General features: G+C 45.0%; 3 protein-coding genes across 5 annotated transcripts; 1 reads left to right on the plus strand and 2 right to left on the minus strand.

Moving 5' to 3' along the window:
• Nucleotides 1–3,868: 3,868 nt before the first annotated feature.
• TBC1D22B (TBC1 domain family member 22B) lies at nt 3,869–47,344 on the minus strand. 2 transcript variants are annotated; one of them, XR_004693021.2, is made up of 14 exons: nt 47,123–47,344; nt 43,899–43,955; nt 40,392–40,693; nt 38,554–38,733; nt 37,756–37,826; nt 36,964–37,092; nt 36,323–36,388; nt 31,899–32,013; nt 11,047–11,153; nt 9,832–9,907; nt 9,221–9,348; nt 8,855–8,950; nt 6,771–8,318; nt 3,869–6,672 (listed from the first exon to the last, which is right to left on the minus strand). XR_004693021.2 is itself a non-coding variant. In XM_035122285.2 (13 exons), exons 1-13 carry the CDS (start codon nt 47,176–47,178, stop codon nt 8,190–8,192), a joined length of 1,512 nt encoding a protein of 503 aa, XP_034978176.1. In that variant the 5' UTR covers nt 47,179–47,344; the 3' UTR covers nt 3,869–8,189. The 2 variants fall into 2 exon arrangements, 1 of the variants encoding a protein (XP_034978176.1); XM_035122285.2 differs by having other exon boundaries at nt 3,869–8,318.
• Nucleotides 47,345–47,611: 267 nt separating this feature from the next.
• On the plus strand, nt 47,612–53,759 carry TMEM217 (transmembrane protein 217). Of its 2 annotated transcripts, XR_004693023.2 has the most exons (3): nt 47,612–48,473; nt 50,920–51,024; nt 52,628–52,753. XR_004693023.2 is itself a non-coding variant. In XM_035122286.2 (2 exons), exons 1-2 carry the CDS (start codon nt 48,471–48,473, stop codon nt 53,219–53,221), a joined length of 597 nt encoding a protein of 198 aa, XP_034978177.1. In that variant the 5' UTR covers nt 47,612–48,470; the 3' UTR covers nt 53,222–53,759. The 2 variants fall into 2 exon arrangements, 1 of the variants encoding a protein (XP_034978177.1); XM_035122286.2 differs by lacking the exon at nt 50,920–51,024 and having other exon boundaries at nt 52,628–53,759.
• Nucleotides 53,760–65,748: 11,989 nt separating this feature from the next.
• PIM1 (Pim-1 proto-oncogene, serine/threonine kinase) lies at nt 65,749–70,554 on the minus strand. Its single transcript, XM_035123835.2, has 6 exons — nt 70,328–70,554; nt 69,998–70,104; nt 69,752–69,802; nt 69,235–69,601; nt 67,581–67,757; nt 65,749–67,109 (listed from the first exon to the last, which is right to left on the minus strand). The coding sequence occupies exons 1-6, from the start codon at nt 70,407–70,409 to the stop codon at nt 66,952–66,954; spliced, it is 942 nt and encodes a 313-aa protein (XP_034979726.1). The 5' UTR covers nt 70,410–70,554; the 3' UTR covers nt 65,749–66,951.
• Between the last annotated feature and the right edge of the window lie 447 nt (nt 70,555–71,001).

A 71,001-nucleotide genomic window follows, 5' to 3' on the forward strand; every position in this document is an offset into this window, starting at 1 on the left:
GGAAACTCCGTTTCTCCTCTCCCTCATTCTACCGTTCCCCTACCCTCCAACAGGCAACCAGCAGCGGTCACTGACCATACTGGCCTTACTGGGCAATTCTGGAGAGTTGCTCTCCTTTAAGGTTTTATTGTTTAGGGAAGTTTTTAATATTTAATGCTGTATTGTTTTAACACTCGAGCCGCCCAGAGTGGCTGGGGAGACTCAGCTAGATGGGCGGGGTACAAATAATAAGTTGTTGTTGTTGTCTAAAGATTTGCTGTTCTTTTGCAAGGTTAGGAGAACCTCCAGCCCTGCCCATAGCTTTCTCTTGTGCATTGATAGTTCTGTTTTTGGTTTCATACGGATCCGTTTTTGGAAAATGGATATACAGTATAAGATTTCCCCTCATTTCTCAAGCTCAGGACTAACCTGTCTTCTTAAATCTGCCCCCTGTTGGCCAAAGACAGAGAGCACTCAGAGCCTGGAACATTGCCTGACAGCAAGCAAAGAGGACAGTGAGTTTTTCTCCCTGGGCAATGGAGATTAAAAATAAAGTTGGATACATATGACATCCTATCAAGTCTCATTAGCTGGAATGAGAGTGCTACTTGGGCTACATTAAGCTGAAGGGTAATGCAGATTTGCTTTCTTTTCTTCCTTATTTTGTTCATTTCAACAGGATTTAAACTGCCTTATTACATTTTTATTTTGTTTTATACCATGCATTGCAGCATGTTTTTCTCAATGACAATCAATGGCTATGCAAACCCAATGTGATGGCAATAAAATTTCCATTACTGGCTATGCTTCATCCATTGACAACTGTTTTGGGGAGCAATGAGTAGGGGGAATTAATTTAGTGGGGAGAATTTGTTCCATCTCCAGGTTTTTCTTCTTGGCAATAAGCAGAATGCCAGCTAATGCACAAAACTAGATTGATAGTGGCTGAGTTGTTGTTGTTATTCACAAAAAATATACTGAAGTGGCTGTGTAATTGTTAAACCCTGGGCTGATTTATTTATTGCATTTTGACCCCACCCTTTACTCCAATGAGCTCAAGGTGGTCTACATGGTACTCCCCACCCCACCCCTCAACAACGCTGAGAGGTAGGTTAGGCTGAGAGGCAGTGACTGGCCCAAGTGGGGATTTGAACCCTGGTCTCCCAGATCCTAACATTCTAACCACTGCATCAACAGGAGCTTAAGGGTTTAACTGCATATTACAAGCAGTTATGTGTAGGAGAGCCCTAATGCCATTGAAGCTGCTTTGGGAGAATTCAGAGTGAAGGAGTAAAAGGACAGGGGACCTTACTCCCTTCCCAACTCCCCACTGCAAATTGCCCCTCCAACGGTTTTAACCCACCATAGGGTTATAGTTTTATATACCGTATATTCCGGCGTATAAGACGACCCCCAACTTTTCCAGTTAAAATATAGAGTTTGGGATATACTCGCCGTATAAGAAATACGACGCGGCGTATAAGACGACCCCCAACTTTTGAGAATTTTCCTGGGGGACGCGGGTGGTGCTGTGGGTTAAACCACAGAGCCTAGGGCTTGCCGATCAGGTCGGCGGTTCGAATCCCCGCGATGGGGTGAGCTCCCGTTGCTCGGTCCCAGCTCCTGCCAACCTAGCAGTTTGAAAGCACGTCAAAGTGCAAGTAGATAAATAGGTGGGAAGGTAAACGGTGTTTCCATGTGCTGCTCTGGTTCACCAGAAACGGCTTTGTCATGCTGGCCACATGACCTGGAAGCTGTACGCCGGCTCCCTCGGCCAATAACGTGAGATGAGCGCCACAACCCCAGAGTTGGTCACAACTGGACCTAATGATCAGGGGTCCCTTTACCTTTAGGTTTATAGCCATGGAGCCTTCTCCTTGTCATGCTAGCTTTCTATGATGCCCCCCCATGGAGTTGCATTGCCCCATTTGCAATCTGAAATTCTACAGTCCAAGCAGAGGTTCACCACCTTTTCTGCATTTTGTGAGAATGGGGCATGAAAATGGTTTTGAAGGAAGTTTTCTGCAGGTACCTCCAGCAGTTGTCAGAACTGGTAGCTGCTACCATCACACAGAGTCTGAACTGCGCTACCATCACCTGGAGGCTTCTTGCAACATGGTACATTGTTCAGCAATTTCCGCGTGACCCCACAAACTCACAAATAAATGTTATATAAAACAAAATGATCACCATGTGTTTTGTACCTCACTGTCCTTCAGGAGAAATATGTTGTAAGTTGGAGACTACTCGGTTGCACTCCCCTAATACTTTGGGAGGGGGGGAGAACAAGAGAGAATAACAGAATTGTAGAGTTGTAAAGGACCCCAAGGGTCATCCAGTCCAACCCTCTGCAATATGGGGGTCCCAACTGGATCATACATGACAGATGGCCAACCAACCTCTTAAAAATCCCCAAGGAAGGAGAATCCACCAACTTTCAAGGGTGTCTGTTCCACTGTCAAACAGCTATTACCACCAGAAAGTTCTTTGTTATGTTTAGTCAGAACCAATAACTTGAAATTATTGGTTTGGGTGCTACCCTGTAGAGCAGGATTAAACAAGCTTGCTCCATCTTCTATGTGACAGCCCTTGAGAAATTGAAGATGGCTATCATATCTCCTCTCAGTCTCCTCTTCTCCAGGCTAAACATATCCAGTTCCATCAACCGTTCCTCATAAGGCCTGGCTTCCAGACAAACATGGGCTGAGTATTGATCTAGGTGTAGATCTCTGTACTGAAGCGAACATCATCTGCTGAACTCTACACACATCTACTCAACTTGTCTTTGCCATACATTACTCACATCACACGAATTAGACCCAAATCTGCTTACATTACCTGAGGCATTAAGTGAGGTGATCTTTGAGAAATGGCCAACTCATTCTTGGACATACCACAAAGGAACATGATAAATTAGTAAAATAAAAAAATTCCTTCAGTAGCACCTTAAAGACCAACTAAGTTTTTATTTCTGTTCTGAAGAAGTGTGCATGCACACGAAAGCTCATACCAAAATAAAAACTTAGTTGGTCTTTAAGGTGCTACTGAAGGAATTTTTTTATTTTACTTCGATCCAGACCAACACGGCTACCTACCTGTAATGATAAATTAGGTGCTAGACCACAGGCCCTTGGCCAGTCTACACAGCTCAGCTCACGATTCTGCTACATAGTACAATCCCTTTTCTTCGCTGTACGGAGTTGTCAAACCCACAACTAATGTAATCTGCTCTGATAATCTTTCCTAGTAACACTTAACCCACTTTGTGCTTCTTTCCTCTGAAGCGACTCAATTTAAATTGTCACTGTCTTTGCTCCTACTTTGACTCTCAAATAAACAATTAAGATTACATTGTTCTCTCTAAAGCATTCACCTCACTTCCTCATTATCTGACACTGGCCTTGTACAAATAATCCTTTCTTTATAAACTGAGCTCCTCTATGCCAAAGCAAAGCAGTGGCAGACATCTAATCAGTTATGAGATTAAAAGAACATGATTTGACTGGTCTTCCATTTTCTCTTTGAATAGCTCTATGTGCATACCTTATTAGGGCCCCATCTCAGACTCATCAAATAATAATTTATTATTATTATTATTATTATTATTATTATCATTATTATTATTTATACCCCGCCCATCTGGCTGGGTTTCCCCAGTCAGGGGAGACTCAACTCTGCCTCAATATGTGATGGGTGTTTAGATCAGGTGTAGGCAACCTAAGGCCGGATATGGCCCAATCGCCTTCTCAATCCCGCCCATGGACAGTCTGGGTATCAGCGTGTTTTTACATGAGTAGAATGTGTGCTTTTATTTAAAATGCATCTCTGGGTTATTTGTGGGACATAGGAATTCGTTCATTTTCCCCCCCCTTCAAAATATAGTCCGGCCCACCACATAGTCAGCCCACGGCTGAAAAAGGTTGCTGACCCCTGGTTTAGATGGAACACTCCTAATGAAAGTTCTATATATATTTTTAGGATCAACCAGAGTTCACAATGTGGTGAGCAAGCTTTCGAGTTACACAGTGTTCTCCTCCAAGTTACAGAGTGTTCCTTTCTAGGCTCAATGTGGAAAAGATTATTCTGGAGGGAAAGCAACTTCTTAGTTATTTCCCAGAATAGCTGTCTCTGTAGTAAGACAAAAGGGACGAAAAGCACCCACACATTTTTCAGATTAAATGGTTTGCTACTCCGGAGGAAGGGATTTCTCAGAATCCAGTGGGCCCTTTTCTCCCACATGCATGACCAACACTTGACAACTGCAGCATCAAGTGGAAACTTGAAAAGATGGATGAGCACAGATGCTGCCAACCAGATTCACATCGTTGCTCAAACACAACGGCGTCAGCTCACAGATTCAGCTGCACATTGAGGGATGAAGAATCAAGTTACATAAACATGTGAACTACCCATAGCTGGCAGACTTGGTAGTGCCTGGGGGAGGGTCACAGTTTAGGTGAAATTCAGTAGGTGAACAGCAGCGCACCTAATTCCTTTTTCCTCGAACAGCAAAGCTGAATGCTTGGGAAGTCCAACCTTAAAGGTGGAACCAAAGAGTGATAGGCTAAAAGAGGAGAGTAGGCAACCATCGCCAGACAATGCAGTTTGTGAGACGAAAGATAAGAGCAGACTGATGACACAGATATGGAATGAAATGGGTTGAAAGTGAGAAGGATCTGCTTTGGAGGAGAAAATAGAACACACAACCATTAGGCTGGCAAGGCAATCAAGCCTGCAAACTCAGAACACTCCAAGGATACATCCAGGTATACACAAAAAGATCCCAACAGAGGCACCCAAACAGCGACAATTGCAATCAGGACTGCCGGGGGGGGGGGGGAGCCATTTCAAAGTGGAGCCTGATTTTTTTTGTGGGGGTATTAATTAGATAATTCCAGAGTGAAGCAGACCATTAGCAATCAATTACAACAAAGCACTGGCAATAAATGCAGATAATTAGGCTTCCAAAAAGTAATTATGTTTGTTCCACTCCACTGAACTTTTTATTTTAATAGTAATTAACTTAGGGTGGGGGAGAGAAAGTTTGAGTGACCTGCTGTGCCCGGCCCCAGCACACATGTAAAATGGAAGGATGGCCAATTCTAGCTGTGAACTCCTCAGAATAGACCTCTTGGGCAAAAGAGGAAACCAATGCCTTTTGGGCTTTTAAACAGTGATGAAGCAGAAGGGCTTGCCGTAGTGTAACAATGATTTGCCTGGTTCATCCGTTCAACAATGTTTAGATCTCTTGTTTGGCTGAATCATACTTTGTGTCATCTCTGACCCTGAATGAGATCCATGGGAACTGCTATTCTGAGCAAGGAAATCCATGGTGAAATGAACCGGTGGCTACGCTTAAGAGGCAACCCACCAGTGGATTCATCCTTCCCATCAGGTGCCCTTTGGAGACCCTATTGAATGAGGCCGCAGCCAGGCCTCCAGTGCCCCAGAACTGTCTTTAGTAAGAACACTTTTACGTGCTGCATTAACGCCTCAGACCTGCCTGAGGAGCCAGTTGGCCTTTTGCTGCTGCAACATTATTGAAACTAGGCTCTGGTCCAGGATCACTTGAGAAGACCAAGCCGACTGGCTCTGGGAGGTGTCAGATCACACTCTTGGAAAGCCCCAGGCTATACTGAGTACTTCTCTGCAACATACCCACCTCATTGGCATAATTTATGCTGACCTAATGCAAAGACAGAGAAACCAGACTTCATACAAATCGCCTGCGCAAGACACCCAATGAGGGAAGGCAGTTTGAATTTCTACTCTCCTCGCAATTCTCTCCCTAATGATGCCCCACATCCAGACTGCTTTTGGAGTGCCCAGAATTTGAGCTCAAAGTGGTAATTCCATAACAGGGGTCAGCAAACTTTTTCTGCAGGGGGCCGGTCCACTATCCCTCAGACCTTGTGGGAGGCCAGTCTATATTTTTTTTAAAAAAAGAATGAACGAATTCCTATGCCCCACAAATAACCCAGAGATGCATTTTAAATAAAAGCACACATTCCACTCATGCTGATTCCTGGACCGTCTGCGGGCCGGATTGAAAAGGCGATTGGGCCCGATCCGGCTCCCGGGCCTTAGTTTGCCTACCCATGTTCTAAAAGGCGATAGAACTAAGCATTATAAATTCGGGAATTCCTGCTTCAGAAGAAAGGGCAGAATTAGACTGGAACCTCTCAAAAAGAAAGAGGAAAGCAATGGGAGATTGATTCAGGAATGCGAGGAAGTCTTCAAAAGCCTCATCGCTCCTGATCCACAAACCCACCAAGAATAAAGATCAGCAACAAGGGATGGTTTTCTCTTTTAATTAGTCATGTTAAACTAATGACCACCAGGTCGCTGTCTCGGAGGAAACAACAAAAGGCACACACACAAAAGAAAAAAATCAAATCAGAATGCCTGAGAAAACAATTCCAGGTGAGGAAAGCAACTTGAGAGACACTGCTGGGTGTTTGAATGGTGGGAAGGCCCTCACCCTTCTCATGCCTCGTGGTGCCTTCACTGGATGGCTTCTCTTTCTCGGCCCCAGGAGGAAAAAACAAAACAAAACAAACAGAGGTGGGCGCAGTCTGAAGCCTGATGAGATGAACAGCAAAGGTTGGCCCAATGCAAGGAGGACCTCAGCCGAAGGGAGCAGATCTGCCCTGAGAGGTCAAGGCTTGGCACTAATGAGGCTGCGCCTGCTGGCTGAAAGAAACGTTTAAAATGAAAAACATTCTCCATTTTCCCAATGAAAATCACATTGAGACAGAGGAAGGGAGATTAAGAGAGAAGCCATCTCCTACCTCCTCGGAACAGTTCAGAATCCTTGCAGCAAGACGCCCATCTTCCCCGCTGCTCAAGCAAAGGACTAGATTCTCTCTAGAGCTGGAAGAAGGAAAGCCAGGAGGTGCTGGGGAGGACCCTTTTCCTCACTACAGCAATGTGCAAGAATTGTCTCTGCTGCTGCACTACTTGAGCGCAGAGAGCTGCCATGCTTGTTATAAGGGCATGCTGGAGTGTGGAGGGGGTAAGGTGGGTGCCCTTCAGGTCAACTTCCACCTGGTCCAAAGTGCCTGTTCCAGCAGAACGTGCCTCTCTCTTCAAACCCTTTACTTCCTTGGCACTGGAGGTCATGCAATGCTGCTTCGCTTTGGAGTCACGTTTTCTGGACAGAAACAAAATGTGCATTATCGGGGGTTGGGGGTGGAAATGAGCTAGCTCTGACACCCTGGTGATCGGGGGGGGGAGCAGCAGGCCCACTGCTATTTGCAACCTAGGCAGCCTTTATACGCTTGGGACGCACATTATAAATATAAAATCATATCTGCTACAAACAGAAGACTTATATTGTACATCTTTTACCCATATACACAAGAACACAATATACACATAATGCCTTGGAGGAATGTCATTGTCACAGAAAGGATTTCCTTTTCGAAGCACAGCTCCCCCACCCTTACGCCCTCCGGTTCAACACACACACAGTAGATCAGTCAGTCAATCAATCAATCAATCAATCAATCAAGTCAATCAATCAAGTCAATCACAGGAGGCGTCCTATCACTTGTGTCATTCCCAACTGTGCGTGGACAAGACAGCCTTTGAACACATACGAACCCCCGTATGCAGAGAGGCGCGATTGCGCAGGAGTGGAGTGTAACACGAGTGTGTGTGTGTGTGTGTCTCTTGTTAACCTTTTGAAATGGTGCACTTCTTCAGACACGTGGAGTGAAGCTAAGCCCTGAGAGCTTCTTGTGTCCAACGGCACTGCCATCCCCTGGGCAGGACTCTTTGTAAGGCATCTTCATTGGGGACTTTGATTGAACAGCATCTGAAGAAGAAGAAGAACACAGGCCCAGCTGGGAGTGTGTGAGTGTGTCTGTGCTTAGGCGGGTTAACAAGAGGCTGCAAGGCTTAGATGACCCACGCTGGAGCTTGGAAAGGCAGTCAGAGGCTCAGTTTATTCTTACAGCCCCGGCCCGCTCACCCTGCACCCTGGGCTCAGGTCACCGTCACAGCACAGGACACAAATGGTAGTTTGAGTGGCACATCCACGCACAGAGTGGTAGGCAGGCACACACAAAAGTTAAGACAGAGGTCCAATGTGAGCTTTTTACAGCAGAGTGGCTCCTGGTCAGTGGCTCCGAGGACTCGGGTGATGCATTGCCACAGTGATTGGGATCAGGCCAGCATGATGGGGAGCAGAGGCAGATCCCTGGCCCCTATCGGCGGTAGTGATTGGGCGCATCTGCAAACATGTACTTGAGTCTGTAGGCTTCGGCGAGGAGGAGTCCAACCTCTTCGTTGCCCCAGTGTATCGTGGGAAGGTTTTGTAGCAACATTAGAAGGCCCTGAAATTAAGACAGAAACTTGGGTATGCAGAGAGAAGCAAGATGTGGCTCTTGGTTTTTTGTGTTTGTTTGTTTTTAAAAAAAGCAAAAGCCCTTTTTGTTCTTTTGTGGTTTCACGTGTTGAGATCTCTACAGCTATGGCAGAAACCTGTATCTGTGCAGTCTTGTTTCAATTAAGTATGAATCACAGCTACCGATTTACTGATTTTCACTTTAGGGGGAAAGAAAAAGTGGTGATTTTGACAACAGGCAGGGGAGAATGTAGTATATTTCAAATATCCAAACACAGAATACTTGGGTCTTCCTCTAACAGGTGACGCACTAAGTTTACTAGATTCCCCCAGTCAGGGAAAGCATTTTTTTTTAAAAAAAAAAAGCCTGGATCTCTGGATTGGGGAATTTCATGCACCTAATCACATGCCAGAGATATTGTTGCTCATGCTGCCATCTGTTGCCTTACTCTAGACAGATACATCCTCAAGCAGAATAATTATGCAGCATCCTTTCCCAAATGTAGCTGCCTTCTGAAGATTTACCTGGAAGTCCTCTTCATCCAAGATCTCTTTCCTCCACTTAATCAAGAATGCAGCGCAGACATATAAATGGAAATGAGAGAATCCCTCTGGCTCAGACTGGAAAAAAAGACACTTGGGGTTAAAAGGAATGGAATTACCATGGATTTTTATTTTTTTTGGTATCACATATTCTCCCCAGTTTTATGGGGCTGTATGGATGTGACAGAACTCTTGTCTTCACATGAGTATGCTGCCACACAAAAGCTGGCTTGTAGTGCCTGCTCCCGTATAAGACTTTTTTTCTGGGAGAATCCCTACAACAGCAATACACTGAGCACCATTCTCCAACCACAAGGCTGGAGAGTAAACAAACCAACCAACCCGTACCTGGTAAGTGTCCCAAAGGCGGATGGTGCAGCGAAGAGGAAGCTCCCGCATCAGTAAATTGTTCATCCAGCGGAAGGCGAACTGCAGGTATTCCACTTCATACTTCCTAAAGTGATTGTGTACCTGCTCTGAAACAGCACATGCCATTTACACGGCTGAATATGAAGTGTGGCTCATACGCTGCGTCTCAGGAAGCTCCACTTTCAGCCACAGTCTCTGTTCCATCCAACCAAATCCCTCCCACAAAATAAGCCCACGCCAAATGCCTCCCGCAGACATCGTTCAAATGCTTCAGCCCCCTTCTTCTGATGAATCACATATTCTCTTGTGTGCCTCTCGGCTCATGGCCTCTCACCCACCCCCTTTCCCCAGCAGTGTCCCATTTCCAACACCCCTTAATGGCATTAAGCTAACAGATTTGACCCCCTGGTCTGACTACCACCTAGCACTGCCACCTGGCTAAAGAAGCTTCCAGAAGCCTGTTTTCCGCTTCATGCATTCCGCCCTCAACGCCGATGTGAGCCCACAATCGGTGCGACTCGGTTGGAGATGTGAACAATTAAGAACTTGGCAAGTTCGACTTCCCCTCTGGTAGCTTGAATTTCACCTACCATCGATACGGCTGACAAGTTCCTCCAGTGCTTTGACTTTTTTTTGGATCCCCGGCTGTGCAAACGTGTAATTGTCCTGCAACAAAACACATGGTGAGTTTAAGGGGAGCAAGGCCAGCAGATAAATGCGCCATTGTTTCCATTAGCCCAGTGTCGTCCATGGTGGAAATGCCTTCTGAGGGCAACAAGAAATGCCAAGGGGTGGAACCTGGGACCTTAGACATGCAACTTTTCCTCAGCTAGGAAACACAGGTGCTATAAATCTCCTGCAGGGTGAAAGAACCATTTGGATGGTAGCAGTGGTTCCTGAAGGAGAAAAAAATAAAAGAGTGGGGGGGCAGTGACAACCATTTTTCTCTCCAGTAACAAGCCCATTTTCTCAGGAGTTTGTTGAAGTAATATAGCAAGATAAAAGCAAGGAGAATGAGGGGCAAGGCTGATTTGGTTTGGGGTCAAGTCTGCCTGGAAAGCTCCATACCACATCAAAAAGTGAAGAAGCTCTTTTCTGTTGGCAAGCAACCTCTAGATCTACAAAGAAAGGGAACCATTACAGCTTCAGAAAAAGCCATTTTGAGGTGGAAACGTGCCCAATCATATGAAGGAGGAAATCTATGCCAACGTTTGTGAGAGCTTGAGGGAAACGATGCAGAGCTCACAGAGCAAAATTTCATTTGGATGAATACATAAATAGGAAAAGGAAGCAGGAGCATTTAGCTTGACACTTACTGGGAAGGGGGGATCCTTAATGAAAATAAAGGAGAAATAAAGGGAGGTGTCTTGGGCACTACTGAGAAGTAGGCCAAGGAAGGAAGGTTTAAAACAGGGATGGGGAATCTTGGGACCAGGGCTCAAATATGGCCCTTCAGACCTCTATGAGGCCCTTGAGGTTCTCCCCAGATCACACCCCTCACTGGCACTATGGCGGACCCTCTTTGAGTGTTTTTGTCTGGCCTGGATGCATCCCTAACTCTAATAATACTTGTTGCTTCCTTGGATGGAGGATTGGGGGGGGGGGGTTGTGTAAGTGTGTATAGAAACTAGCTTACTATACAAAAGTAAAAGTCATGTTTGGATGCTCCTCCTGAAGTGTGGGAGAAGGAAACATGATCGGGATGATTAGTACTAAGATGATGGGGAATGCAAAGACAGAGTTATCAAAACTACGGAGAGATGCAGAGAGGCAAAGTAAGTGGTGCATAAGAGGAAACTCCTCACCTGTATCCCATCTAGCAGTTTGCTCATACACCAAAAGCTGTCTGCTTCAATGCTCCGCATCACATCCTGAGACAGGTTTGTTACATCAAAATTTTCCACGTCTTCTTCTGAAAAACAAAGGGCAGAAGGCTTTGGGGAGAGAGCAAGGCCTAGGGCAGGGGTCCCCAAACTAAGGTCCGGGGGCCAGATGCGGCCCAATCACCTTCTAAATCCGGCCCAGAGACGGTCTAGGAATCAGCATGTTTTTACATGAGTAGAATGTGCCCTTTTATTTAAAATGCATCTCTGGGTTATTTGTGGGGCATAGGAATTCGTTCATATTTTTTTTCCAAAATATAGTCCGGCCCCACACAAGGTCTGAGGGACAGTGGACCGGCCCCCTGCTGAAAAAGTTTGCTGACCCCTGGCCTAGGGATTTATTTATTTTTATAGCTACCCCACTCTTATTTATTTACAGCTCACCTTTTTCCCCAAGGAGTTCAAGGTGTCTTACATGGTTCTCCCCGCCCTCCACAACAACCCTGTGAGGTAAGTTAGGCTGAGAGTGAATAACTGGCTCACAGCCCCCCAGTGAGCTTCATGGCTGAGTGGAAATACAGACCCTAGTTTCTCCCAGGTCCTAGTCTTACACTCTAACCCAGGCTTCCTCAACCTCAGCCCTCCAGACGTTTTGAAACTATGATTCCCATCATCCCTGACCACTGGTCCTGCTAGCTAGGGATCATGGGAGTTGTAGGCCAAAAACATCTGGAGGGCCTGGTCAGGGATGATGGGAATTGTAGTCCAACAACACCTGGGGACGCAAGGTTGAGAAAGGCTACACCACATTGGCTCTCTTCAGCTGCAAAGGCTTGCAGAGTGGCTTAAAGACTGTATGTGGGGGGAGGGGGAGCAAACTTGGGTGCTTATGCTTTTAAGTTACATAGATCTTGTCTTGTGAACCACCCTGGGATCTTTGGATAAAGGGCAGTATACAAACTTAGGAAATAAAATTAATAGCTGTAACTGACCAGCTGGGATGGAAACAGTTCTGGGAGAGGAGCCAAAAGGAGCTGGTCTCTCAGAAGAGCAATGAGATGCCCTGCTTCCCATCTCTGATTTTGCCACAGCCTGATGAAATGCTTAATGCCAAGTGCGGAATATTTGTCTTCTTTCCTTTTTAAAAAAGCATATATGAGCAGCCAGCTGAGAGAGCCGCCCAGAAGTTTGATCCAGAGTTACAGCATGATCCTGAAGGAAAACCCTGAGTCAGGGGAAAGGTGGTGGACACAGGCCTGTAAGGAGAGGGTTAAAAGCTAGGTGTGAGCTGGAAGGGGGTGGAGTCAGTGAATATAGGGAAAGGGGGGAGCAAAAGGGAGGAGATTTTGAAAAGGGAGGGCTGAGACTCAGGTGGTATCAGAGTGCTGCAGCTACAATTGGCTAATCCCAAGGTCAGAGCTGGAGGCTGAGCAGGCAGAGACCATTGCAGCTGCATCCTGACTAGGTGAGACAGCAAGAATGGCACCAAGTGCCCTGGGGGAAGACACAACTAGGAGTCTTGCATGACTTAAAGTGGGGCACACAAAGGTTGCAAGATGTTAACTGGGCTCCATCTCGCCAGAAATGTCCCTGCATTCCTGTTTATTGGAATACCTTTGTTCAGTTGCTGGGATGCACCAGTCTTTCTGCATCCATTAACTAAGCTCAGGCAAGGAAACCCCTACTAAAATGAAGGTGGGTTTTCCTCTCTTTTAGCAATGGATTCTTGAATCAAGAAGAGGTTTGCACTGGAATCCCTTGATAAAATGGGGGGGGGCTTATAAAGCCCTAACTCTTACACCTTACTCTTACACCTTACACCTTACTTAACTCTTAATGGAAGGACAGATCGTGAAGCTGAGGCTCCAATACTTTGGCCACCTCATGAGAAGAGAAGAATCCTTGGAAAAGACCCTGATGTTGGGAAAGATGAAGGGCACAAGGAGAAGGGGACGACAGAGGACGAGATGGTTGGACAGTGTTCTCGAAGCTACGAACATGAGTTTGACCAAACTGCGGGAGGCAGTGCAAGACAGGAGTGCCTGGCGTGCTATGGTCCATGGGGTCACGAAGAGTCGGACACGACTAAACAACAACAGCAACTCTTACACCTGATATAAAGCATCTTACACCTGATGTTGTTGTGACGTCAGGTGATTGACAGGTGGGCTCACCAGACCAAGCCTGATGGGGATCTGGCCTGTGGAGCCCCAAAGGTTTTTCACCCCTTTTCCACGGACCCCAGATATAGAGCTCTGTGATGTTGAAATGCCACCTCCTCAAACATGCGCCCTCCAGGTCCAGGTTCACTGTGACACGCAGAACTCTTACGGTCCTACCTGTGGCCAAGGTCGCCCTAAGGCACACAACAATATGGCTCCCTAGAGCATTTTGTACCAGCACTGGTCAAACCAATTCTCACTACCACGATGGAAGCTCCAAATCAAAAGTTGGACAGAATGGGGTGCAGGACAAGTTCACAGGGACAGCTCTGCTGCCAATTTGCAAATCTCTTTAACACACTAATTCTGCTCTTGTCATCTCTCCCGCACTGGTAATGAAGAAAAGTGAGACAAGCCTGGGCTGCTGATAGGGGTAATACGGATCAAGGGTCAGGATGGCATCTGTGTATATTCGCTCTTTCAAACAACAGCCATGGAATCCGGAGACTCTGAACTTTTATTTCCAATAAAAGACAGAGAAATTGAACTTCAGGCACACCTACAACTCTCACCATCTGACCCTCCTAAATTTCAGGTGCATATGGGCTGGGCTCAATGTTATTGGGGAAACACATTGTAGGTGTTCAGGGCTCTTTTTTATTACTTCACATATTCCAGGATTGTAGTATGGCATTTATGACAGGATTCCAGTCTGAGCCTTGATGAGTCATGATTACAAAGCAAAATCTGAAATGCTATGGTCAGTTCCTGCTAAAGGCATAAAGTCTAATCTCATGTGATTATTTTTTAAAAGGCTCATGAGAACTTCTGGAGTTACATAAGTTTCTGGAAGTACCTGATAAAAGCTGCATGTACCTGATAAAAGACAAGGAGCTGTACATAGATATTTTACAGAAATAACTCTGGAGTGCACAGGCCTTCCTTTAGAGATGAATGAGGCAGGTATAATCTTCCTTTTTCCCACTCCCCAATCATTCCTCTTTCTATACAAACCTTTCTCATGTTATTATGGTTCTAAAGACAGCTACTGTATTATCTTCAGCAGCACTGCCCAGTTCTGATTCTCAACAGGACTGGTCCCTTTCCCTTCTGTATTCCACATTCCAAGTTCCAATTTTCCATTTCATGCCTGGGGGTGAGGTGGGAATGTAGCCCAATGGTAGTCAAAACCAAATTCTATAGTACCCCCTTCTCCCGCCCAAAAAATATCCAAACGAACCAATATATTGAATTAGCATATATAGTGAAACGATGCTGCATCCTTACACATTTTTAATAGCAGTTGATTTTGTTGGTACAGAATTGCAATTGTGTTTTTTTTAAATACAGAGTTCCAAACTCTTCCTACTTTTTAAGGGCAGGATTCAAGCCAGAAATTGACATTCCTTGTCAATCAAGGCCAGGGGTAGGCAACCTAAGGCCCGTGGGCCGGATGCAGCCCAATCGCCTTCTCAATCCGGCCCACGGACAGTCCGGGGATCAGCGTGTTTTTACAAGAGAAGAATGTGTCCTTTTATTTAAAATGCATATCTGGGTTATTTGTGGGGCCTGCCTGGTGTTTTTACATGAGTAGAATGTGTGCTTTATTTAAAATGTATCTCTGGGTTATTTATGGGGCATAGGAATTCATTCATTTTTTCTCTCCAAAATATAGGGCTTCCGGGTTCAGCGCCAGCGCCGATCGGCGGGGTTTCGTCTCGTCTCCGAGACGGCCCGTCCCTGCTAGGAGTGGGGAGGGCAGCGAGAGCGACGCTACGCCCCTTAGAACCTCGGGAAGGGCGTCCTGGGGGCAATTTGCTCGGCACAGCCCCAATCCGGACTCCCCAACTCTTCGGTTAGCTCTAATAAGAGCTCCGGAGCGAGGAGGGTAGAAGTCGCGGGGGCCATTTTGAGCGGCAACGTTATTCTAGCAGGGAGAAGCTTCAAGCTGAAGGCGGAGAGCGCTGGATTCTTCCGAAAATAAAACGATTGGAAAAGACTGTAAGTAACCTCACGATTTGGATTATAAAACAATTTGGATCTGGGAGAGAGGGGAGAAAAGAGGAAGCCACCCCCCCCCACGGCAACAAAAGAGACAGTAAATAGAAACCCGAAGCCATAAACAGAAGATCTGCAATTTAAAAGGATCCCTCAAAGGCATCAAAGAGAATCTCCCCTTTGATGCAGGGTGAGAAGGGGAGAGAGACTGTGGTTTATGACTGCCCTGCAGCAAGAGGTAAAGACTGAGAAAAATCTTTCTTTTCCTCGGGAGCCGGCAGCCCAGACAACCCAGTGAGTTGATCAGGATTTATGAGTCAACTTTTATTTCACTTTGTATTTCTGGATTTTGTGGAATTTCTTTTTTGGTTTAAATGCTTGTGAAATGTGAGTTCGAACTTTATTGTTAATAAGACTTGAAGAATGCAGCCAGCTTGTTAAAATGGAGTCGAGAAAATAAACTGTGATCATATTCCACCCCACGTGACAAGTTTTGACCTTGGCAGGATTGAATTATGTCAACAAAAAAGTGTTCCCCTGAGTTCCAGCGGTCTGTTTTGACCTTAATGTGGGAAACAAGAATAGAGCTATGTCAAGAGGAGACACGACGGCAAGAGTTACAGCAAAAATTTCAGATGGTGATGGCAGAATGTGATTTTTTAGGAGATGAAGCTTTTGACACTGAAAAAGATGAATGTGAGAATGACAATGATGATGACTGTGATTTGGAAGGAAAGGATGAAGATGAGGACTGTGATGATTCAACACAAAATGAAGCACACCACGAAAAAAATGATGACTTTACTCTACAAAAAGTTGGATGGAGTGCCCTGCTTTTGAGGGGGGCACGATTGGTATTATTGGAACTCCAGAACGCCCACAGGGAAGAAGGAAAAAATATGCAGAGAAGAGAAGAAATTCAGGGGTCCTGTATGGTGGCCTGGATGGCAAAAGACTGTAAACAGGGGGTGGGGTGAAGGGAAAGTGATGTTGTGATTATATGGATGGATTAACAGGTTTATAACTGGTCTGCTGATTATGGAATTTGCTGGATTGGGGGGGTGGAGCCGGTAATCGGGGATGTAAGGTTAAATTGAGAATAGTTATAGTTTTAAAAGTGAATGGATTTTGGAAAATGTGAAAATATGGAGGCTTATAGAGGGAGAAAAAATTAGGCACGGGAAGATAAAATGGGAGTTTGATTTTTCAGTGATTTGAATATTAGATGAAAATGTTAACAATTGATTTATAAGTTGTATAAGATACAAAGGTGTATTTTTATAAAGTAAGAAACTGTTGCAGATGATAAAAAAGGGATGAAAACCGGGGAAGGGGGGGGAGGGGAAGCCCACAAAATATGGTTTTACAATCATGAATGTAAGAAAAACTTTTCTGTTTTGTATTGTTTTTTTCTCTTTTTTTGCCCTTTCTTTTTTTTCTTTTTTCCTATTTCTATTTTTCTCTTTTTTTGGTATGACAATAGATGGTTGGATGGATGGCCTCCTGCGTACTGCCCTGGTTTGCTGGAGCTCCCTGGTGGCAGGGGGGGGCTTTGGGGTCAGGGGAGGGGGAGGAGGACAGAAATCCAAGCATAAAATGGACCATCTCTGACTGTTCACATACATGGGATACTTCTGTGGCAGGGGAGGACCCATGTGGGTGGGTAGGAAGGAGGTGGAAAAGGTGTTTATGTATGTACCGTTTTTTTTGTTTTTTTGTATTCTGTAAAATTAATAAAAAGTATGTTTAAAAAAAACAAAAACAAAAACAAAATATAGTCCGGCCCACCACATGGTCTGAGGGACAGTGGACCGGCCGACAGCTGAAAAAGGTTGCTGACCCCTGATCAAGGCCTACTGCTCCCACCGCCCCCCTCTGGCTCCACTCATCTGTGCAAGCGTTCCTTGGTTTCTCTGATGCCAGGATACAATTGTCAAATCCATTAAAAGGCAGCAGAGGAATACAAAACTGGCCATTCTCTGCCTCAAGTGGTGGCTGCCTTGCTAATGGATATCACAGAACGTCACTACCAAGAGATGCTTTGGCTGGCAGCGTTGAACAGGAGGTTACGCTTCACCCATGATTCATTTGAAAAGCCAAGGACAAGCCATTCAAACCTCCCACAGTGTTAAGCGCTACTGCTGAGCAACTGGCCTAGTTCTCTGGTTCAAGGAATTGAGGGCTCTGAGCCCAGGAAGGGCAGCTGCTTTGGGATGCAGATAGGCAGGCACTGAACTCTACAAGCTGAATTCAGAGCAGGATTTGTGAACGACTGCTTTGGGCGCTGGTTCCTTCCATTAGAGTTCGCAGCCCCATGGGAGTTAGTTTTGGAATGGGTTAGCCTCCATTTCAAAAAGTAAAATCCTTGCAGGAGGAAATACATTGAGATATTCCTTTAAATAAGCTGCCCTCCTCCGTATTCTTAGTTACCCTCTAACCTAAGAAGAAGGCATTTTAAGCTGGGAAGTCCATTAGGATGAAATGTTTTTTTAGAAAGCACGTTTCAGTAGCTAAAATGCAAGGTTTCTAGACAGCCATAAATTTCGCACTTTCCAAGCAATTTGTTAGATGGGAGAGCCACAATAGGATCTCCCATTTTATTTTTACTTATGCACGACCACATAGGGATCTTCATATTTGATCAACGCAGTGGTGCAGGAAGAAGGGAACTTCAATTTTGCCCTCCTGTCTTGGTTTGCTTATCTAAATCAGCTCCGGCCCCAGCCACCTTTCGCCTTTCCTAGGAAAAAAATAGGTACTTTCCCCCTGCTGTAGGGCAAACAGGAAAACAATGCTGAAGGAAAGGGCTAAATACTCTTTCCTGCAGCTGTCAGTGAGGCCACTGTGGCAAGGTCCTACAACCTAATTTACAGGGCTGGGCCAAGGTATTTTGTTGCCCGAGGTGAAAGGCAAGATGGTGCCAGCTTCCCATCCCATATACAGTCATACCTCGGTTTCAGTACTTTCAGTTTAAGTACTCCGCGGACCTGTCTGGAACAAATTAATCCACTTTCCATTACTTTCAATGGGAAAGTTCGTTTCAGGTTAAGTACGCTTCAGGTTAAGTACGGACTTCCAGAACCAATTACTGTACACTCATACTTCGGGTTAAGTAAGCTTCAGGTTGAGTACTCCACGGACCGTCTGGAACGGATTAATCCACTTTCCATTGCTTTCAATGGGAAAGTTTGCTTCAGGTTAAGTACGCTTCAGGTTAAGTACAGACTTCCAGAACCAATTGTGTTTGTAAACCGAGGTACCACTGTACAGAAATCAACTGGGTGGGCAGCTAAATTTTCCTTCCAACGCTGGGGATTTGGATAGCATATTTCACTGCACTTGAAGGTCAGGACAGGGTGTGCGGCTACAGAAGAAAATGGCTGGGGAGGGGGGTCAGGGCGAATAGCTGAGGAAAGCACCTTAGGAGGCTGCCTTGCCTAAGAGGACTAGCCCTGGAACAATGAGTAAAACTGGAATAAGTTTGGTATGGTGTGGAGGAGCAACGGTATTACTGATTCAAGAAGCAACATAGGAGTGTTAGAATCTGCCTTATATAGAGGCAGACCATTGGTCAATCAAGTTCAGTAATGTCCGCACTGACTGGCAGTAGCTCTCCAAGATTTCTGACGGGCACCTTTAACTAGCCCTATCTGAAGATGTCTGGGATTAAACATGGGGTCTTCTGCACAGAGATGCTCTATGGCAGTAATGTGTAATAGCCCTGCCAGCTATTTGGAGCTTAAAGTATTTATTGCTGTAGATGGAGGGCCACGAGCTTTTGTCTTTGCCCTCAGGCCAATACCTCTCCCAAACACCACCATTCCAGCTTCAGGGTGGGGGTGGGAGCCATCACTGAACAGCAGGAAGGCACCAATGCTGTGGCAGCCCAGCAGCAAACAGCATATGAGTCACATTAGGGTAATGGAGATGGCAGCAGGCGGCTAACTGGCAATGGCAGTCAGGGAAGGAGAGATGGGAGATTCTCCCAGGCAGCCCACCCTGGGTCTCTGAAACGCACATTGTCATCAACACTAATTGCAGCTTCACGAAAAGACTGCAGACTCTCAAAAGCGTAACAGCTCTTAAACAGTTTCTTGCCCATCAAAGGTCTGAAAGTTAAATCTAGCTCTAAGCAATTAGTGTCGGCAGAGATGATGGACTGTCTTCACATAAAAAGAGAGAGACCCCTCCGCTTCCCCCATGAAACCTGAAAGGAAAGCGCCATTCACCGCAACCAGCCTAGCAGCATTAAAAGGAATCTCATTGAAACAGGCTCGTCCAAGTCTTTTCAGCTCCAGTTAATTTTGGACCCCGGCAGGAAAGGAGAGCCCTTTTTGCAGAGTCAAAGGGAGCAGCGCTAGCTCAAGAAAGGAGTGTGGCTAAATGCATGTCTGCTGTGAGGTAGGTGGGGTGGTTTAACTTGCGGCTGCCTGCCATTCAGCAATGCACTTGATCAGTTGACTGCCTTTTAATATCATCAATACAGCACTATAGGTGCCATTTTGGGAGCTGAAGCACTTGAGAGATAACATACACTATGATTTCATTCAAAAACCCTACCACTCATTCTTAGGCGGGAAGGCAATTTTTAATATTTCCTTTTCCATCACCTGATACAGTAACATACCTGAATCAAAGTGGTCTCACAAAATTAAAAAGTGTGCCCTTTGCTTACAGTTCCATGGATTAAAAATCTACTCCAATGAATATTGCCGCCCTCTGAATAATTAACAAAAGCTCCCATTTAAATCAAAATTCTAGGGCAGAACAAACTTTGGCAACTTCACACTACAAGGTTTATTTTAATCAGCTAAGAGACTGGAGACTCTTAAATATGTAACACAGGAAATGACCAACAGTATTTAGGAAAACTGTCCTATTATTTTGAGAAAAGGCTGGAGATGGTAGTAAAAGCTAACAGAGAAGGATTCTGGGCATGATGTTATTGAAAGCTGAACTTCCCCACTGGATGATTATGGGCTGATCTCAAGCAAATCACAAACTTCTTTGTTTCTCATTCTTGGTTTACACACTATACCCTACTATACTTAGCTCATACTGTTTCCTCTCCGTTTATTTGTGAGATAAAGAGAGCTGTCATGGTGAATGAAAGAGAGAAAATTGATGTGATGCCCTATTTCAGACTGAAATGTCTTATGGAAATCATACAAAAGCATTTAATTTACACAGATCTCGGTGTTTGCAATTTTCAAGTTTGCACACTTAATTATCAAGTAGAACTTCAGGCATTTTAAAATTTGGTTCAATTATTTCAATTGGCAGGACCCCACAGTGGTTTAAGGGCACCTTGTTGAGTCTGGGACCCAAACCTTTGGCTGCTGCTGGTCAGATGTTCCTGCAGAATGAAGCCAGACTCAGGTTAGTAGTTAGTGCAGTGGCTAAGAAGCAAATGATCATTCTATGCCAGCAGCACACTGAAAGCACTCTAATACCACTTTAAGAGTCATGACTTCCTTCCAAAGAATCCTGGGAAATGATGTTTGTTAAGGGTACTGAATACAATTCCTAGCACCCTTAATGAACTACATTTCCCAGGATTCTTTGAGGGGAAACCATGACCGTTAAAGTGATATAAGTGGCTTTCAATGTATGGTGCAGATGTGACTGCTGTTTCTAGCCCTTTAAGGTTGGAGTAGATTGTCAGTTGCCTTGTGGCCTACTACTGGTAAGCCTCCCTCTAGAATGGATTAAAAATGACTGATCAGGTGGTATATTAGGTATGCATTTGATAAATTTTGTAATAAGTCTAGACAGTGCTTTTTTCTAAAAAAAATGTTTAGGGGTACTCTCATTTTGACTCAAGAAAACCACCATTTTACAGTTCAAATTGGGAAAAATAAATATAGTCAATGGACAAAAGTACAAAGATTCACAAAATGTTTAGCACTGAGCCCAGAGAGTAAATGATTTTATGTACTGTAAATCTAGATATGCAAGGGTTTCGTTGCCTTCTCATTGCAATTACCATTTGTATACCTCTCTGAAAAGTGATGCTACTGTTTAAGCTTAAAAATCCTAATTGTTGGGGGGGGGGAATAAATAAAACAATTGATCGCATTACAGTGATATTTTCTGACTTGGATATTTTAGACTTTAGGATATTTTAGACTTTAGCAGAACAGTTTGCAAAATTCCATAGGCTGAAAAAAATGCAAAGGACTAAACGTATTATCTATGAAATGGGTGGGAATGGAGCTACCGTAGTTCCTTTCTGGAGGAGGGGAACTGGAATGGGAACTAATGCCTTTTTAGAGAAGGTGAAGTGGAACCAATTTATTTCTAAGGCGAACTTTCCAAGCACTGCTCATCAGTTACACTCACTTGTGGGACTAATGTATAAGTAGGACTATGCTAAGGAGCCCCACCGCCCTGACATAATACACACCAACACTGACATGGCATCCACACACCCCTGGCATCCACCTCTTTGCACAGGAGGCTACCTTCTTCAGACATTTGTGCTGTGTGCATGGATGCCAAGAGGTAGGAACTAGCTGGTGTGCAACACAGGAGCCAAGGCTATTCAGTGCAACCTCACTCTCATGCACTGCCCTTTTGCATTGAGTATAACTTCTAAATGGGGCTTTGGAGGAGGAAAAAGTTGTACTACCATCATTTAGGCATTCAGCATCATTTAAAAGGGTCAGGGCTGCAATACTTCAAGGACCACCTCTTCCCATATGAACCGACCCAGATCCGGCGATCATCTGATGACCACAAGAGGTCTGGGCCTTTTCTGCAGTGGCTGCCCGTTTGTGGCATGCTCTCCCTAGGAAGGCTCGCCTGGCACCTTCTTCACATATCTTTAGGAGCCAGGCAAAAACATTCCTCTTCTCTGAAACCTTTCTATGGCCTTTGAAACTGTGTGTGTTTGGGGTGCATTATTTATTGTTTTGTTTGTTATTATGTTATGCAATCCTTGGATGAAGGGCAGTGCATAAGTTTAATTAATAAATAATACACTTAATCACAACTGTTTACACCAGCAAATCCAAGGTTAAAGTTAAGTTGTGGGCTCTGGCAAACTGTAGGCAAAGAGGGAAACTATGTCTGGACAGTATGATTTCAGACTGCAGACAAGGAAATCAAATGGAATGTTCCCTCCATACAAAATAAAATGGTAAAACCTTACACAGAGAAAGCTAGCATGCTCAGGAATATTACCTCCAACATGCTATGTATGATTGACATGTATTAACTTTTTTAAAAAATGAAGGAGCAAGCATTTCATCATGTGAGCCCAACTGTAGCCTGAAGTAGTTCAGTCCACTGCAGGCTTTACTGCCACATCTATTGTCTGTAAGAACTGGGCCACAAAATAATCAAGGGCTGTTTTCTCACTGCAGCATCATTGGCCAAGGAATGACATTGGTCAACAGATGATGCACACTCATAGCTTATTCCATTAATGCATGAGACAGGGACCACGTGGCACTTTGTGCAATATGCACCCAGCGCTCTGGGTCCCATCTCTCATCAAGTCCTCTGCCGTGATGTGTGGAAGAATGTCCTGACAATCTATGGGGACAAAGACCCCCAGGAGTGCAAATAAATCACAGGGTATGTCTCCAAGTCGCCTGGGTGCAGCATATCAATAACCTGAGTGAATGTAACAATCCTGAATTAACAAGCCCCATGGCAGTAGTAAAGCTTAGATAGGTGTCACACACCCTATGTGGCTGCTGCAGAATAGCAGCATTTGTCATGGAAACAAGTAACACATAGGAGGTGGGAAGCGATGCTGCGCATCTCCAAATGCCCCATGAACACTTAACAGGGAGCCCTTGATGCTCCAGGTCCCCTAGTGCGTGTCTACTGCATCTCCAAGTGTGCAGCAGATGTGTGCCACATTCCTTAACACTTTATACACACATTACACCCACAGAGATGCACACACAAGTGGAGCAGCCCTTAATCTCAAGAGTCCACCCCTATCCAGAATCTCTTTCCCCTAATTCAAAAAGTGGAGGCAGTGGTTAATTAACAGATTTACTGGCTCTGCATTTAGTAAGGAAAAGGCATTCTGTGCACGCACTTGTTTCTTCATGAGTTTTAGGGTCCAGCTCTGGTGGAAGCTTGGATCACATGAAGCCGCCTTCAAGTGAACACAAGTTGCATCCCAGTGTGAAATAGTGGCAAAGCATGAACTAGGATGCCCTGGTTCAAATCATAGCCCGGCCACAAACTTTCCAGGTGATCTCAGGTAAACCAGTCTCTTTGGACCGGATTCAGTTAAATCGTTGTGCTAGCAGGAGCCAGCACAACAAGTCCCACTAGCACAGCAGGGATTCCCCTGCCCACCAGATCAGCTCTGGAGTGTTTGCAGAACTGGTAGAACAGGTTGTGGAGGGAGGAGGTGGTGACAGTTCCATCAGACAAGCAGAAATGCTAGCATGGAGTGAGTGATCTCCTTAGTGCTACGGAACTTTGATTTCCATGATTAGTTTTAACCACTACCACCCCCAGTATGAAGATAATATTACTGAGCTGCTGTTGTAGGGAGCACTAAGAGCATTCTAAATCACTATTTTTAAAACCCAATAATGTTCAAGGTTTATAATATTGTACACTACCATATGGTTTACACTACAGTTTATTAATTCTAAATAGAGCAGTGCCTTATTTAAGAATTTGTAAACAAAGAATACAGCTACAGTATAGAGGTGACTATGAATAAAAAATGTTCAGTATCTTAGAAACTTTGGTTTCAGAACTCAGAATAACATCTTAAACAGGAGCAGAAGAAGCATTTTTATTTATTTTCATTCCAGCTGCAAATGGTTAAGACATACTGATTTCTTTGCTACTACTTTGCATTTTATACTTTCCTGGAAACAAAAACTTGTACAGAGACACAAGCCAACAATATGGCGCATTGGCTCAAAAGGCCAACGCTATGATAGCCTGCATTAACAGGAACATGGTTTCCACAGCTCAAGAACTGAGCTTCATTCCATTTGTCACTGTTATGGCTTCATTTGGAGTGCTGTGTTCACCGTAATGGATCACAGTTTAACAAAGGCATTGAGAACTTGAAAATGTTTCAGCTACGAGAAAGCGCTAGAAAGAACACTGAAAAGAAATGAAGCCATTTTCCTTTTACAGTCTTTTCAGACTACTTAAGCAGAAAGCCTGAGAACACAAAAGAAGGTTAAGTAAAGTGGCTTGGGGGTTCAGTATTTAAGAGTCTCAGAGAAAGAGGGGTAACAATTGTTCTCAAATGTTGCTCTAGTGAACAGGAGAAAATGAGTAAATTACAAAGCAGATTTACATAGATAAAGATACGCATGTATGCATATAACCTTCTTAACTGTTAAGGAGAGCTCTGTAATGAATTAAAATTCCTAGGGAATGTGGAATCCCTTTCTTCTAGACTTTTCAAGTTTGTCATCAAACACAAAGTATTACGTCTCAAAGAAAGGGGTTTGACTTCAACTCCCAAGAACATCTAGAGGGCCACCCCCGATTTAATGGATCACCTGTTAAATTCAAAATTCCTCATGGTAGTAGGTAAAGAAATATCCTCTGTATCAGTCTAGAGAAGATGCCTGCCCAGAAGCTAAATCTAAGAATGTGTAGAACAGCACAAAAGAAACTGGAATGTGTAGTGTGAAAATGACCTGTGCCTTGGAGATCTTGGTTTGTTCCAAATCTGGTAACCAGGGCTTCTTGATTCAAATTACTTCCTGGTTTGATTCCTACAAACATCAAGGGGAGGAGAGATGGGGCTGCATATCTAAGCAAAAATGTTGTGCCTATCTTCTTCTTTATCTTAATGGAATCATCTATCAAAAACATAAATGGGCAGTTATCAGTACAAAGAGCTAGTCAGCAAAACAAGGAGGTACATGGCTGTACTACACCTACAGTGGTTAAAAACCCACTTCATGGGTTGAGCTTCTAAACTTACAATAGGCAAACCATTATTTGGAGAGCTCCTTGTCTGTTTTCATTTTTTCTGCTCAGAATGCATCTTTGTTCAGTTCACACCTCTCTCCATGATGCTCTTGAGACAGAGCACAGGTCATAAATGTGGCTTGTCAATGCTTTGTGAATTCAAATAGAATGGAAAACCACAGTTCATGCAAACCAGCATTTGCAAACCATCTTCAAAACATGACTCGATATCTTAATTTGGTAGCCATTTGCAAACCCTGGTTTGAGAACTGAAGTAAACTTGGACCTTTATCATCTGCTAGGGGTTCAACGGTTACTTGTTTGTGCATGTGAGTATAAAGGCAGGGAGGTCTACCTGTCCAGAACAGATGCTACTGGCTAACGTTTGTTACTTTCAGAACAGGTTGCCTCAATTTGCTTGCTTCTACCTCTTTTGTATTGTGTCTTTTAGATTGCAAGTCTGCAGGCAGGGACTGTCTTTACCTTCCAATTCCCACCCAGCACTTAGATGCCTTATTCATGATAAATAATACCTCCACGGTTTGGTGTGAAATCTGAAAGTAGCGACATGATGTTTATGGAAGACAGACAAATGCTGCAGTTCACTTCCATCTGAGCCCCCCACTTCCCAACAGAGACCATCAGTGCAAAGAGCACAATCAGCATTGAAAAACCTGAGCCAAGAGTCCTGGCAAATGAGGAGCTTTGGAAAATTCTCTCAAGCATATTGCTCAACACGAACATCTGTTCTGTAAGAACCTTCGACAGGTCCCACATAAAGAACCTGGATATCCAACATATGGCTCCGACAGGAACTGAAAGGCAGCCAACAGCTTTGCAGCAGTCACTCGAGGCTGGCATGAAGAAGTGTCTAATGGGGCTATGATTGACACCACATCACAGGGCACACTGCAGCCAGGTTAGGAGGAAATTAGTATCCGCATCTCTGGCTCACAATGTACGTGGCTGCCGGGGAGAGGAAAGCTTTTTGGACTAAGATTCAACCAACAAGCCCGAAGACAACACTGGGAACTAGCAAGTGGAGTTAACCGACACCAGAACCAGGGCCCAGATCATGGTTCTGCCTGCCGGTGCTTTCACACAGGGCATTGCCAAAGAAAGGTTGGACTGTACTTCTTCCTGCCTTGCTGGGAACGCATCCACTGCTCATTTAGACTATGACATCGCCACAGATACGTATGTTGTTTTTAAAAAGATCTTTGCATTTTGAAGGCATCGGCTCAGCTAGCTTTGTTTACTTTCAGTTCAGCACAAAAGTGCTGAACAAAAGTGATGGCGCAGGATGCTGCCAGATGGGCAGGAACCGAGACAGCTATACAGGCAGGCAAGCTGTCATTCTAGTATTAATACCTGTCCTGTTCATCAGCAGCAGATTGTTAGGCCAACCAAGGCACCAGAAAGAGGGAAAGGGCAGTAGATTTTGACTTTTCAAATGTAATTTAAGAGTGCTCAGTTTCTAATTATAGACACAATTAGGTGTTAGAGCAAACTTGAATTAACAATGAGGGCAGAAATGCATAATAGGAAGTAATTTCCATACACTACAGTGTCCCTCAGCTTCCCCACCCCACCCCAACCAAAAACAAAAGATTGAATCAATGCAACATTCTCTTCTTTATAGTACTTGGACTAGGGAATTTTTAAATTATTATTTCTTCTTCTCTTTTACATTCTCACATCTTGCACGGTCACAAATGTTCCTTTTTTTATAGAGACATTGGAGAATTTATGGGATCTGGAGTCAGGGGAACATGGACCACACACAAAAAGCCGTTAATTCTCAACTGCACTGGCATTTAATTATTGTAATTTAAAAGGGCATTAAGAGAGTCCTGATTCTTTGAATTGTTGCTTTTGGGGAAGGAAACCTGGACAGTTTGTACTTCCCCCCCAAGGATCAGACAGCTGAATTAAGTGAGTGTTACATTTAGGCACATTTTAAGACATACAAAGAGCCCTGCTGGATCAGGCCCAAGAGTCATTTATAGTTCAGCATCCTGTTCTCACAATGGTCAACAAGATGCCTATGTGAATCCCACAAGCAGGAGCCGAGTGCAATAGCACTCTCCACACTTGTTATTCAGATGCATTCTGCCTGCAACAATAGAGGCAAAACAGTTATGGCTGGTATCCAGTGATGGCCTTATGCTCCACAATTCTGTCTGATCATCTTTCAAAGCCATAAAAGTTGGCGGCCGTCACTGCATCTTGTGGGAACGAATGTCATAGTTTAACTATGCACTTCCTATATTTTGGTCCTGAATCCTCCAAGATTTGGCTTTACTGAATGACCCTGGCATCCAGTATTAAGAGAGAGGGGGGAAAACATCTCCCTATCCATTTTCTCCACACCATGCCTAATCTTATGCACCTCTATCATGTTGACTCTTAAGTCACCTTTTCTCTAAATTAAGAAGCCCCAAAGGCTGCAACCTTTCGTCAAAAGGGAATTGCTCCAACCCCTTGCTCATTCTGGTTGTCCTTCTGTGCCCCCTTTCCTACGCTACATGATCCTTTTTTAGGTGAGGAAATCAGAACTGCACACAGCATTTGAAGTGTGGCCTCAACATAGGTTTGCATAGTGACATTGCCGCTTTTGTTGTAAATCCCTTTTTAAACAATCCCTAATATGGAATTTGCCCTTTTCACAATGGGTTTCACAATGGGTTGACATCTTAACTGAGCTATCTACTGCGAACCCAAGGTCTTGTTCTTGGTTAGTCACTGCCACTTCAGACTCCATTAGCATATATGTAAAATAAGGGTGGGGTGTTTTTGGGTTTTTTTGCCCCAATGTGCATTACTTTACACTTGCTTATAGTGAATTACCTTTTGCCATTTTAATGCCCATTAACCCAAGTCCTTGCTTCCCACCAACAAACACATATCCTAGCAGGCCTACCTTGCTTTTGCTGGGCAAGATGTTGTCTGTGCTGGAGATCACTTGTATATGCCTCTTTAAGGCAACCCTAAAATCTCTTCCAAATGACCACTATCCTGCTGGTTTAGGACCTTTGGCAGCCTGCACTAGCTCAACCTGTAGGATGCTAAATATCCTCTGCAGCTGCAGCCCTGACAACTCCCATAAGCCATCCTGTCAGACAGCACTAGCTAAAACAAGCAGTGCTCAGCAATCTTCGGCTAAAACCATTGATCTAATGGGAGCATCAGACACTCCATATATAGATCTGTCCCTGGCAGAGGCCCAGAAGTGCTCTGCCATCTCACAAAGGCAGCTGGGCTCGTGCAGCAAGCAAATGGTGCTCACCTTTAGAAGAGGCAACATACAAGAGAAAGAGGAAATGAGCAGGGGACAGAGTTTGCTGCAGGTCAGTGGCCAGGCGACTCACTAGGAATCATGGAAAGGCAATTTCAGAAAGGTGAAAGCAGCCATGACCACTTGTCTATATTGTAGGACAGAACTTCCTAGAATCCTTTCTGTGTGTCGTGTCTAAGGGCAACGGGTCAATTGCCTTGTTCTGGATCTTCTCCGGTCCTTTTTGGAAGAGGGCATCCAGATGTGCCCAGTTCTCAATGCAGAATATCTCACTGATCAAAGCTCCACAAGAACCAATATCTTTGGGTTGGCTTTCCAAAATGCCATCTTGTCAACTGAACTGTGTTGTCCAGCTATGTGTGCTCCAAACTCCTTGTATGGCTCTTGAATGACTGTTCCCCCCAAAAAGCAACAGTTGGTCATACACATGTATTGAGAAGCAGACCTTTCCGTGAGACACTTCTCAATCAATCACAAAAATTGGCTGAGGACATCAGCTGGGAACACAACACTTACCCCCAGCAGTGGGGGGGTTAATGAGTGGCAGTGACCTGGCAGACCAAGGTTAATGCATTGCTGAGGACAGCTGCTACGAGAGACCAGTAAATCCAATATTAAGAGGCACAGGTGTCAGCACAAATGCATAAGCAAGAGTTTATTTGGAGATAAGGGCTTAAGAACTCCTGCCTCCAAACAAAGCAGTCATTTCCCACACAAAATGCTTCCCCGGGGAGATCCCGCTGGCTTGCTGACTCAGCCATCTATGCTACAGGCTGTGCCATTAGGGGATGGATGTGTACAGAAACAGCTCAAACCACAGATAAGAAGCAGCTATTTAAGGAAGCCTGTTACAGGCAAGAGTAGCCAAAAAGAAATGAAAAAGTTGCTACTGTGAGCTCCAGGGAAGCAGCTGGTACAGTATTTAGAACTTAGGAGCACCAGTTTTGAATTCTGATCTACGCATGCAACTCTAGATGAGAATAAAATGGATCAACAGAATCAATCTGGTTTCAGGCCCGGATCAGGCACAGAAAGGCTTGGGTTGCTTGAGGATGACCAAATTGGGAGAGAGGCAAGGAGAATGTGACTGCTAATTCTTCTAGGCCTCTTGGCAGCTGGATATCCTTCTAGACAGGCTCTCCAGGTTGGGTCCTGGCAGCATAGTGTTCCACTGGTTCCATTTATATATGGAATGCTGATTCCAGAAGGTGGTGCTGAGGGGATACTGCTTGGACCTGTAGCATTCATGCTATGGGGTTCCATACTGCTCTATCTTGTCTCCCATGCTTCTCAACATCTATATCAGGGATAAGGAACCTTTGGCTATCCAGATGTTGCTGGAGTACAATTCCCATCAATCCTCACAATTGGTCATGTTTGCTGGAGCTGATGGGAGTCCAACAATATCTGGATAGTTATGAGTTCCTCAGCCCTGAATTCGGAATGAGTGAAGTCAGCATGACAATATAAAAAACAGGGAGGAAAGAACATAATGAAAACCTGAAGATGTTTTTAGTATCCACATTTATAGCACTAGCAATCAACAAGGATGCCTATTTGTGCTCAGATGTTTGCACAATATTTGCAAAATACATAATTTATTGCTCTCACTGTGAAGGTACAGAAATTGGGTTTCCAGGTTATAAAAGGCTATTCTTTTCATGTGCAGCAGAAGGTGGTTCATGACACCTATCAAGACTAGCAGCTCAAGGAGGAGCCCCACAAGCAAAAGTACAGGGAATGGCTTGCATGGTGGAGCCCAAAAAGGGCAAGAGTACCGGTCTAGCATGGCTTTGTTGTCCCAATATTTCTTAGCCAGCTCCTTGCTATAGGTGCGAAACCCAATCTAGAGTTCCTACTCTCAAGTCTTTAAAGCAGAAATTCTCAAACTGAGGAGCCCAAGCCACAGGTAGGTAGGTTTCAATGTGCTGTAGGTGAGTCACACAACATGAAGGTCCTCTTTCATTTTCAGAGGCTTTCCCCCTCCCAAAAATAATTACTGCTATGCAACCTCTTTCTTATTTCTAAATTGTATTTAGAAAGCTTCATGCACCACATAATCAAAGAGTTCTTTAAATGGTGTACATAATAAATTTTTAGATAAAACCCAGCTAAAACTCACAAAACTTAAAAAGCAAATAGATATAAACTAATTATCACTGATACAGAGAGGTAAAACCAGTAAATCTTTCAAAATAAATATAGGTAATTAAATTATATGTTTGGGTAGGCTTCCTGAAATAAGACATTTTCAGTAGGCATCAAAGAGAATATAGCAAGGATGCCTGCCTAATGTCAATAGGCAGTGAGTCCCAAAGCACAGCTGCTGCCATGCTAAAAATTAAGAGTCCTCATAACTGCAGAACGAACATTCTGTGGCGCTTGTAAAAGTCCATGTTTCACAGATCAAAGCAGTCGAATGGGCATGTATGGGGCAAGTCATGTTACGAGACAGGCTCATTCACTCCTTTCCTTCATGTCATGCTTAAATTTTAGGATACAATTCTTAACACTATAAGGGTCCCCACAAAATAATTCCATCACCAACAAAATCCAAATATATATTAATGCACACACTTTTATGTATTAGGATCCTGTTGGTGGTTGAAATTCTATTCAAATACCTACATCTCTAGATTTAACATTAAAAATGATTTTAGCATTGAAGATGGATGATAACTACGAACATTATGATGTTCTTTTGTTGCTTTTGCAGCAGAATGTGAAGGCAAGGTTCAAAGGTGGCGTTAGTAGTACACAAGTGGGTCCCGAAGGTTATGTGTATAGGAAGGGCCCCCCCTTCAAAACATTGGAAAAACATTGCTTTAATTGGGGGGTTTTTTTGGGGGGGTGAGGCAGACAACACATTCTGCTCCTAAGCTAGATCATAGTAACTGGCTTACCATACGAGGTAGTTGTACAAGACAAAATGAGTTAACATCTACAGGTGTCACAATATAAAAATGCCTGGGATGAAAGTATGAGAGGTGTATAAGTATGAAAAATAATCTTGGCCATTATGTCATTTTGTCAGCTTTCTAAAAATTGCAGGAGAATGAGAACGACTTGCCTCGGACCACAGAAATGCAGGCGTTTCGATGCATAATGCATCCTGATTGAAAGATGCTGGCATCCTTGGCAAAGTTATTTAAATATTTTTGACACAGCTTAGCTATTACTCTTAGTGGCGTTTTGGACACTAATGGCTTGTTTTGCCCTTCTAGAAATCCCAGTTAGAGATGCATTCAAAACCATACCTGTTTTTACTGCTAAGCACAGTATGCAACTGATGAAAGCCAATCCAGGGCAGAAGTGAGAACAGATTAATATGCACTACTAGCTTCTACAGCAGCCAACAGCAAAGCAGTTCTGGCATGACAGAGCTTACCCAATGATGACAATTTGAGTATTCATCAGAAAGCACTAAGGGCACATTGCAGCCATCCAGCATCGCTTACCAACATATTCAGAGAGGAACACGACAAAAAATGGAGTGACCAGGTCATTAATCCCCTGCACGTAGCCGCTGGCTGGGTGTCGGATCGCCCAGATAAACAGGATTCGTTCAAAGATCTAGAGAGGGAGAAGGAAAGCCAGGTGCTCGAGTTAGCCATGCCCAGGGGAAAGACAGAAGTGGAAAGGCTGACAAGCACAAGGGGGGGAAGAGTGTGCGATAAAGAGTTAGAAATGCACACAGCCTAAGGTGCAGAGAGACCCAGCATGAAGTATAGACTACAACCAGAGTGGCTACACTTTTGGGGGCCCAAGAACCACATGAACTCTTGGGTGAACTCTCAAAAAACCACATACCAGTGTTGGGTATGACCATCTTAAACTCCCACATGCGTGCACACACAGAGGACACACACAGATATATATACAGGACACCCCCCAGGGTTCTTGCTTCTTTTTTGCCACTGCCACTCAAACTGTTGGGATCTTTGGAGGGGGGCAGAAAGATTGCTTGGGTAGCCATGTAACACCTTCATGTCGGGGGTTTGCCACCCAGGATATACATGAACCAGCGTAAGATGCTGCATGTAGTCAGTGGGAAGTCAGAATTACCATCCATTACATGAGAGCTCTCTGCCCTGAAAACAGCTGCAGAAAGATGTTTCCGTTTCTTGCTCTGCCATCAAAACAGGGGGGAACGAGATGCAGTCTGAGGATTATCTCACTGTGCTTTCACCATGTTCACATAGTGGCAGATGGTAGGCCAGAAGTTGTTTTACTTCCCTTTCTCCCCAAAATAACTGTAGCCACAGGGAGGAAAGGGAAGCCCTGTGCCCCTCCCAAAGATTTAAACTTTCAGTTCTGTATAAAGAAAGCACTGTAAATTCCTATCTCTTAAACAAAAAAGAAAGAGAAACATACAGGCAGCAGTTCATCCAAGCACAGAGTAAAAAGGGAGCTAGGCTCTTCTATTTATTTATATTCATAATTTATCCCATAGGATCCCAGGGTGACAAGCATATGTAGAATAAATATTGCTCCAGTGTTGCCCTGACACAATGCCACACGGTTGTTGTTGTTGTTTTTGCCAGTTTTCATTTATTTGATTCTCTTCAAGATCTCCTTCATATCTGTGGTCTTGCTTGGAGGGAAAAAGTGAGATGTTACCCTAATTACGGGCTATTTGAGACCTCATGCTCCAGTTGGAAGCGCTTGCAACAGGTTCATCCCTGTTTGCATAAGGAAAAATGCCATGGATAAACAGGATTTCAAAGTGCAGTTTTATTCGTAGCCCAGCAACTGGAGCAGCTTTTAGCTGCCAGACCTTACAGCTTTTGGATGGATTAGCTTGCTAAATATGCTTTGCCAAAACTAGTTACAGGGTGCTTCTAGTAGGTGGAACTGGGAGGAATTCAACATAGCACCACGGCAAGTGCTCCATCAGTGCAACAGCTTGCCAGATGGAATGGTCCCCTCCTCTTTCCCCCTGCATGTTGCTCTGGGGTTCTCCTGACACCCACAGAGCCAATCTCAGGGGCTGCTGGGGACACAGGAGGAGGGGGGGAGCCCTGTTGCGCTAGTGGGAGCCCTCATTCTGGTTTCAAGAGCTGAATCCACCCACTATCTAGGCTTCCTCCCTCTGATTTTGCTAAACATAACATGCCCCATTTTTCTATAATTCAAACCACGCTGTTGCAGAAAATATCTTGAGAGATGGTTAAACTAGAGAAATGACTGCATGCCACTGTGATCTGCCACTGAGTCAGTCACAGGTACCTCCAGTTTAAAAAAAGGATCAGGTAGGCAGGTAGTGGGAAATACCTCTGCCTGAAACCCTGGAGAGCTGCTGTCAGAGAAATAATACCCAGTGAATAAAAAGTCTGCCCTGGTAATAGCCCAATGTTCCCAGTTCCAACACACTACACCCTCCTCTAGCGTGCAAGTCAGCCTTACCAAATCACTGCCAAAATATTTAGGGCCGTACTGTATTCATCTAACTCGCTGTGTTAGCAGAGGCCACCACAATGGGACTTCAGGAGAACCCCCAAGACAGTGCAGAGGGACAGGAGAGGGGAGATTGTTTCATTGGGTAAGCAGTAATTTGTTGTACTGGTGGAGTTATCTCATTGGCACTATGATGAATATAACCCTTAGTCTTCTGCTACCACACGTGTCAAGAAACACAAGTCCAAGTTCTTCAAAGAAAACAGATCATGTGAGTGAGAACAAATCACAGCAAAGTTACAAAAAGCTTGCAAAGGTATTACACCTACACCTGAAGAGCTTTATTCTGAGCTGGCTACCTGAATGCAAAGGGCTGTAACAGCAGGAATCAGGCATGGCTAAGGAGCAGAGTTATGGATAATGGAACATAAGAACGTACAATGGGGAACTAGCAGTCATGCAAGGTGCGCATTCTGAACACTGGAATGGGGTGGGGATTTTCTTTTCTTCTTGTTTTTAGTTGCCTTGGCTTGCATGTTTTTGAAACGTTATGTCCACAACCATGGGCAAAGAACATGCCTGTTCTTCACTTAAGAAAGCTGAAATCCACAAGAACCTAAGCAATGGTTGAAGTTTCATACAATCCCTACATGTGCACTTCCAAAAGATGAGGAGCCCTGCCTTCAGAACACTGGTGGGCTGCTGGCTGGAGCACCTCATTACATTTGCATCCAAATTTTCAGGCAAGCAAAATGTCAGATTTGAAGACTTGTCCACTAACAAAACACAAGAGAACAGATCCGGAGGGAATTTGCCGCTAGTTGCAAAAAAAACTTGCAAAACTGTTATAAGGACGGGTGCCATCCTCATTACCTTAAGCACACATATCTGGGGGGGGGGTGTCCTTTAAGGAGCCTGCGTATATTCATTTTAAAGTTTAGCAGATTGGTCTGCAATGGTGTTCAGCACAATTACAATAGACAGCTCTCGTTAATCACACTCTGAGCATGACAGTTTGCTTTACAGCACCACCACCTACGTTAACAATGAAGTATTCAAGGTTTCAGGCTGAACAATGCTTTAACCCACAATCTATGAGACGTTGTCCGCTAGAAGGAGAAAGGAGGCATACACCAGCCAACAAGCCATATTACAGTAGCAGTGACAATGTAGCTCAGAACAGTCATGAACCTATTAATTGCAAGGCAACAGCACAGGACTTTGTTGAGTCCCCCCCCCATGGGACACACTGTGAGCTTCTGTGCTCCAAAAACCAGAAAATGTGACTCAAGCTTGCATGATAGCAGGGCCTGTGGCTTTAGACATCAATTTTCATAAACTCCAACATCAGTCAATTACTGGTTCTTTGCAAACCCTGCCTTTCCACTATGCAGAAGGGACTTGGATTAAGTCCACTCAGACTTGACTGAACTGGCATGCTCTGCAAGCATCAGTAAATATTCAACAGGATTAGGTCGGTCAAAGGATTTTGAGCTATACTGCAAAAGTCAGTTTTCATTATTAATTCCTGCAATTCTGTCTGGTTCAGACAGAAGCTGTAGCTCATTCCTGGCTCTGCCACTAACAAACTGTTTAGCCTCTGGCAAGTCACATTGTTGCTGCGAAACTTCATGCACAACTCTGCAACACACACACCAATAGTGTGCCTTTGGGACTGAGATGATCTTTTGCCATAAGCGCACTTGGCCCAACAGGCTGGCAGTCTCTGTTCCTGGGAGACATCAACTCAAATTGTGGAGTCTTATGAAATTGAGCCCAGAATTACACATTATGGGTACTGCATGCCTGCAGATGGAAACAGCAGTCCCACATGTTTCCTGCCTCTGTTCCCTGCATCATCTAGCAACAGAAGATATATGACATGCTGTCACCATGTTATGAGTTTCTACATCCTTGCAACCAGCATCCAATGACGTGTAGGGGAATAAGGAAAAATAACGGGGTGAAGTCTTGTCACATATTTTTTATTACCAGATATTACCAAAGAGAGGAAAAATGAGATTCAGGGCTGAATCTCAGGGACAGCCACGCATCACTTCTAACGTCTAGTTCTGTCATTTCCAGATAGTGTGGATTTCGCAGGAAAGGGCAGTTCCTGCCACCCCTAGGGAACTGTGAGTAAAGCATGCAAACTGAGCTTGCTCCTGCAAAATAAACTTGCATTTGATCTGGGAGTTCAGCTTGAGCGCAGAATTTGCACAAGATGCCAAATTAAGAAATGGGTGGCAACTTTACTTTTGGAATGCAATGTACAAAATTTCACTGCTGAGGTTGAAATCAGCTATGACTTTCTAGTTTGGAAAGGCCCATGCATACAGCAGAAAGCAGCTGACTCTGGGAGAAAATGCTAGATGTTTTTTTTGGGGGGGGGCAGGAGAAACTTCCTCAGGAAACCACTCTTAACCATCAACACAGGCTGGCAACTCACACTGCAGGAAAGCTAAAAAGAAAAGGCCCCCTTTACCTCCTGTACTAGTGGCTGCTGGAACAGAGGGATGAGGGGGTTCGTCCGTGGAATGTCTATATGGATCTGAAAGACAATTGTAAAATATAGATGTATCAGAGAACATTAATGGTTGCCAAGCTGATCAGCACAACTGCAACACTAGAGGCAATATTTCTCTGGCTCAAGCCAAAGCAGGACTATGACTTAAGATGAAAGAGGCGATATTGACTCATTCAGAAATCTCAAAGAACTGTTTTGCTCTTCCTTCTTTAATAAAAAAAAAGAACATGCTAGCCTAACACCCACAATCCTTTCAACAGAGATTGCATTTAGAACACAAAGCAGAGTGTATGGAATGCTTGAGAGCAGAAGACCTTTTAAAGGCAACTTCAAATACCTGGGTATATTTTAAAATTATTTTTTCTCTAGGATCTCTTGGCAGGTCAAGCGTTAACATCTGCTCACTTCTGACCACTAACACCCACAAACACCTGTTTTGTGTAGGATGGGTCTGCCACAGTAAGAGACGGGGTTACAGGTAAAAAGCACACTGTTGCCACTGTTAGTGGAATGACTAAGCCCTGTACCATGGAATCCTAATGTACCCCAGATGCTACGCGAGAGAAAGGGCAGGCAGCAGGAAGTAGGGGGCTGGGTACCTGCCGGTATGTATCTTGATGGTGCTCCTCATTTCTGGAGTCGTAATACTGCTCAATGAAACCAAAATACTCTTCTCGTTTGCGCTGCAAAGTCAGCTTCCTCCGCTCCATGCTGGCAGGGAGGTAACCCTGTAGGAGAAAGAAAAGCCTGTCAAGGCAAGTCTCCTTTTCCTCTGCTGTGCTCAAAGTCCTCAACTGCCCTACACACATGCATGCTTGAAAGTAGTTTGCAGGAGAAGTGTTCTAACCAGGATTCAGTAAAAGTAAAGTTGGAGCCCTGTAAGAATCTCATAGAAGGTTAAGCAAAGACAAGTCCTTCCATCCAAGTGTGGTGGAAGAAGTGGCACCTGCCAGAATCCCCCCATCACTCTTAGGGCATTCAAGACTACCTTGCATGGAATCCAACAACCTTCGTTTTAACACTTGCTGCTACAAAAAAAATGTTTCTGAAGCCAATGATCATATCTCACTTTTTGCAGAAGCGGCTTTCTAGAATCCAGCAGCATTTTTGTTTGTTTTCCCCCAGGTATAACCAGCACAACGAACAGGCAAGTCTTATTTCTAAGTCTCCATTGCTTTTATGCCTAGTTTTTTAAAAGTACTATTCTCTCACGTTTATGGGAGGGAGACGTTCCTCTCCAGTTAAAGGATCCCAGGCGTCTAGGCTGAAAAAGACCTGAAGAACTCAACCGGGGCCTAGTATAACTGACATGTTTCCAGCTCTGTCGTTTGTATGTGTTCTATAGATTGCAAATGTACACAAGTTCCCCAGCTTAGGGAAGCAGCACTCACTGATAGAAGTCGCCACGTCACAGGCCGGACCTCTCTGGGGACCCCAGGCCAGCTGCATTTCCTCAATTCATCTGCAAATGGAGAGCAGGTAAATTTATTCACACACAGTATCTTGGCTGGCATTTCTACACTAGGGAGGAAAAGCAACTCCTGTCAGCGTGGCAGGTTCCAGACCCACGAGAAAGACTTTTTTGCTAGATATGTAGGTTTCTATGGTGATGGTGTCTATGATTCCTTTTTTCTTTTTTGTAGTTATAGGTTTTTAATTGTCTTTTTATCAAACATTTATGTAACTTGCACTGCAGTTCCATATGTGAAGTAAGTCTCATTGATTACAATACAGCTTTCTCCCAGATAAAGGAGTGTAGAATTGTGGCCTAAATACATGGCATAAGCAGTTTAGAGCACTGGAAAAGGTTTTTTTTAAAAAATACAGTAAATATATTCCATTGATCCAGAGTCACACTCCACTCTTTAAACCAGAGACAGCCAATATGGTGCCCTGCAGATGCCATGATACCTAACTCCCATAATCCTTGACAACTAGCCATATTGACTAAAGATTATGGGTGTTGTATTTTGCAATGCCTGGAATGACTTCCCAATTTAGGCAGTGCTTATTAGCCGCTCAACAAAACAAGACATGAGTGTCACACTTATCCTAGTTACTGAGTACAGTTTCAATGCAAAACTACTTCTAAACAAGAGAAAGGAACCAAACGGGGAGCACACTTCTCTCGCCTCTGGTGGTAATCCCTGTAACTAACAGGACCCTCTGGGGTTATTGCCTGGACTCACCTAGATCTGTGTTGTGGCTAGACAGAAGCTGCCGGAACTTCTCCAAACGAGTTTTCTCACGCACCGTCATGGGAGGAGCCCCTGAAGCGTTTTGGTCAGAGATGCGAGCAACAAGCGGAATGATGGGTCGGAGTGGGAGGGATTGCTGTTTGTGGAGGGGGTTGCGCACACAGGCATCCTCTAAAAGAGTTTAAAGAGGTCCATCAGGCCATGAGCATACTGGGCAGCGGCAAGCACTGCTTGGAGCTTCCAGAATCCACTACCATTCCCAATAAGGTCTGCACACCTTCACAAACATGCACGACAAAGAAAGGCTCCACACCTGTGAAGTTTCTCCCCAATCACCGAATGGGGACAGAAGCTTCACCAACTGATTTTTTTCCCCTGCCACGCTATTATCAAAAAGATACAAATGCAACCTCAAGGAGGAGGAAATATAAACTCATGCACTCCTGCTGGGCAACTACTCTGCTTCAACTGCACGTTCTGTGGAACAGAAGGAATCCCTGGGTAGGAATTTCCTACCATTAATGGAATATTTGGATTTTCAGTTCCATTGGAACAATGTTTTAGCAGCACAGGACAGTAGTGATCCAGGAGTTCTTCTCACTTTTTCTGGGCTAATAAACAGTGGCGAAAAGAAAATGCCACATTATCCGAAACAGGCATCACTCAGTGGTTTGCATGGATGGCTCTCAAACCATTTTTGTTGCATAATTACTGAGGCAAAGATTCATCTGACCTGTCCTCCAACAATAAACACAGCTAGGCTCTCACTGCTCTCCTTCCATCATCTCCTCAAGGTCAATCCTTTTGCTCCAATTTTCATGCTCTCCTTCCTTCCTTCCTCTTCTAACATGCTGGTCAGACAACTCAACACATATGGGAGGAAGCAGAAAAACACAAAGGCAGTTTACTATCCCAAATTCCTTTGATACCTCTATGTCAAGTGGCCAGTCAGTTTCCAGCAGATAACTGGAGGTGAGAGATGGACTCTGGAGCCATCTGGTGGTGGTTCTGTGATAGGAAGACTCATTCTCAGAGCTAAAAAGTAGAGTATGCTTTGCTTACTCCACTAGCACCATCACAAAAAGGTCTGGTCCTTATTATCTAAACTATTTTGAGTATGTCTTGCATGCCTGTTCCAAAGTCCTCAATGCAAATCTCTAGGTCCCACCCACCCCCCATCCAGTAAACCCTATTCAGATTGGTTCGTTGTTAACTAAGAAAGCTTACTCATAGAAAGCTTGCCCCAATCACTTGCAAAAAGAGTAACACAAGGACTGTGCCCAATAGTGGGCCTGGTTTGGCAGGACACTAGGCTTTTGTCCCATGGAAGTATACAAGATCTGTGCATACTCTGCAAAGGTATATGTGTTGTAAAACTACACCAAGGTAACCTATATAATCTATGCCAACGAAAGCAAATTTCTAATAGCTGAATAAGAAGGATGCTACTGGATCAGACGAAGGATTCACCTACCCCAGCAACCAACCAACAACAGTGTCCACTTATAAGTTATGAAAATCAAGAGAAGTCACAAATTATCAGCATTAATTTATTCTGCTCCTGCTAAAATGTGGCAAACAGGGAGCTCCATAAGGCACTAACTCAACCCCTCACCAGCTTTCAAGGTGTCAACAGGAATTGACCACACATATTCAAATCTATGTTTTCAGCCATAAGAGAGGGATCATCCACATTCCTTGGCTAGAATTCAAGATCCTCAGAATGCTCAGCTCTACACTTGACTCCCAAAGTGACCCTTGAGCAGACCTGCAGAACCCACACAGCTTTGACAAGATCACATAGGGTAAAAAGGCCAGCGGGCCCTTACCAGGTGCTCTGGACAGCTGGGCCTCACTATTGGACTTGATGACCTTACAATTGGTTGGTGCTTCACTCAGAGCCACCTGGGGCCACTCGGGTTTCACACGCAGCCTGCTGTGGTTCTCCAGCACCTGGGCTGCTGTGGCCTTGGCCACCTTAGAGTTCAAAGTCTGGAAAGATGGGAAGTCCTCATCTTCATCGTCCCCAATGTCCCAGGCGTCACTAGTGTCGCGGGCAAACTCGTGAAAACTGCTGGCCTTCTTATTCTTCATGGGTAGTGCGCTGATCTTTGACCGTTCCTTGATGAAGCTACAAAATAAAGGAAGCTGGCATTAATGCAATGTGGTCAAACTCTGCATCTCACCTTCCCCTGCCTCTAGCCTAATTTGCCCTATTTGATTCCATTTCCTCTGCAGGTCAAGCCCCCACTGCCACTTCTCCATCCCATGGTACAGTTCCTTTCTCGTCTGGTCAGGGTAAAGAGAATGAATGCAAAGTCTTCCTATAAGCTCTCCACCAAGTGCAAAGTTCAATGTCTGAACCAGCGAGCTTTGCAGTCTTGGCACATGGGACAGTGAGGAGAAATGCTTCTGCCAAATGACTTGATGAAGAAAGGTTGCCAGTCTGAAGTACTGCTTGGCAAGCAAAGCGAAGGAGGAGACTGGATTCAACTTCAGTGAGCACATATGGAATCCTGGAGAACAGTAAAAGTGCAGGCATACAATTTGAAAGTGGCCACAATAACATAGTGCTTTGCTATCAGGTTAACATATACATAGAAGAGAGGCATAATCAGGCACAACTATTCTTTCATAAGCTGCATTTGCTTTGTTCTCAATTAAATGAGTCAAAGTCCTTGTGCTATAAAGAGAAAGTTCATGTCCGAACAAGAAACTCAGAAAGCACATGAACTCCAGCAAGGTTAAAGAGACCAAGAGGGAAGCTGAGAACAAAGAAAATGGAAATGTCTCAAAACTACTTCAGAAAGCCTGGTCAAGAACAGCATGTTCAAGAGGTAAGCCAGACAGAGGCAATACAGAAAACCTAATGCTATTCCTTAAAGATGTCTTTGTTGAAGGGGACCACTTACATCCAAGTTACACCTTTTCTTAGAATTTTTATTTGCAAATGTCTCTAAAATAATAAAATATCATGAGCAGAAACTGACATTAAGAATGTTTCATTAACACTAATTTAAATTTATAGATTTATATAATCAGTCCAAATAGGCACTGAAAAGAGATTAAAGAGCACAAGCCATACATTCAAATGCAGAAAGAGCAGTGAGATCTTCAGACCCACGAGATATGCTTTGAAAGTGGTAAAACTTTCATAAAGTAATGTTTCTGAGGAAGGGGTTTTTAGTCACATTGGGAAGTAGTAAATCAGGACAAAATCTATTTGCATAAGAGGCTTTGAATGAACTCAGATGCAACAATACTAAGCCTACCCTAGCTGATCACTAAAATCAACAGCAGTCAAATTAAAAACAAGGCCTCAAGGGAGACTGTGTTCCAGAATTCAGGGGCCACCACAGTATAAACTCTGCTCCTAGCTGAAACAATCTAATGTCTGAAAGAGATGACTTCATTGGCAGATTGCAAAAACCCCTTCTCCACCTCCCAAGGTGGGAAGGGGATACACGCTTTAAAACAACAGAAATTTAAGATCAGACTCAATTAATCTAGCATAGGACCCAGGTGGCGCTGTGGTTAAACCACTGAGCCTAGGGCTTGTGATCAGAAGGTCGGCGGTTCGAATCCCTGTGACGGGGTGAGCTCCCGTTGCTTGGTCCCAGCTCCTGCCAACCTAGCAGTTCGAAAGCACGTCAAAATGCAAGTAGATAAATAGGAACCGCTACAGCGGGAAGGTAAACGGCGTTTCCATGTGCTGCTCTGGTTTGCCAGAAGCGGCTTTGTCATGCTGGCCACATGACCTGGAAGCTATACGCCGGCTCCCTCGGCCAATAATGCGAGATGAGCGCGCAACCCCAGAGTCGGTCACGACTGGACCTAATGGTCAGGGGTCCCTTTACCTTTACCTTTAGTCTCATCAAAGGTTTTAGTCAAGATACCCAGAGAAGTAGTCTTTACTTCCAAGATATCCCTCCATCTTAACTGGCACTAACTAAGAAGAATCTATGATAGACAAATGGCTCCAAAGTTGTTCTGTAATTTTATATTTATCTTGCAATGGCCCCCTTCAAAAACAAACAGACTGGGCTAGAGTGGCATTGATTTGAATGAATATAGGATTGTGATAGTCAACAGTTGAAAACCGCTATCAAAATGCATCAGTATTAGCAAACATTGTGATTTAGGGAACAATGTATTTATAAACTCCACAATAGCATGGCGAGAGCGAGATGTTCAGCACAGGGGAAGGCGCATGTTAGATTTATAATCGTAAACTGCCACAATTGCTTATATATTAAAACAAGCAACACATAAACTAGGGTGGCTCTGCATAGCTTGAATAGCAGCATTAAAGTCTTTGCCCTCCTTTCCCCCCTTGGAGAATCCCCTCTAGAGACTGACAAGGAGGTTAGACTCCATGACTCATGAATCCCTTGGGATATAACAACAACAATTGTGATGGGAATGCCTTCCCATAGTGACTTAATAATGGGGCCACCAACTCATTACATGCCCAGCACTCAAAGGCCAAAAAACAGGTAAAGCTCAAACTGGTGCCTGATGGGGAATTTATTGGTCCAAGGCATTTAAACAAAACATCTGTCATTGAGGCAATACTTGCAAGTTCTCCTATTCTAAAAAGTTCTTCCTCAGAGTTTTAGTTCACAAAGGACATCATGTAGTTTGAAATTCTTGGTCCCAAAGCCTGTGTTTAGCTCAAACACACTAGGTGGTAGTCAATTAAATTTTGCTCAGAGTAAACCAACTGAAATTAGTGAACATGACTTGTTGTTGGCATCCGTCTGTCTTGAGAGACAATGGAGTGCACCTCCACGGGTGACGTCAAACCACTGCATTTGCAGCACCTAAGTGACCTCCCTGGGGTGCAAGCCTGGGCAGTGTGTATGGAGATCCTGGGCTACCCAGATGACAAGACCCCGCAGAGCAATACATTTGACATCAGCTTGGCTGGAAGGAGGTGTACAAGGTGCCAACCAACTGTCTTGGGGACTCCACTCCGGATTTGTATAGGGTTTACTCCTTAGCCTTTGTCTTCTCCTGACTAAGTCTGTTAATTTCAGTGGGTCTACTGTAAGTAAAACTTTGTAAAATTCAAACAACACAGCAGTGCATGTTAAGCCATTAAATTTCACTTTCAGCATTTTTGGTGCTGCTGCCTTTCTCTCCATCCCACTTTTTTCTCTTTGCAATAGCTCCTGTGATCACCAACTAAACTGAGGCCTTGGAGGCTGGTAATCCACAGGAGAGCGCAAAATAACTGGATTGACAAAACAGACTTCTTCCTAGGGCAAAGCAGCACCATGTGATGATGAGTGCTAAAGGTCTGCCCTCCGATGAGAAGAAGGGAAGCTACTCACTTTTTAGTAAGCCGGGGATCCAGTGGAGGATGCTGAGCTCCATAGACAGGTTGAATGCTGCAGGGGAAACAAGAGACTCAAGTGATTTGTGAGCAAGTATTCTAGCCTCAGCAATGAATGTATCAAGGGCCGCATACAAGCAATGTCAATAACTCCCAGGTATCAAAACCACAGGAACATACACAATCTGCTACCTAGAAAAGCAAAAACGTTGACAATCCACCCTCCTAATTCTTTTCTTGGCATCCCCTTTGGCCAGTCCAAAGAACACACATGAGAAAGATTTCCCATTTCGATAAGCAGCTCTTTGAGAGTTTCCTCTGCCCTCTGGCCCCAGTCAAAATATCTCCATCATTCTTTGCAGACTTAACAGAAGCCAAGCCACATGACTACATACAAGCTTAGTGCTTGCTCCTCTCAGCATGGATTATACAGCACATGGGGGTAAGGGCTATTGGTCACAAGGACAACTTTACTTGCACAGGTTAGGAAAACTGTACTCCTAACAAACAATTCAAACAACTGAGCTGGGGGGAAGCTATGTGGAGGGGGCCCCAGGACTTAGCCCTCATTTCAATTACCGGTATCTTCTAGCTACATGTGCTTCAGAACACAGAAATAGGTAGAGGGCAAGACATAGGCTACAGGCTATTTAAAAGACTATTCGCACACACCTCCCCCTTCCATTGGCCTGAGCTATCACAGCAGCCTATTGACTGGCAGGCAACGTACACATCAGTGAATAAAGCTTAAGTTCATTGGTTGGGCTGAAGTTCAAGTTGGATCATTTCTTTTCCCAAAACCGGTTTACCTGGTTTAGTCAACTTCACTGTTTAAATTAGCTATAGATGGAAACAACGTCTTGATTTAGAAGCAGAAACACACAAGTGAGCAAGCAGGATGTGGCAATGATATAAGAAAGCTAAGATAGTGAGGCACCAGCACACTTGCAGAAATAATGTTTGGTATTTATTTTCTTCCCAAGTACATATTATAAGACCTTTAGTTGTACTTTCCCCACACATCCAAACTAGCCCAGAAAGTTGGTAGAGTTTGACAGGCGGAGAGCTGGATGACATTAGAGGGAGAAACAGAGAATTAACTAGCCTGGCAGGATTTAAAGCCAGCTAAGCATTCCAGAGGCTTCGCAGTGGTGAACTGGCTTGGGACTGCACGGTCAATATGAGGTTAGAGAGCATGTGAACAATATAACACAGGGGTGAGCAGAAGATAAATTAGGATCTACTGAGAGATCTGAAGTAGATTAGCAAGGATTTATGACTCCCAATTGTTTAACAATGGCAACAGCAAAATGATTCTGCATTACATTGCTGAAGGGTGGGGGGGTAACCACGAGTGGATTCCAAGCAAATTCCTCAGCTGTTATTTAATCCTAAGTGTATGACTTTTGCACTTAACTCTGGTTGTGAACCTTGGTACTCTAGAAAGCTTGAAGTCTAATGCAACAGCCTCATGAATTACACAGCCTTTATCCCAAACCTGAGGCCAAGATCACCTCTTAGGTCTTACCTCACTTTCTTCAGGGGCACATGCTCCTGAATACATCAAAAGAGGAGAGTTATCACTCAATCTCATTCAGAGTGGTCAAACAATTGTGCCGAGTTTCCTCAAGGTTTCAAGTGCCTTCTTAATGCGTGAGGAAGGAAGCCTAATCAGAATTGAACACTAAGTATATAGATAAAGAATGTATTCCAATATAATTAGTGTAAAAAGTATAAGAGTTTGCACATGGGTAGGATGAGAAATCTCTCTTCATGGCTGATAGCAGATCATCCCAGCTTGGCCCTGTCCAACAATAGCCAGAACCCTCCACCAATGACAGTTTCCCCAGCAGCCATGTTTCCAAATAATAAAGTGATTGGAGCGGTGCTGAAGAGAAACATATGAGCCTTTCAGGGTCAGACCTATCTAGTCCTGCATTCTGTTCCTGGTGGCCAATCAGATGCCTATGGGAAGCCCAAGGAAGGACAAGAGGGCAAAGATACTCTTGCATTTGTCTTCCAAAGCAAGTAGAATATGATGCATGGTCCCTCGGATACTGGAGGTAAGTTATAGCCATCACTCTTAGACTTATCAAAAGGATACACATACCACCATGGTTTAAACTATGGAAGAAATTGGGGGGGGGGGCGCTTTTATAAAATCCACACACCTTACCTCTGACTTCATCCATTTCACCCAAATCACGCACATCCCCAAACAATACTAAAAACAATAGATATGGGAAGCATCCCCCCACCCTCCACATCACTCCTTTGTAATTTAAGCACTGCAAATTCCCAGTTCACCAGTTTTGGGGGCGGGCACATTGAGGAGAAATCATCTCCGGAATATGAAGTCTAGGACTTCTGCTTTCATATTTAGAAGTGTCCTGAAGTTCTCCAGAGTTGCCGAGTTGCAATAGGCGTTAATTAGTTGGTGTTTGTTTTTAAAAGCCTGGTTGATTCTTTTTGCCACCGGTTTTGAAGTTCACTCCTATCAGAGCATTTAGCGGCAGTAAGCGCCAGCACGATAAGGAAGCCCATACGGACCATAGCTGCCAAGTTTTCCCTTTTCACGCGAGGAAGCCTATTCAGCATAAGGGAAAATCCCTTTAAAAAAGGGATAACTTGGCAGCTATGATACGGACTCACGCCGATTAACCTATGCAAATGAGGAAGTGGCTTCTGCTCCTGGGCAAAGTAGCAACCCAATGTACCTGTCCGCTGAGCAACCTGGCTGGCTCCGAAATACAAACGGCCCCGGGACAAGGGAGGACGGATGCACCGGCGAGTCTCGTCGTTCCCCAAGGCGGGTTTAGGAACATGGGAGCGTAGCAAAGCCCATTTGCCCCGCGATCGCCAGCCTCGCTTCTCCGGCTGGCGATGGGCTTCTGACTGCAGCTGGGCTGCTGACTAACCGGGCCAGCCAGCGCCGCAGCGGAGAGCAATCGTGGCGCGACCGCAATCCCGAGCTTCACCTCACGGACATCGGGGGACCCACAGAGGTCCTCTCCCCAATTGCCCTGCTCCCTCTAGATGCGGAGAGGCTGCTAACCGGTTTCAGGACGAGAGTCGCGAGCCCCCACGAAGCACCTCCCTGCGATGGATGGCGGCAGGGAAGCACCAGGTGGAACCGGCGCCGCCAACCGGCTCCCGCCTTCCCGGGGCACGGCTGCTTCGTGGGCGCCCACCCCGGAGACCGAGCCTCATGCGGCCGCTCACCTGCCCGGCAGCTTCGCGCTCCGCTTCCAGAACTGCTTGCTGCTTTCCGCGGCCATGGCTGGGGGGCAGAGGCCGAGCACCCCGCCGGCTCCGGGAGGGAGGGGACGAGCCGGAGCGGTGGGGCCCAAAGCCTCCGGCCGAGGCCGCTTCACCGCCTCCCTCCGGGAGCCCCGTTGCCAGGCCTCAGCGCCGACATCTTGGAGTCGGGCGGGCGCGGCCTAGCCATTGGTTGCCTGAGCCAGAGTCCCCCTAGCTGGCCAATCCTGAGTCAGATTCCTAAAGCAACGTGAAGCATAAGCGAGGTGGGGGGGGCGCCGCCGAAGGGAGGGCGGGACCAGGAGCCGCGCGCAACGCGCGAGAGGCGGGGCGATTCACCTAGTGATGCACAGAGGAGGGGGCAGGGAAGGAGGAAGGCTGCGGCGAGGGGGCAGGGAAGGAGGAAGGCTGCGGCGAGGGGGCGGGGGGAGCCACGTGCAGTTTGGTCGAAGCGGGAGGCGGTTTAACTGTCAAAAGTGGCCGTCCTCGCGGAGAAGCGGGAGCAGAAAGCCAGTGAGGGAAACCAAGGCAGGCTGGGGGCTGCTGCCTCTCTCAGGGAGGAAAATAATAAACAACGCTTTCCAGACTTTTTAAAAATTTCATTAATTATTGGGAGACTGATGGTTCGAATCTTCCATTAAAAAGAGGACAATTTTTGCAGAGGCGCTACTTTTACGTGCTTTCTTCAGCAAAGTCACCTTCAGCTCCTACCTGAAACTCCCCAGAAGCCCTCAGATTGCCCTCCCTTTTAATGTAGGTGTGCTGTACTTCACAGGGATAGATTTTAAACTGCACCCATGGGACACTGGTGCGAACAGAACACCCAATCGGATCAAAATGAGTCCAGCTTACTCAATAGCCAGCTTGAGAGAGAGAATGCAATAATTTATTTAACTTTGGCATGTTCATTCCTTTAATCTCGTGGGCACAGTCAGGATTTATGTTGGCGAGGGGCAGGACATCCACCTGTCATCTGTCTGGCTCTGTCTAGCAGATTCGGAACAAAATGTCTCAAGGACAAGTTGTTTTAAATTACTTCCTTTTGCCCCCAAGCGCTCCAAAAAATCTGTCAAAATCTACAATTTCTACTTTTAGTTAAGTATTTGTATTTTATTTACTTGAAGGGGGAGGCAGCTATCTATCCACCTGGGCAGATAAAGTATCAGCATACAGATATTCCAAGTCTGTTACTCCTCTTCTGTTTCTTCACAGGAAGCTTGCTATAAGTGGCATTGTTGTCTTCCGATGCAGCAGTAATCCTTGGAAGAGATAAACAACTGGGGTCACAAGAGATCAAGTGAACAGGCTCAAAATGGTGAGAAGAAGTGTGCAGTATGATTTACCATTGGCAGCAGTTAACATCAATAAAAACCTGAGAGCAAGTACAGAACATACCAAGGCTGTGTACCTACTCCCTTGTACTCTTCATCCAGTGCACTCCCACTGCTTGTCAGGGAGGGAAGTGGTGACCACATTGCCACAATTTAGTCATGTGCATTACTTCAGTTAAGAAACACATTTTTAGCATTTATCTTCTTCCCCATCGATGCTGCTATTCCATCCATGCTTTGCAACCGCATGCCATTCAAATGTTTTGAACTGTATCTCCCATTAACCTCAAAAGAGGTACATGGCCCCTGGCCTATCCTGTGGCCATAAAATGTGCTTTTAAAAATAAAAAAAATGAAGGATGATTATACAAGGCCTGTCTGTCACCACACTAGCAATCTGCCACTGGGCACAGTGGGACTGGGCCGGACTGCAGGGCACTGAACCTCATCCTTGAGACACAGTCCTAGCTGTACCACTGAGAGTGATAGCTGTTCTGTGCAACTGCAACACTATTTTTAAGGACTAACTAGCTGGCCCTGCACGCGTTGCTGTGCGTTAGTCTGTCAAATGGAGGGTAATAGACCCCCTTCAGATCCCCCTGAGCCGCAGAGTCTCCCTGTTTTACAGGATCTTGTGGCGGAGGCGGGGTTTGTGGGTGTGGCACGTTGTTGTGGCTAATCCCTGTGACTGCTCCCACGGGTCCCGATCCATGATCTATTCTGTTTGTTCTCCACCCCTCTCCGTGACCGGCGTATCTCATGACGTTTTGAAGGATGGTATTTATTTTTGTCTTGTGGTTATTGGGGGGGGGGTTTAGTGGTGCTAAATTTTAAAGTAAAAACCCCTTGCCGTGCCCCCAAGTGTGTTGCGGTGGGTTATTCCCCCCCCGGGGCCTAGTGGGGGCCTGGCAGGGGCCTACATAAAACAAAGGCTGTGCTGCAGCCTGTGACACGGGCGGTCGCCCTTCCGCCCCCCCCCCCCCGGGCCTAGTGGGGGCCTGGCAGGGGGCTACATAAAACAAAGGCAAACTGAGGCCAGTCTATCTACCGTAGATTATATATATCCCTCCCGCACCCGAAACTGCCTTTTCAGTGCTTCCCAACAGGCAGGCACTCAACAGGTGCAGCTTTCTGGCCAACCCCTCCCAGCTTTACTTCTTGAACTTCTGCCTGCCGGTTAGCTGTTAAAGGCACAGGAGCTGTGAGAACAAAGGTGAGGGGAGTATCTGATGACACTCTCTCCCCCCCCCCACAAATATGCTTCAAGTTAATAATAATAATAATCCTGGGGTGCGGGGGAAGGCAGCAGTGACGAGCAAACCGAGGGGCTGAGAATGGGAAAGCAACGTGGTGTTTTTTTTAATATGTTTTTTATTTATTTCAATCTTTAAAACCATACAGAGAAATCATGGATCCTCATTTGGAAAGCAACGTGTTTTTTGCTGCTTAACAGGGAACAGGACTGCATCTCCTCCTGCGGGGGCTGGGATTAGAGGGGGGCGATGGATGGATGGAAGTGGGGGCCCAGCAGAAGCACCAGGAAGGATTAAATGCCTCATTTCCCAATGGGGAACAAACAGGAAGGGTGGCTTATCTTTCAGGCCCCATGCATGCCCCCCTCTCACCCCACCCCTTTCATTCATGGAGGGAGCGGGCCAGGAGGAGCCGGGAGGGAGCCAGAGAATCCCCTGGAGCTCAGCTTCATCTGGGAGCTTCGGCTTTCTCAATCTTCTTATTACAGAACATGGCCACAAGGAAGTCCCAAAAAGGCTGGAGAGTGTGCATGTGAAGCGCTCATCAGCCCCTCTTTCCATCCAGGGGAGGGGCGTGAAGCCCTTGGGGTGGGCATCTCCGGGGCGCATGCAGAGTGCATTTCGATCCGTGGCACTAAACCGCTGCCCATCCAGGAACACGGGCTTCCCAAACGAAAAGGTGTCAGTTCCAGGAAGGCAAGGCGGGCCTCTTCTCTCTTTCCTTTAAAACAGCAAAAGCAGCAGCGAGGAGTCCTGCCCTGGGCAGAACAGCACACGCCGATCCTGGCTGGCCTGGCGCCTTCTTCCTCACCAGGAAGGTCTTCATCGCCCGCCACGTGGTGGCAGGATAGCCACGCACAGCAAACCCCACCCCCACCCTGTCTCTCTGGGCAGAGGTGCCAACTTGAATAAAATGGGCTCCTACACCTCTGGGTGTCTCGCTTTCTTGGCACAGAGCATCCAGTGGCCAGGTCTTAGCTGTGAAAGCAAAGGCTGCAGCGTTGGAGGCCCATGCATAGTCCCATTGCTAAGACCCCCATGGAACATGGCCATGTTGATGATGGGCGTGCATTGTTTCTTTTAAAAATCCGAGTTGTTCCACCTCATCCTTTCTCCGAAGAATGCAAGAATGGCACACTGTTTTCCCCTCCCTTCTTCTCCCCTTTGATCCTCACAGCAACCCTGCAAGGTAGGCCCAGACTGAGACACAGCTCCGCCATGCCGCTGCGCGCCCGGAGCTTCCTCCCCGCTGGAGGAGCTGCCCTCCAACCGCTGCCCACCGGTAGGGAAACCGGGGGTGGGGTGGGGGTGGGCGTCGGAGGAGTATTTGCACCACAGCGCCAGATAAGCTTAAGACGGCCCTGTTTACAGTGAAAGGAGACAATAAATTTTAGAGACGCTCTTGCAACTGGGCTGGTTTGCAATTTGTGAGCCTGACTTTCTGTAAGGAAGACCTCCCCAGGCCAAAATCAAAACTTATTTCTGAGTTGCAGGCTATCATAGCAAAAGCTGGATATTTTTAGAGGTGCTACATAACACTTGGTGGCATGGTTCTATATCTAAGCACTCTTTTGGATCCTTGAAGTCGTGCTGCAAACATGCCATTTCATATGTTGCTGTTGCTTGTGCAACCAAGGTCACCTTCATGTGACCTGCTTACTGAGCATTCATCCTGATTTGTTTGCACAATTATTGTGAGGTAGTTATAAAAAACATACACTGTTTATTGCACATTGATTCTGATTTCTTTGCTGGAAGGTTATACAACATTGTATAATAGCAACTGCTATTATCCTACATGTTCCCATCACTTTCCTTACAGCAAAAGGTGTGTGTGTGTGTGTGTGTGTGTGTGTGTGTGTAAGTGGATTTGTTGACAAAGAGTGCACAATGTACTTAAATTGTGTAACATGTATTTCTGGTAAACAATTGAATCCCACCCACAAGACAGGACATTCTGGAAGCAACCTAAAGGTAAAGCGACCCCTAACCATTAGGTCCAGTCGCAGACGACTCTGGGGTTGCAGTGCTCATCTTGCTTTACTGGCTGAGGGAGCCAGCGTACAGCTTCCGGGTCATGTGGCCAGCATGACTAAGCTGCTTCTGGTGAACCAGAGCAGCACATGGAAACACCATTTACCTTCCCGCCGGAGCAGTACCTTTTTATCTACTTGCACTTCATGCTTGCGAACTGTTAGGTTGGCAGGAGCAGGGACCGAGCAATGGGAGCTCACCCCGTCACGGGGATTCGAACCGCCGACCTTCTGATCGGCAAGCCCTAGGCTCTGTGCTTTAACCCACAGCGCCACCCGCGTCCCTGGAAGCAACCTAGGTGTGTTGAATTGTGTTGGACAATTCAAAGTGTTGGTGCTGATCTTTAAAACCCTAAACGGCCTCGACCCAGAACTGTATACCTGAAGGAACGTCTCCACCCCCATCGTTCAGCCCGGACACTGAGGTCCAGCACCGAGGGCCTTCTGGCGGTTCCCTCATGGCGAGAAGTGAGGTTACAGGGAACCAGACAGAGGGCCTTCTCGGTAGTGGCACTCGCCCTGCGGAACGCCCTCTCATCAGATGTCAAAGAGATAAATAACTACTTGACATTTACAAAACATCTGAAGGCAGCCCTGTTCAGGGAAGTTTTTAATGTGTGACATTTTAATGTATTTTTAATCTTTCTTGGAAGGCGCCCAGAGTGGCTGGGGTACAAATAATAAATTATTGTTGTTATCATCATCATCATCATCATCAATATAGTTGCATTCTCTCCTACTCCGATACTTTGTATTCATCTCTAGTTTGAACATATCTTTAAGCTTTCTCAGAGAGTTCTGGAAACATTTTCCATATCCTGCACTACTAATTTAGTTTTATTTGCCTTTCAGGGGATTTGTGGAAGTGAGAAGATTGTCATCCTGTTTGCAGGTGGTATCTGTGGTGTATCTCCAAAAGCAGGATCTCTTCTCGCTGGTGTCTACATGATTCTGATGACCAATATGTACCTGATTTTTGAGGAAGGTCACCTAAATCGCACCCAAACTCTGTTAAAACAGTATCAGATAAAACATTATTCAACTGAGTCAATGTGGATTGTCCCATATTACTATTACACTGCAATCGCCTTGGCCATTATAACTTATCCTATATGTTTCTACTTCCTCTATTCCATCCAGTGGCGAAACACTGTAGGATTGTTTATCTACATTGTTTGGATCTTCTTCTATGATCTAGCCAACATTGTCCTTGTAGTTCTAACAGCAAACTCACTTCCTTTTTCAATAAGTGACTTGGAATGGTTTGGATTGGCCACCAGAATCCCCACAGACTGCTTTTGGCTTCTCTTTATCATAACTTATTTTCTGATGATTATTGAAGGCAGAAGCACAGGGAGGATGTCACTGAAGACAAGGCGGATATCAAGACGTGTGTCAGAGCCTCCCAGGTTTAGGCTGGGTATCAATGCTAGGAGAGTTCAATAAGAGTTGTCAGGAAATTTGTGCAAACTAGCAGGCTTGCAATGCTTGGGACCTAGCAAGATGAGTCCAGTTCACCAACCTTGTATTGCTGGCCACTGGGAGCTTTAAAAGCCTATGGTTATTTGTTGCCTGCCTGGAACTGCGAGAACAGAGGGATTGTCAACCATTCAACAGGGCCGCAAAGCATGGGTTTGTCTTGCCAGAGTTGCAAATCTGATGTATAAATTCATGCATTCAAAGTGGTGCTGCATGTGGTTTGACTTTTGTATTTTAAATTATTATTACCTTATTGGATTGACGATATCCTTAATAAACATATATTTCCTCTCCATTGTATTTTGGATTATCCCCCCCCCCCAATCTTGTTTTGCATGATTGAGTTATGAAGACATGAGAACTGTATCATCAGAATATTTGGGCAAGGCAATAGTTTCCTTTCAAACCCCTATAATCACAATGATATGCCTGTGGAAAACTGGGATCATGAAATTCCGTGGAAAAGCTGATGTCTCTAACAACATATGTGCTTGTTACAGGTAGGTAGCTGTGTTGGTCTGACATAGTTTAAACAAAATAAAAAATTCCTGTCTGTCTGAAACAGAAGTCACCAGACCCTTACTGTATATATAGGGAGAGGGTGGGGAGGGGTATTACTCAGAAGGGTGGTGGGAATGGGTGATTGGCTGATCTGTGTGGTAAACCTGTGGACGACTGTTAATGACTGCAATTGGTCTTACAGGAAAAAGCAAGGCAACCTCTCACTACAGTATATATAAGTGTCTGGTGACTTCTGTTTCAGTGTTTCTGAAGAAGTGTGCATGCACACGAAAGATACCAATGACAAACTTAGTTGGTCTCTAAGGTGCTACTGGAAGGATTTTTTAAATATTTTTTTTCAACATGTGCTTGGATGTGAAATGTCACAGTGAAGATTACTTGTTGCTAGATTATTATTTTTTAAGTTCCGTTTGCTCCCTTTCTTTGGCCAGAATGACACACTGCCTTAAGGTTTGTTGTTGTTGTTGTTGTTGTTGTTGTTGTTTAGTCGTTTAGTCGTGTCCGACTCTTCGTGACCCCATGGACCATAGCACGCCAGGCACTCCTGTCTTCCACTGCCTCCCGCAGTTTGGTCAAACTCATGTTCGTAGCTTCGAGAACACTGTCCAACCATCTCGTCCTCTGTCGTCCCCTTCTCCTAGTGCCCTCCATCTTTCCCAACATCAGGGTCTTTTCCAGGGAGTCTTCTCTTCTCATGAGGTGGCCAAAGTATTGGAGCCTCAGCTTCAGGATCTGTCCTTCCAGTGAGCACACAGGGCTGATTTCCTTCAGAATTGATAGGTTTGATCTTCTTGCAGTCCATGGGACTCTCAAGAGTCTCCTCCAGCACCATAATTCAAAAACATCAATTCTTCGGCGATCAGCCTTCTTTATGGTCCAGCTCTCACTTCCATACATCACTACTGGGAAAACCATAGCTTTAACTATACGGACCTTTGTCGGCAAGGTGATGTCTCTGCTTTTTAAGATGCTGTCTAGGTTTGTCATTGCTTTTCTCCCAAGAAGCAGGCGTCTTTTAATTTTGTGACTGCTGTCACCATCTGCAGTGATCAAGGAGCCCAAAAAAGTAATATCTCTCACTGCCTCCATTTCTTCCCCTTCTATTTGCCAGGAGGTGATGGGACCAGTGGCCATGATCTTGGTTTTTTGATGTTGAGCTTCAGACCATATTTTGCGCTCTCCTCTTTCACCCTCATTAAAAGCTTCTTTAATTCCTCCTCACTTTCTGCCATCAAGGTTGTGTCATCTGCATTTCTGAGGTTGTTGATATTTCTTCCGGCAATCTTAATTCCGGCTTGGGATTCATCTAGTCCAGCCTTTCGCATGATGAATTCTGCATATAAGTTAAATAAGCAGGGAGACAATATACAACCTTGTCGTACTCCTTTCCCATTTTTGAACCAATCAGTTGTTCCATATCCAGTTCTAACTGTAGCTTCTTGTCCCACATAGAGATTTCTTAGGAGACAGATGAGGTGATCAGGCACTCCCATTTCTTTAAGAACTTGCCATAGTTTGCTGTGGTCGACACAGTCAAAGGCTTTTGCATAGTCAATGAAGCAGAAGTAGATGTTTTTCTGGAACTCTCTAGCTTTCTCCATAATCCAGCGCATGTTTGCTATTTGGTCTTTGGTTCCTCTGCCCCTTCGAAATCCAGCTTGCACTTCTGGGAGTTCTTGGTCCACATACTGCTTAAACCTGCCTTGTAGAAATTTTAAGCATAACCTTGCTAGCATTCTTTGGCACTGCCCTTCTTTGGGATTGGGATGTAGACTGATCTTCTCCAATCCTCTGGCCATTGCTGAGTCTTCCAAACTTGCTGGCATATTGGGTGTAGCACCTTAACAGCATCATCTTTTAAAATTTTAAATAGTTCAGCTGGAATATCATTACTTCCACTGGCCTTGTTATTAGCAGTGCTTTCTAAGGTCCATTTGACTTCACTCTCCAAGATGTCTGGCTCAAGGTCAGCAACCACACTACCTGGAGTGTACGAGACCTCCATATCTTTCTGGTATAATTCCTCTGTGTATTCTTGCCACCTCTTCTTGATGTCTTCTGCTTCTGTTAGGTCCTTTCCACTTTTGTCCTTTATTATGGTAATCTTTGTACGAAATGTTCCTTTCATATCTCCAATTTTCTTGAACAGATCTCTGGTTTTCCCCATTCTATTGTTTTCCTCTATTTCTTTGCATTGCTCGTTTAAGAAGGCCCTCTTGTCTCTCCTCGCTATTTTTTGGAATTCTGCATTCAGTTTCCTGTATCTTTCACTATCTCCCTCGCATTTTGCTTGCCTCCTCTCCCCCGCTATTTGTAAGGCCTCGTTGGACAGCCATTTTGCTTTCTTGCATTTCCTTTTCCTTGGGATGGTTTTTGTTGCTGCCTCCTGTACAATGTTACGAGTCTCCATCCATAGTTCTTCAGCCACTCTGTCCACCAAATCTAAATCCTTAAACCTGTTCCTCACTTCCACTGTGTATTCATAAGGGATTTGATTTAGATTGTATCTTACTGGCCCAGTGGTTTTTCCTACTTTCTTCAGTTTAAGCTAAATAATACAAATGCAGAGGTGGGGACTTTGCAGGGGGAAACCAGTTGGTAGAAGAGGGATACTTAACCACTCACAATTCTTCCCCAGTAGCTGGCTTGACTTCAGCTGGTCCCAAGATTGAAAAGAAAGCTGGTGAGGGAGAAAAGTCAGCCTAAGGAGAGTTCAGTGAGAAACTGGCTGGAAGAAGAAGGATAAAGCACACACACACACACACACACACACACACACACTTTCCCTGGCAATGTCTACCTCACAATCCCACACTCATGTTTTTCAGCAAACACACTTTGGCAAAGGTTGGTGTAAGCCAAGTAGTTGTTTTTCTTGAGCTTCTTTCATTTCTTTAACCAAAGCAGATTTGTTGGGGGGGGCTTGTTATCAAATGATGTTTTGGGGCAGTGTGGTCCACTTGCCTTTTCACACCTTCACAATTGCCATTTTATTTGGCAACATTTTAGCAACAGTGTTTTTTAAAAAACAATATTGTAATTGGCACTGAAAAATAGGAAGGTGAGAGTTCAACTGTGGGGTTTGATACCCAATTAATTCATCTTAATAGTTGTGGAAATTAGAGCATAATTCAAAAAACAAAAATATTACCACAAGGGACATGTATCTCCATTGGTTACTACTCTCTAGTGCAGGGGTCAGCAACCTTTTTCAGCCGTGGGCCGGTCCACCGTCCCTCAGACCATGTGGTGGGCCGGACTATATTGGGGGGGGGGATGAACGAATTCCTATGCCCCACAAATAACCCAGATATGCATTTTAAATAAAAGCACACATTTTACTCGTGTAAAAAAACACTAGGCAGGCCATACAAATAACCCAGAGAAGCATTTTAAAGAAAAGGACACATTCTACTCATGTAAAAACACGCTGTTCCCCGGACTGTCCGTGGGCCGGATTGAGAAGGCGATTGGGCTGCAGCCGGCCCACAGGCCTGAGGTTGCCTACCCCTGCTCTAGTGTGTGGCTAGGAAATCTCAGGCCTGAGGGGCCAAATGCAGTCATCCAGGATTGTCACCAGACCACATCCCTTCCCAGGCCCCACCCTCACTGGCCCTACTCCATTCACTCCTTGTGTGTTCTTCCCCTGGCTGGAATGTATGTTCGAAATGCAGTAATGCTTCTTACTTATCTGGATGGAGAGAAGTGGGTATAGAAACCTCTGAATTGCACATGACTTGAATGTCGCCTACAATACAAAGGCCAGAGGCACTACAACTTGCCTTAGCCCCATCAAGCACAGCCAATGATCAGGTTGTGGAAGGTTCCTTTACATCAAAACAAGACAGAGAGGTACAACTGTGTGTCATTTACACACTGATGGCACCGTGCTACAAATACCCGGACAACCCAGCTCTCAATGCGAAGACCTGCACCCTGCCTTGCTGGTCCTTTCCCATCTGGCCTGGGTGGAGTGCTAACTGACTCCAGCTACAAAAGCTGAAGCTGTTGAACAGATTATTGGGCTGGAGCATTGTTTATGGGGGGTTTATGGGGGGTTGAGAGAGCTATTGCTGTTATTGATATTGTTGTTGTATCTTTAGTTTTAGATCTTATTATTTACGTGGAAATTGTTTCCATTTGGTTGTGTACTTTTTGATGTGTTTTATTTATTGTTTATGACTTATGTTTGTAATTATGTAAATCTTGTCATGTTGAAAGCCGCCTTGAGCATAGTTTCAACTATAGAAAGGCGGCATACAAATAAAATGATGATGATGATGATGATGATGTTTCAGGTAGGTGTCTGATAGAATAGGACATAAAATGGACCCTTGTAGGACCCCCTAGTATTACTTTCTGGTCATGACCTTGCAGGTAGGGGTTGAACCACTGTAATACAATGCCTGCAGCTTCCATCCCCCTGAGTTCAGAAGGAGACCCATGATATTCTTGTAAAGAAGCTGGTAAAATGCGGGCTAGACAATGCTACCATTCAGTGGATTTGTAACTGGCTGACTGACCGAACCCAAAGGGTGCTCATCAATGGCTCCTCCTCATCCTGGAGAGTAGTGACTAGTGGGGTGCCACAGGGTTCTGTCTTGGGCCCAGTCTTATTCAACATCTTTATCAATGACTTGGAGGATGGACTTGAGGGCATCCTGAGCAAGTTTGCAGATGACACCAAATTAGGAGGGGTGGCTAATACCCCAGAGGACAGGATCACACTTCAAAATGACCTTAACAGATTAGACAACTGGGCCAAAGCAAACAAGATGAATTTTAACAAGGAGAAATGTAAAGTACTACACTTGGGCAAAAAAAAAAATGAAAGGTACAAATACAGGATGGGTGACACCTGGCTTGAGAGCAGTACATGTGAAAAGGATCTAGGAGTCTTGGTAGACCACAAACTTAACATGAGTCAGCAGTGTGATGCAGCAGCTTAAAAAGCCAATGCAATTCTGGGCTGCATCAATAGGAGTATAGCATCTAGATCAAGGGAAGTAATAGTACCACTGTATTCTGCTCTGGTCAGACCTCACCTGGAGTACTGTGTCCAGTTCTGGGCACCACAGTTCAAGAAGGATAGTGACAAGCTGGAACATGTCCAGAAGAGGGCAACCAAAATGGTCAACGGCCTGGAAACGATGCCTTATGAGGAACGGCTTAGGGAGCTGGGTATGTTTAGCCTGGAGAAGAGAAGGTTAAGGGGTGATATGATAGCCATGTTCAAATACTGTATATAAAAGGATGTCATATAGAGGAGGGAGAAAGGTTGTTTTCTGCTGCTCCAGAGAAGCGGACACGGAGCAATGGATTCAAACTACAAGAAAGAAGATTCCACCTAAACATTAGGAAGAACTTCCTGACAGTAAGAGCTGTTCAGCAGTGGAATTTGCTACCAAGGAGTGTGGTGGAGTCTCCTTCTTTGGAGGTCTTTAAGCAGAGGCTTGACAGGCATATGTCAAGAATGCTTTGATGGTGTTTCCTGCTTGGCAGGGGGTTGGACTGGATGGCCCTTGTGGTCTCTTCCAACTCTATGATTCTATAATGGTGTCAAAAGTCTTGAGAGACTGGGGGGAACCAACAAGGCTATGGTCCCAATTGTCTCTTGATAGAAGTCATTAGTCGGGGGAACCGGGTGTTTTAGTGGTAAAGGGAGGCTGAAGCCATATTGAAACGAATGTACATAATTGCTTCGCCAAGTATACCTGCACCTGCCAGTGGCCACCCTGTCAGTCACCTTGCTCAAGAAGGGAATATTAGAGACTGAATAGTAGTTTTCTTAAAACCCTTGTCTCTTCAAGTACAAGCCTTACCACCACAAAATTTTATCAGCCATGATGGACAGAGTTGGAGAGAACAGGTAGCTGGCCTCTCTGGAGTATTCTGTATATGTGAACAGGCTGCAACAACTGAAAGTGATCTGGCAGTTTGAAACTCTGCAGCTGGCTGGAAAGAAGAAACATGAAGGAATTCAAATGCTGTTGGCATTGTGGGATGTTGATTTTAAAACTGTGTCTGTGTCTGTCTGGGTACTAGCCTGCTCCCACCCACCCACTCCAGCTCAGCCTACAGATTTGTAACAAACAGATACTGTACATAAAAACACAAATCTCTAGCACTCTCTTCACAAGGTAACTCTATAAAGGTTGTCTATGAAGTTTCCTATGTACAGTACTGTAATGTGAAACACAGCACAGCACCAAAGGTGGTTACATTATGTTTCCATAACAAGCCAGCAGATGGTGCTGTTTCCATGTGAAAAGTTAGTTCTTGTATAGAGTTGCAGATAACTCTGCCTGTTCAAATGATACATAGCAGTGTACAAACGACACAGATCTGGGAAGGAGTAGGAGTCAGTGTTGGGCTCATGCATTTCTTCGTTCTCTGCAGAAAGAATATCCCAAGCAAAGCAGGAGATACTGCATTTCTTTGAACATAGGCACTCCCTTATTCCGTGAGATCAAACGTCCTTCCATGAGGTACCCGCCCTTAGTAAAATGATACTTATGGGAGTATGTCTCACAAAACACCTTGGGGATAATGTCAGGACTCCTAACACCAGTTGCTATGTAACAGTAAGCAAACACCTTGCATGGTGCTAAAGTTGGTGCTTCTATTTCCTGTACATGCTTGTCAACACAATGTGCATTCATCTCATAGCAATAGCAGTTGCATCTGGTGGTGTTTGGCAGTATGCTTGCTGAGAGGGGCTATTTCTCCATGAGTCTTATAAGAGTGGCAGGAACACTCAAGAGCTGGAGGGGCTTTAACATCCCATCCCATCAACATCTGCCTTAGCCACCCCACTGCTACAAGTTGAGTCAGGAATCACCTATATGGACCAGTGATGAGATGCCCCAGCCTTTGGATGGGCATAATTCCCTGCACCCCCCCCCCAATGATTTAAAGTCACACACTAGCAAGCAGTCATATTTTTAGATTTGACAGTGGGGCAATTTAGGAAGTGTTGCTTCTGCCACATCAAAACGTGTTGCTAGAACTAATACACACATGCAATGATGCCCAGGGAGAAAATGCAAACACTGCTAAGGTTCTATATGCTGTGGTAAAGGGTGATAGTTGGTTCCAACTTGTTCATTCAATTCAGAGATACAAAAATAATCTGAATGGAATATGGATGTGAACTACATATAAGTAATTAAAAACCAAGTTCAGCCTCATCCTACACAAACACAAGCGTCATTGGTCCTTGATTGCCATACATGGAGAAAGCATGAGAGGACATTTCCCCTCCTTAGTTCTGCTTATAACTGCTTGTTAAAGTCTCCTTCAGATGATTATTCAAAGCTTTTCTCTCCAACACAGAAGTTAGAATCATAGAAACATCGAAGCTTGGAGTTGGAAGGGACCCAAGGGTCATCTAGTCCAACCCCCTGCAATGCAGGAATCTTAGCTAAAGCATCAATGGCAGATGACCATCCAACCTCTGCTTTAAAACCAACAAGGAAAGAGAGTCCACCACCTCTTGTGGGAGTCTGTTCCACTGCCGAGCAGCTCCTACTGTCAGAAAGTTTTTCCAAATGTTTAGTCGGAATCTCCTTTCTTGTAACTTGAAGCCCTTGGTTCGAGTCCTACCCTCCAGAGCAGGAGAAAAAGCATGCTCCCTCTTCCATGTGACAGCCCTTGAGATATTTGAAGGTAGTAAACAGCAATGGAGGCACTGCAGTCTAGGGCGCAAAGACTACAATTTTGGGAAGTTTCTGTGAATGCCCACATGATCTAGACAAGATGAGTAAGTCGGTCAAGTGTATGTGTTGTGGAAACCTTTTGTACTTTAGGCCAACTGCCCCAGGGTTAATTCATGCACCATAGTTATAGTGTTGTATGCCTACCTCCATAAGTGATTTGTGCTTGTGATGGACAATTCTGACTAAAAAACAATGAGCATTCTTCAACCCAGAGTGCAGGTTGGGTGCTTGGGAGGTGGCTGGTGGCATGTAGGATTCTTATCTTCACTGAGCCAAAGATGGCGGCACATTATGGGCAAGAGATTTTGGGTATAATATTGAATATGATGCGTGGCTGAAATTGTGGAATCAAACATTGAAATTTACTGCATGTACTGCTTTGAAAGAAAATGTAATGAAGATGATGTATAGATGGTATTTGACACCAGTGAAATTAGCTAAGATGTACAGAATGAGTAGCAAATCATGCTGGAAATGTAAGGATAAAGATTGTGAATTTTTTCATATGTGGTGGACATGCGAAAAAGTAAAAAGATTTTTGGAAATGATATATAATGATTTTTTTTTAAAAAAATTAAGTATACTTTCCCCAAAAAACCTGAGGCTTTTTTATTGGGACTAATAGGAGATGAGATTGCAAAAGAAGATCAAAAAGTATTTCTGTATGCTACAACCGCGGCTAGGACTTTATTAGCTCCAAAATTGAAAATACAGGAGTTACCGACCATTGAGGAGTGGCAGACGAAGATGATTGACTATGCAGAGTTAGCAAAGTTGACCTGCGGGATCCAAAACCAGGGAGAGACAAGGTTCCAAAAGGAATGGAGTAAATTTGTGGACTATATGGAGAAAAACTGTAGAAGTTTAAAGACACTTGCAGGACTGAAATAAATCCTACGAATTGGTTTTAATTAGTTGGACTAAAAGAAACTGCGAGATAGGAACAGAAAGAAAGAAAGAAAGAAAGAAAGAAAGAAAGAAAGAAAGAAAGAAAGAAAGAAAGAAAGAAAGAAGAAAGAAAGAAAGAAAAGAAAACCGAATGATGAGAGAGAGGGAAGTCAAAGCTCGGCGGAGCAAAATGAACTAAAATAGGGGAATAGAAGATAAAATGCAAAAAATTATGTTATTTTTGTTTGTTGTTGTTGTTATTTGTTGTTTGGTTGTTTGATGTTGTGTATTTGGAAATGTAATAAAAATTATTATTTTTTTAAAAAAAGATGGCGGCACATTAACTGCATGATGGTGGCTGACAGTAGATGATGAATGTCTACTTTCCCCGACTTTAACATTCAGGTTGTGTCACAGTCCTGTGTTTCTCTGACATCTACACACACACACACTGCAACATTGCTGCCTGTGGCTGGGAGGCAAGGTGTGCCGAATGCTGTCAGGTCACAGCACCAAAGATCTCAGACCTTAGGAGAGATGGAGAAATAAGTGTGTGGTGGTCATTTCCAATAATGTGACATCTGACCCTGAGTTTCAGTGAACTGGCAACAAAATTCTGCCACAACCACTTTTTGAACAAGCTCAATTAACTACAAACTCCCAAATCTGGTTCCCCCCCCCCCAAACCCGTGGAAAAGCTTTGAGCCAAATGTCATGTTTTGCGCTGCTCCCACAAGAGTATATTGACTTGTCAAATAAGGTTTCGTAGTTTACCACCCACAAAGTTAAATCTGCTCCAAACCTCGTGCTTTCTTCCATGCTCTTCTATAGGCCTCAGCTTTATCAGCTTTTGAAAATGATGTGTATGTACTTACTTGCATGGGACGCGAATGGCACTGTGGGTGAAAGCACAAAGCCTAGGGCTTGAAGATCAGAAGGTCGGCGGTTCGAATCCCTGCGACGGGGTGCGCTCCCATTGCTCAGTCCCAGCTCCTGCCAACCTAGCAGTTCGAAAGCACGTCAAAGTGCAAGTAGATAAATAGGTACCACTTCGGTGGGAAGGTAAACGGCGTTTCCGTGTGCTGCTCTGGTTCGCCAGAAGCGGCTTTGTCATGCTGGCCACATGACCTGGAAGCTGTACTTACTTGCATATGCAGTGCAGGGCCCAATGTGCTGTAATTTTCATCTTTCATTTTCCATGGGATCCTTGCTGAGTGAGGAGACTCGTGTCATTTCCCTTGCTGACATAGCAAAGGGTGGGGGAAGATAGTAACTTCCTACTGTGGCTTGTTTCTATCATTGGATCAGCCTCTGTGCAGCTTGACTTTCTGGTAACTTTGTCTCCGTTGTGGGAAGTTTTTCTTAGAATAAGTTAACAGTCAACCCACACTTACGGGAATAAGGGTGGGCCTATGGCGGTCTCACTAACACACATAAGCTCCAAATTTAATTGAAATTCGTAGGACCTGCTTCCACAAATTGCATTTAGGAGGCAAATGTTTGAAGGCAAGCAGGCTGGTGTTGATAGTTGGAACTACAGTGGAACCTTGGTTTACGAACACCTCGGTTTACGAATTTTCAGTTTACGAACGCCGCGGACCCATCTGGAACGGATTAATTCACTTTCCATTACTTTCAATGGGGAAGTTTGCTACAGTTTATGAACGCTTCAGTTTATGAATAGACTTCCGGAACCAATTACACCCATGCTTCGGGTTAAGTACGCTTCAGGTTCAGTACTCTGCGGACCCGTCTGGAACGGATTAATCCACTTTCCATTACTTTCAATGGGAAAGTTCGCTTCAGTTTATGAACACTTCAGTTTAAGTACTCCGCAGACCGTCTGGAACAGATTAATCCACTTTCCATTACTTTCAATGGGAAAGTTCGCTTCAGTTTATGAACGCTTCAGTTTAAGTACTCCGCGGACCGTCTGGAACAGATTAATCCACTTTCCATTACTTTCAATGGGAAAGTTCACTTCAGTTTATGAATGCTTCAGTTTAAGTACTCCGCGGACCGTCTGGAACAGATTAATCCACTTTCCATTACTTTCAATGGGAAAGTTCGCTTCAGTTTATGAACGCTTCAGTTTAAGTACTCCGCGGACCGTCTGGAACAGATTAATCCACTTTCCATTACTTTCAATGGGAAAGTTCCCTTCAGTTTATGAACAGACTTCCGGAAGCAATTGAGTTCATAAACCGAGGTACCACTGTATTTTAAGGGCCACCCTACATGCTATGTCAGATTTCTATGATCAGATCTTCTGACATTTTAAGAAGTGGAATATAAATGCAGTGGATTGCAGTTTATTTCAGAGCCATGGTATCGTGTGTAAATAACCCTTTTCCCCTGTACCATTTCCCCAAAATTGTCCCACTGAAACTGCAAGCTCATCCTCTTGGGATAATGGCACCAGCAGAGGGTTAAAACCCCCTCTTATTCAGCAGGCAACTGCTCAATAAGTATTTAATTGAATTTAATAAAAGCTCACAAATAACTTGGCATTTTGCAAAGTTTGCCTCTGAAGAAAAAGGGTGTATAAAGGCCACTTCCCCTGCTGTAAGATTTGGTGAAACCCAGTTAGGAAGCACTGAAAGTTCAGTATCTGTATTTGAAAGCTCATCCCAGCACCTCCTGCAGTCAATGTATTTAAAAGAATTGCAGCTAAATCAATCAATATTTTGGAGAGCAAAAGATTGTGTGTGTGTGTGTTTGTTTAATGACCTTTGGCTCTTCACAAAACAAGTGGTAATTGTGGTACAGAAACACCCTTCAGGCTAGAAGCCTGTGCATATTTGCCTCGGAGTAAGGCCCCTGGAAATCAGGGGACTTCACTAAGCCAAATTGGAGTTAAGGTTGCAACTTAAATAGTACACCAATTGCTGGTGCAACTAACACATAACCTGTGTGACAAACTCCAGTCACACATGCATACATGCAATAGCAAAAATGGGACAGTCCAATGGGTTTGGCCATTGTAGTGGCAGAGCAGAAATGGTCAGATATGGGCAAGTGAGGAAAATAAAGGGTTAAATAGGCAAGGCATTCCCCAACTTTCTCTTCTGATTCATTAACCCCCCCCCCCCACAAAAAAAACCTAGAAGCCACATTCTAGGTTGGAGAATTTATGTTGCAATATAACTGAAACATTCATACCCAAAGTACCAGTAGTTTATTGGTACCATTAACCCAGCATTTGCAGGTTAATGCAATCTTCTGTGGCTTTCTTCTGCTGACATTTTCTAGCCGGAAATAGGGCTACAAAGAATTTGAGTTAAACATTTTGCAGTAACATTGTGAATATGAAACAAACTGGGCATCCAAAGTCTAGTTCTGCCCATTGAAGAGCCAGACATCCAATTAAAATCAAGTTTTCATTTTTATTTAAAACTGCATGTATAAAAAAAATAGCAATTCTGAGTTCCCTGTACAGTATTAGCTATTAACAAAACCAGCAGACTACACACCAAATTACTTATAGAAGCTTGACAATGTTGAAGTCCAAAGTATCTTGCTCCACTTTAAGTAAGAAGAGTACTATGTACACATGCCCTCCCCCACCAATACCTGTGAAAACATGTCTCAAACATTTGGGGAGGCTGAACAGCCACAGCTGGAACTATTTACAGATGGCTGAGTGGCAGGTCAGCTACTCCATACAGTGGCAAGACATCAAACAGAGCAGAATAGGCAGAAAATAACCCAATGGAGGAAGGAAGTTGGGAAAGGGGAGGAAAGGGGCAACGTGACAGGATTATCAGGTCAGCAGCTGTAGCGGTGAAGTGTAGGCTAAGAACCCACATGATTCATAAATAAAATAAATAAGGTCCTAAAGTTAGGATATTCCATTACAAAACCCTAGAAATAAATTAAAAAAGGAGTAAAAACATTATAAACTGCAATCTTCTGTACAACAAGCTTTGTTCCTGTATTGATCTGTACAAATTTACAGTTCATTGGGTTGCATTGTTTGTGCACTTGAGGATGCCTTCACGTGAGAGGTGGCAAGAGCCAGCTCAGAGTTCATACTGGACAGCACATAGCTAGGGTTTGCCAGTGGATCACCCACAGCCTCTTTTCAAGCAGTTCTTTTAGAAGGTGGAACAAACCAAAACCCAGGTAAAATCTTGAGGCAGCAGCAAGGAAGGAACGTTCAAGTATTTTCTTTCCCCCAGCACTGTTCAGTTTGCAACTGAAGGCACTCAGAAACATGGTGACACAGTGAAGACAGGGGCCAGTCCAAATTGGTATTTCCCCATCCCAGATTTCCCCAACTGAGAGTCTGCTCTACTTGTCTGCTCCACTTGTTTCATATTCTAGGATTCAGCAGGTTATGAACACGCATGGAGTTGCTCAAGTCATCTAGTGGCAAGGAGGTTTGCAAAGCGGGACCCAAAGAGTTTAAATCCACTTGACCAGGAGAGATGTTCTTTTCAGGCTTGGAAATGTCTCCAGGCAGCCTGTGTCTGCAATGAGATGATAGTATTCCTGTAAAAATCCCCACTCAGCCAGAATCAGTAGGGAAGAATTTTGTTTTGCACCCCAAAAGGATGAGACACACTGCTATTTTCTAGACTCATGCAGTAGACTGTGCAGGTGGATCTCAGCTGTTTCCTGAGACAGGAGAACTTCTTGCATCCAAGAATGGTTCAGAATGTCTTCAAAGGATGGCCGGTCAGAAGGCCTCAGAGCTAAACACCACTTAATAAGATGCTGGCACTCTGCAAAAAGAAAGGACAAAGTTGGAATAGGTGCAATGCTGAGGAGAATCTACAAAACAGGATACTGATGATGCAACAAAATCTCAACCTGCTTTATAAAACAAGACTGTGTTACATGGCTGAAACAATGTTTAACTAATTTTTGTTTTGCTATTCATACCAGGGTGTGTTTGCTTGAAGTTTGACATCAAGGGAATGATGCAAAGTCTGACTGGAAGCCCAATAACAGTGTTTTAGGAACACTTGCTTGTGCAATTTAGATTGTACACACCACTTACTTTCAAATTCTAGGTTTTCCCCCCTCAGCAGCTGAAGTGCTACTTGCATGCTTTAGCGTATAGCAGTAATATCTAATATAAAAGCTGTTTGGGATCATCAGAAATACTTCCAAGTACTGTCCCTCAAAGCAGAGTGTGGATGAGCCCTGTCCGCTAAGTTATCCCCTATCTCATAAGAGCAGCAGACACTTACCAGGAGAAATCCTTTGCCGAAAATAAACTTGACCTCTTATGATCTCCTCATCATGTTCAAAGGGGATATCACCACAGACCATGTCATAGAGCAGTACTCCAAGCGACCAGACAGCAGCAGATCTACCATGGTACCTGTGGTAGCGAATCCATTCTGGAGGACTATATACACGAGTCCCTAGAAGAGAAAGAAGAGGAAGGTCTCATCATGAGGTTTAAAATTCCTACAAATCACCTTGGTGGTGGTTTTTTTCAGTGCTTGGACACACTGATCAAAGGACCAGGAACTTCAAGAGAACTAGTTTTCAGCTATGACAATGTAGTTAGTAAAAACCAGGCATGGACTTCTGAAGACAAGCTGCTTAAGATGTTGACAAAGACTGAATGTACAGTATGAGATGGCTTTATCTTTTAGTTGTGCATGTGGTAATGCTGAGGTGCAGCTTACTTGCACCACTGCAGTAGCTCTTGGCATATGCACCCTTTGTTGTAGTATCTGATCTCTCTCCCCCACCCACCTCCTTGCTGGCAGGAAGCAAGGATACTGAGGTCAGAGCTGCTAGTCTGGTTTCCAGCCACGTGACTCTTGTTTACAAACTTTGGGTTGTAAAAAAAATCCTCATGATCCACCAGGGGGCACCAGAAGCTTGAGTAATTGTGCAAGAAAGAGGGCAATGGAGGGAGGAGCAAACCCACCCCTGGTCATTAACCGTTAAATTAAAAACAAAACAAAAAATGCAAGGCAGCTCATGCCACTCAGGAACTCAGAGGCAAAAAACACACAAACAAACCGAACTGAAAGCCAGCCGTGATTTTTTGAAAGTCAACAGCTCATGAAAAGAGTCGTTAGCAACGGCTAGAAGCTTAGTTTGTTTTCTGGAAATAATGTCTGTGAGCAGCTCGCATTTCTATTCTAATCTTAAATACTTGAATCCCTTTTTCCCCACACGCACGTTTTGTTAAACAAATTATTGATCTGTGCTTCTTAGCAGGGAAGGTAAAGTGAGATGAATGTAAACAGATCTCTTCCAGATTAGATTTCACAACATTCATGCCATGACGAAAAGCAACTTTCCATTTAAAATGATTAATTTAGTGAGGTGGCAGAGGCAGCAGTTATAAGCAACTACCAGTACCTCCTCCACTTTTTTGTACTCTGCTCTTCATAGGGACAAACTACAAAAACCCTTTCAGTCATCTATCAGTTTTAGAGAGAGTTTTAGAAAGATTTCCCCTTTAGTTACAGATTTTGATTAGCATTCAAGGTTTTGACAGTATGCCCGCAAACATGTTTACATTCAACCTTGCACTTATGCACTCCCTTGCAAGTGAATTAGTAGCCACTCAAAGTTACATGTTTACTGCCTGGTTCCTTCACTTTTATTTTCACACCACAAATAAGAGGGTAGGTTCAGGCTCATAAAAAAACCATTAGCAAAGTCTAGCAGTTGATTGCAGTTAAATCTCCTATCAACAGAAACTGTGTGTAGGCAATAGGCGACCAGGATAAAATGTATTTCATAAGAAGAACAAGTCCTACAGCTCAGAGGAAGAACATGTTCCATTGCTGCAAAGCACTCAAACCCAGGGAACACAGTGTTTCAAAAACGAAATTCCCTGGCTCGAAGCAGTGAATGGAAATTGACAAGACTCACCATCAAAGTCAGTGTACACTGTGTCCTTGAGCAGCGCTCCAGATCCAAAGTCTATAAGTTTGAGCTCTCCACTGCTCAGGTCAATCAGGATATTCTCATCCTTGATATCCCGGTGCAGAACCCCACAGCTGTGACAATGTCGAACCGCCTCCAAAACCTGACGGAAAAAGCTGCGAGCCAACTCTTCGGGCAGAGCACCCCGCTCTGTGATGAAATCAAACAGATCCTGCACGGGATCCGGCCGTTCCAAAACCAAAATAAAACTGTCCGGCCTCTCAAACCAATCCAGGAGCCGGATTACACCCCGAAAGCCAGAGCCAACCTTCTTCAAGAGCAAGATCTCCATCGGCACCCTCGTTCCACCAGGCTGCAATGTGATTGGGGGGGGGGGGAGAGAGAGAGAAACAACAGGATTCATGAATAGGAGAATCAATCGACCTGCATTGTGGCAAATCATTGAAAGCTGAAAGAGATTCTCTCAAGCAACACCGGGGCATTCCTCCGCCCAAACACTTACCAATTCCCCCCATTCCGAAACCCGGTCGCGGGACACATGCTTGATTGCGACCTACGAAGATTTAAAAAAAAGGAGTGAGCTAACAGGACCGGTAGAAAGAAATGTCATGGGTGGCGGGGAGGGAGGGAGGACTGGAATGGAATGGATGGAAGGTATTTTTGGAGAAAATTGGGGTGAGGGGAAAACGAAGAGGGAGAGCGATGGGGAGCAAATGAGGGAACAATCCACCCGCGGCCAAGCACTCACCGGAGCTCCATCCGCCAGCCGGGTCCCCGAGTAGACCGAGCCGAAGCCGCCACTACCGAGCAGCGGGCCCACCTGGTACAACTTCTCCAGGGGCTCCTTTTCTTTTCCTACGAAGGGAGAGAAAACGAGGGATCGGGAGGTCAGTCCATTGCACCTCCTCAGTAACGCTGCTCTCCCCCCCCCATCTCTCCGCATCAGCCGCTCCCCAAACAAAACAAACCCCTGGCCGCCACCCCAGCCCCGCCTTCGCCTCACGACCCCGACCGTGAGGGGCGCCTGCGGGCCGCCCGACCCCCCCCCTCCATCCTCTGTCCCTCCAGTGTGCCTGACCTGGCAAGGGCTTGACCGGGTGCAGGTCCCCTCCGGGCGCGGAGCACAGGTGGGCCAGGGAGTTGATCTTGGAGAGCAACATTCCCGCCCCGTCCGCGTGTTCCAAGGAGGCCGGGACCGGCGGCAGCGTCTCTGAGGCAGCTGCTGCTGCTGGGTTGGCGTCTCCGAGGCACGGGCGGGAGCTGCGGGCGGGGTCGTGCCGGGCCAGCCTGCTCCCTCCCGTGTGGCGCGACGGCCCCGGCCTCAGCCGCCTGTAGTAAAGTGGGAGGGAGCAGCGCTGGGGCGGAGCCGGGGAGAGCCGGCGGGCAGGTCTCCAACAGCGGCGAAGCTCCGCCCACCGGCGCGGCGCCGGCCAATCGGCGCCGCAGCCTCCAGCCCGCGCCTCGGCTCTCCGTCAGAATGGAAAGAGACTCGACGTGGCGGGAAGGAAAAGGCGCCAAAGAGAGGGGGGAAGGAGGAGGGGGCGACGGAGGGGGCGAAGGGGAGCGAGGCTTGCTCGAGACCTGTGGCGGGAAAAAGGGAGAAGAAAAAGACAATGAGCGAGACAGGCTGCCCGGGGGCTTTCTCTGCCGGGGCAAGGCTGGCTCTGTCAAAGGACAGTCCTCCTCTCTTAGTCACTCGCTGCACGCCACAGATATAATATGCCCTCCATCTCCCATGCGTTGGTCTCCTTC

The sequence above is a fragment of the Zootoca vivipara genome, chromosome 7 (genome assembly GCF_963506605.1).
Source record: "Zootoca vivipara chromosome 7, rZooViv1.1, whole genome shotgun sequence".
NCBI lineage: Eukaryota > Metazoa > Chordata > Lepidosauria > Squamata > Lacertidae > Zootoca > Zootoca vivipara.

Bases quoted from the DNA above. Each gene is read 5' to 3' on its own strand.
- TBC1D22B (XM_035122285.2), bottom strand. From the start codon at position 47,178: ATGGCCGCGGAAAGCAGCAAGCAGTTCTGGAAGCGGAGCGCGAAGCTG. The intron at 37,093-37,755 runs GTGAGTGCTGCT...TTTCTCCTACAG, and splicing joins TGACGTGGCGACTTCTATCA to GGTTACCTCCCTGCCAGCAT. The intron at 32,014-36,322 runs GTAAAGGGGGCC...CTCCCTCTCTAG, and splicing joins AGCAGCCACTAGTACAGGAG to ATCTTTGAACGAATCCTGTT.
- PIM1 (XM_035123835.2), bottom strand. From the start codon at position 70,409: ATGTTGCTCTCCAAGATCAACTCCCTGGCCCACCTGTGCTCCGCGCCC. The intron at 70,105-70,327 runs GTCAGGCACACT...CTCCCTTCGTAG, and splicing joins CCCGGTCAAGCCCTTGCCAG to GAAAAGAAAAGGAGCCCCTG. The intron at 67,110-67,580 runs GTAAGTGTCTGC...TTCTTTTTGCAG, and splicing joins TCGGCAAAGGATTTCTCCTG to AGTGCCAGCATCTTATTAAG.